The 72089-nt window shown below is 37.0% G+C and overlaps 4 protein-coding genes across 5 annotated transcripts; 1 reads left to right on the top strand and 3 right to left on the bottom strand.

The window, feature by feature from the left end:
• Window positions 1–13730: 13730 nt before the first annotated feature.
• LOC137746060 (probably inactive leucine-rich repeat receptor-like protein kinase At5g06940) lies at window positions 13731–17210 on the bottom strand. Of its 2 annotated transcripts, none has more exons than XM_068486115.1 (3): window positions 16650–17210; window positions 14605–16353; window positions 13731–14305 (listed from the first exon to the last, which is right to left on the bottom strand). In XM_068486115.1, the coding sequence occupies exons 1-3, from the start codon at window positions 17194–17196 to the stop codon at window positions 13947–13949; spliced, it is 2655 nt and encodes an 884-aa protein (XP_068342216.1). In that variant the 5' UTR covers window positions 17197–17210; the 3' UTR covers window positions 13731–13946. The 2 variants fall into 2 exon arrangements, with proteins under 2 accessions (XP_068342216.1, XP_068342217.1); XM_068486116.1 differs by having other exon boundaries at window positions 14096–14259.
• Window positions 17211–35361: 18151 nt separating this feature from the next.
• Window positions 35362–37423, bottom strand: LOC137745198 (zinc finger A20 and AN1 domain-containing stress-associated protein 8-like). The gene is made up of 3 exons (XM_068485110.1): window positions 37266–37423; window positions 37080–37126; window positions 35362–36288 (listed from the first exon to the last, which is right to left on the bottom strand). Exon 3 carries the CDS (start codon window positions 36273–36275, stop codon window positions 35751–35753), a length of 525 nt encoding a protein of 174 aa, XP_068341211.1. The 5' UTR covers window positions 36276–36288; window positions 37080–37126; window positions 37266–37423; the 3' UTR covers window positions 35362–35750.
• Window positions 37424–38423: 1000 nt separating this feature from the next.
• LOC137745774 (chaperone protein dnaJ 6-like) lies at window positions 38424–41453 on the top strand. Its single transcript, XM_068485785.1, has 8 exons — window positions 38424–38755; window positions 38931–39029; window positions 39118–39219; window positions 39481–39540; window positions 39637–39743; window positions 39834–39916; window positions 40806–40896; window positions 40994–41453. The coding sequence occupies exons 1-8, from the start codon at window positions 38615–38617 to the stop codon at window positions 41193–41195; spliced, it is 885 nt and encodes a 294-aa protein (XP_068341886.1). The 5' UTR covers window positions 38424–38614; the 3' UTR covers window positions 41196–41453.
• Window positions 41454–55598: 14145 nt separating this feature from the next.
• Window positions 55599–56087, bottom strand: LOC137744507 (uncharacterized). The gene has a single exon (XM_068484309.1). It carries the CDS (start codon window positions 56085–56087, stop codon window positions 55599–55601), a length of 489 nt encoding a protein of 162 aa, XP_068340410.1.
• Window positions 56088–72089: the final 16002 nt, after the last annotated feature.

The following is a 72089-nucleotide window of genomic DNA, read 5'->3' as shown; positions in this document are numbered from 1 at the left end:
GGTGGGGAGGTGTTTTTGTGTAGCTTGGTAGTTGCAATACCTTGAAACTCCACGATAGGTAGATACGCCCTTGGAAAAGCCATCACTTTTTCTGCAATTTGACAAGTTTTAGACAGGGAAGAACTGCATTATCAAAGTTATCGAATCAATTGTGCCCTGAGCCCCTCACACCACCCCCCAAGCCAACCTAACACCAACGTATTCCTCACCCTCCTCACCCCGAGAAACATCCCTACGCTCCCCTCTCCGCTGACCCTCCCCTACACCCTAAACCTTAAAAAAAGGATCTTTGTTTGATTCCAGTGGCATGTAGGATGCAAAGTGATTGAACATACAATCCCAATTGCTGAGAAGATCAAAAGTAAATGTCTATAACATAGCGACCAAAGATTCACGACATAACAATCAAATATTGATGGCACACTGAAAATAATCATTTCAGCAATTAGGATTTGAAAATAATTGTTTCTGCAAATTTTCCTAAAAAGTTAATTAGTCCAAGTGGTGATTGTGCATAGGCCTAAAAGTCCAAGTAGTATACATGCAAATTTTTCTCAAATATGAAATAAAACACAAAACACACATGTCGGACTCCTAGCAAAAGCAAATACTACACATGTCAAAACCTCTATCTTTCTATGGTTTGATCAATGACCAGTTTGTTAATTAACATAAATTGTTACCTTCTCAGCAGGAGCAAATAGTCTTTCTTTGTCATGTTCTTCATCTCTTCCAAATCCCTTTCGTACGCTTCCGGCTACAGTGAATAATAGGCAGGATGAGTTCAATAAGTCACTATATAATTAAGGAGAATATAATCCAAATTTAACAATAAGAAATTCATAACTTTAACATACAGGGAAGTTTAAATTGGGTGCAGCATACTGTCCCCATAACTTCAAAGTAGCTAGATCAAATGCTCTAGCCGCCTCCACTTCTGATTCAAATCCGCCTGCAAATTTTGAAGAGAGAATTGAGAAGAAACTATTGAGAACCCTGCACTTAACTTCTCATTCTTTTCATTGCAATAATTTTCAATTTTTCATTATTGAATATTATAAGTTGCCAGATCAACTACTCCATATGGGGATATGATCATTAGAAGTTATTTTTTATCTTTCTTTTTCTGGGTTGTGTCTGGTTAAGAAGGAAGTTTCAAGTTCAAAACTAAAGAGTTATGAAAGAAATTCACTCACCAATATAAACTGCCGTATCGTTGATGGAGGAAGCAACAAGACAAACCAAAATTAAGTAAATAATTTACAATGTTGTATGATTAGATTAAAGAAGGAAATGGGAATAAAATAATTTTACCTGTCTTGCCTGTCCTTTTTGGTTCAGTGTTATCCCTATACATATAGAAAATTAATTATTATAACTTAAAAATAATAATAAATTATGTTCACATCCCTAATTTTTCTTTCTCATTAATTGAAACTTATCATTTTTCATTTTCTACACTAAGGGGTGGAGGAGTGGGCTAAAAACCTTACAATGAGCTTTGCCATAATAATATGGTTCAATTTTTCTTTTGACGAGAATGAAACCAAAAACCTCTTACTTACAAGTGAAGAAAACTACTACTAGACCGTAGTACTAAATGGCATCATATGTCAATTTTGAAAATGAAAAACTTATTACTCACCTCCAAATATATCTTTTTAGTATTTTTATTTTCATATAATTTGTACCCTTTTTCTTTAATTTGTACCAATATTCTTTTTAATTTTAATTTTTACCCATATATTTATTTTAATTTGTACCCAAATTCTCTTTTTTTTTTTTTTTTTTTTGTGTGTGTGAATGTACCCATACTAATTATATGTATTTATTTTAGATTTTAAAATATATTAATAGTTATTTCTTAACACTTTGGACCATGGAAGGTGGTTAAACTCATTCAATAGTACACAACGCAGTCGCTGATTTGGATTGATTTCAACATGTGAAAAGCTGGAAGGCGAAGCCGAGGAACTCGTAGCCTCAGAACCTAAGGGGTTATCTTCTGACATTTTGACGTAGAATGAACAGAAGGAAAAAACAATGGTAGAGCAATAGAGACAGGCTTGTTAAGGTTCCTACTCTAATACCATGTTAAATTCTAATGGAAGAATTGGATATTTCACCCTGTCTGTTGTTTACAAGGGGAGTTGCTTATATAGAGAGAACGAGATTGACTAAGAGCCACTGGGCACAACTGGGCAACACGCCACAGCAAGAACCACTAGGCAACAAGACTAACCCTAATTACAATTTACAAGAAATCTGCAACAAGACTAATCCTAATTACAAGTTTCAAGGAGACTAAAACCCTAGAATCAAGGAGACTAATCCTATTTTCTATGAATCCAAATATGGATTAGCTAATCCATATAAATTTTTTAACTTTCTCGAATTTACTAGTTTTTCCGTCCATCTACTCCTTTGTACATGTTAGTCAGGCAAAAGTTTCACATAGTTAATATAGGAATGACACTATACACACTAAAGTTCTGCACTTGTTGGATATGTAGTCACTTACATAAGGATAATTCCTCTCCAAAGGGATATCTCAAGATTAATTTGTTTCTTTAAATATGCAGATACAAACCCAAACTCAAAGACTTGAACACACCCTTGCACCAAAGCTGCCAGCTGAAATGTCACTTTCGCTAAGCGCATGTTTAAGATATTAGTTACACGGAATGGAATACTGACACAGATTATTGGAGGGCAGGCTACACTTTTTTGGCCAATTCTTCTAACCCACATTTGCAAGAACATGAACATTACTAGTTCACTTTCTATGGAATGATTAATTATTTGTCTCCAAGGACGTGAAAGTTCAAACTTTGTTAGTAAATACTGTTACCTTTTTATGCGCATCTCCTCCAAATCATTCTGGTATTGCACAATCTACAACAATATATCGACATGCAGAATCAGTCACACATTACAAAGGGATTCAGAAATGTAGAATAAGCAACTCATTTATATTGATGTTAATATAGTACATACAGGAAACTGTAATACAGCAGACTTGCCCCATAACTTTAGAGCAGCTAGATCATGAGCTCTAGCTGCCTCCTCTTGTTTATCAGCAAGATCATGAGCTCTAGAGGCCTCCTCTTCTTTATCAAATGCACCTACCAAGTCCCAAGGAAAAGTAAGATGTAATAAACTATATTAAAATTCAAGAACCCGGCAACTTAATTTCTTTGATTAAGGATTTAGTTTTTATTGTTGTGGCGAGTGTGTGATTAAGGATTTCATTTTTAGTTTTAATTAAAGAGTTGGCAAGAAATTCATTCACCAAAATGAACTGCATCATTGATCTAGGAAACAACAACAACCCAAAAAAAAAAAGAAAACAAAGACAAGAGATGGATAATCAAATAACTTCGGTACATGTCTTGCCTTGCTTTATTGGTTCAGTGACATCCCATAAAAACACTCGAAAGAGTCCTCCTCTATCCCTGATCAAAGGTTTACATGTGAGAAGGAAAGTATTGTAGGAGAAAAAGAAAATTGAGCGAGGAGTTCAAAAATGTAGAGAGAGTTTTTCACTTTTAAAGTCCCTTGACATACATGAGCAAGGGCGTGCCAAATAGCTATTGATTATCTTAATTGACTTATGGAGATCGATTATAACGTTCCAAACAAGTATAAACATACCTTGTGACTCCGCGAAACATGGATTTTTCATTGCGAATCGTGTGTCTTGAGCTTTGACACTGACGTTTACCTTGCCTTTCTATCGGATTCCTTCCACTTCCATTGTTTTCTTCATTGGGGCTGATCATTGTCGAACTTAACATGATTTGCACTGCAGCTCTACGAAAACTAAATGAGCTCAAATTACACTTCCATTCCATAATGCTTAAGTTATTTTCTCTACTTTAATTAATTAACCATGCCACACTTATTATAAATAGTCTTTGAATGGATTTTCCTGCAATGAATAATCTAGAAATCGTATCATGTTGAGCGACAATACTTTCCGACACAACTTACAGTAGTGATACAACTTGGACTCTGATAAATCCATGTGACGCACATTAGAAATTAGTAAATTTCATTTTCATTAGAAATTATAAACATGGCCTTAAGAATTCAATTAATTACTATGAAAGATCCAAGCAATTACAATAGACTACTATTTTTTTCGATACAAAAATATATTTATACTAAGGGAGTGGCGGAACAAATTGGTTGCGAACTCACTATTCGCAAGATTCAAATCTAAGACCTCTCACTTACAAATTAAGAAGAATATTACTAGACTAGAATACTAAGCGACACAATAGACTATTATTATTAGTTTCAAGTAAAAGATCATTGTAACATGAATTAAAAGGAAAGGCTGCATATAAGTAAACTATAAAGGCATCTTAATTGCTTTTATTAGAGTTTAATGGTCACAATACAATGATACACCTCTGGTAAAAGCACAGAAATTCTGCATCCTAAACTCTCAAGTTCTCTAGCTAAAACCTTATACATACTATACAACCATATATAGCTAATGCACATATTATATATTAAAAAACCACAGAAAATTGAAAAACATCATGAGAAAGTCACACTAAAGGTTGCCAATGCACTGTTGTTATACTTGTCTATTGTTACTACACTGATCTGGTTAACTGAAGACACTTACTGGATGCTACCAATGGTCATAAAATATCAAATTTACACGAATGTGTATACTCTTTCCTTCATTTTCTCACAAGATGAGCTTATGTTTGTAAAATCGCACGTTTATTAGTATTTTGAGAAGTCGTTCAAACAAGGACTAGTTAATTATATCTTTTCACATTTCTATAAAATTGTATGTTGAAACTTCAGATATGAGTAAAGTAGTTAAGCAAGATAATTAAGTGCCCGAACCAAACTGGTATGTCATATACATAAACAAATTTTGCTCTTTGAAGATTATGGTCCAACCGACATGATATTTACAAACAAATTTGGTAGAAAATGTACAAGATAAGAACAATATCCACATGTATACAACAAATTAGGGAAGAAATTGGATGGGAAGAATAAGGAAGAGAATGATAAGTATAGCAATGGTCAATCGACATAGCATTTCTATGATAAGTATAGCAATGGTCAATCGACATAGCATTTCTACTATTCGAATAAAAATACTGTTGGCACTATAATTTATACTTAACAAGAATACTGTTAAGTATACATTTTTTTGAAAAATATTCAATCAACAAACTTATAGCCACTAGGAATTTCTAGATATATGCCTAACATTTGCCCTTAGATTCTAACCAAACTCGTGTCCAGTCGAACAACCTCACTACACGGCATTTTTATGAGTGTTGCAAACGCGCGAAGCATATGCTGCCTAAAGAAATGAAACGGTAACATTAATTTACACATGGAAGTAGTTCAATCTCTATGTCTTACCGTTAACATCAAAAGATAAGATGGCAATTCAAAAAAATAAAAGAAACCTCGAGAGGTATTCTATTTGTGCGCGCCAAAACTTTATGGTTGAGTAGATAAGAGGGATAAACAAATTTGAATTATTTGGTGTGAAATATCTTTAATTTATAAACTTCATCCAATTCTCAATTAATATTTACGTCCCTAAATTCTATACTCTCCTTTTTTGGTTCAAGAAATTCAAAACTTGAAAGTAGCACTAGTGTGTGTGTGTGTATAGGTACAAAAATGGCTTATTCTAAACATACATTAAAATTATCCAAAAGGTTACCTCAAGATATGTCAACTGTTATAAGGTGGATTAAGTACCACGACAATTCAGAAAACAGTAATCTATCACCTTGGTCCTTTGAAATAAAGGTGACTTTTAGGTAATTTTGGTTCAGTCTATTGAATCACTTGATGCAACTTCCCTATTGAGCTAAAAGAAACCAATGCTGATCAAATTTCATGTCCTCTGAAGAACTCAGAACCCTTTCCTATCTATATGTATAAGTTTGTATCAATTAGATCACACACACACACACACGTAACTGATCATCTAAAGGCAAACAAGCTAAAATCATCAAAATTAAACTATGTATACCTGCTTTCGTCTTTGGTGAATGTGGTCTCCTTAAACAAAATTAAACCTTCACAATCCTAAGAGAATTGAGAAATGAGAGGTCAAAAACAGCACAGATGTAAACCGAACACAGAAAATTGGTCTTGAATTTTGATTATGTTAATTAGTGCATGCAGCACGGGAATAAGAAGGGAAAGGGAAAGTGAACAAAAAAAAAAAGCACAGAAAACAGTAACCCTCAGAATTGTGTGAGAATGAGCTGCATTTCTTGGTCTCTGAATTGAATTCCACAGAGATTAATAGGAAGTGATATATCCTATCATATTTAACCCTCACAAATGAATTCTAAAATTAATGTCGCTTTGGAAAATATTTTAGTATTTTACAGAGCGAAATCTACCTGTATTCATGCATGTCAAATGATTCTAATCCAGTTTAATTAATTTGGTAAGTATATAATGAGGTTTTAATCTTAAAAAATTAAGATTAAAAAAAATTAAAATTAAAATTTAAAAAAAAAAAAAAAACTGCCTCTTATATATGAAACAAATGTATGCAAATTATTAGTGGCTAGAATGGAGCATGACACTTGGGTTAATGTTGTCAGGTTGTACTGCGAGAAATCTGACCGTTGGATTGGAAATTTTGATTTTATCTATGGCTCTCCTGATTTGTATTTTTCCTTCTTCTTGAGTGCTATGATTTTAAAAGAAATATAATGACTTCTTTAAAAAGAATCGATATTCCACATTATGAAAGCAATAGGTCTACAGAAAATGTAGAACTTCTTGCCCTATAGTTTTTTCTGCAGCTATTTTGTGCCCCAACATTGTATAGCTTTTATATTTTCTCCTAGCTTGGGATAACAAATTTACTATAGTTGATAAAAATTATAAAAATAATAAAAATAATAAAACTTAATGTAAGCGGGTTGTGGCTGTTAGTAGTTGCGGGAAATGAGAATTTAGAAGTGGAGCTGGCCTACCATTTGCGGCGGCCAATAAGTTATTTGTTAAAGAGTTTCCATGTAAGCAATTTACTTTCAGAAATTTTTTGAACTAATTCCAAGTAGCCTCAAGGGTGAATATGTAAAACTGAGTTCAACAAATATACAGTATACGACAAAATGTGGTAATCTATGATCCAATGATCAAACTAAAATTTAATGTTCCAATGGCAGAGAAGTTTATGACTATAATTCGAGTCTTAATTCAAGGGACTGATAAAGGCATTTCACAAATTCAGACACTGATTATTTGTTTCCCGGAATCATAAAAGTGCAAGAGAGCAATTTCTTAAGTTTCTTTTGTGTATGCAGCTATCATACATTACAAGTTGAAAATTAGAGTACACATAACAAACGAACAAACGAAATGAATAGAATACTCAATTAACTAACGGAAGAGAATACTACAAATTTGCCAAGATTGCTACATAATTCAAAGAATTATACATTGTAACTGACTTATTTTTCATAGTAAACGACAAGTTATATTCATAGAAAGCAAAACCTTAAAAACCCTAGTCTAGATGGGCTAAACCCAAACCCAAACAATAAAATAAATTATTTTCTAAACACCCACCCACTAGTACAAAAATTTATTTGCGCGACAAAAATTTGCGCGATGGAGCAAATTTGTCACCCAAAGTGTGTTTGCACGACGCTAAATACAAAGCGTCACGCAAATGTCTTTTGCGCAACGAAACTTTGCACGACGAACATTGCGCCACGCAAGATTTTGGCGCCAAACGAAGGATATTTACCTCTTTTTTCCCAACTTTGCGCGACGCACATGGGCAGTTGTCGCGCAAAACTTCTTTGTGCGACGCAATGGGTTTGAACTTCCTGTCAGCTAGTTCGTTCTTGATTGCATCAGTTTTGGCTGCTAGATTTATTGGATTTATTGCTTTCAATGCTTTCTTGTCAGTTACAAACTGCTCAGCCTCTTGGGAACCTTTCAGTGTTAAAACGCCCATAACTTCTTCTAGAAAAATGATATTAACAATCTGTGAAATGCTCCAGAAAATAGACATCCGTAGTTTTCCAAGTATATAAGGCTCATTCTCTAATTCATTCTGAGATGTCCGCAACTTGCTTCCAAAGTCAGCTGACCTGCACAAGCAATTTTGACGAATTTGTTACTTAAAATCCCACTTGTACTATTTTTCTTTTCTTTGCTTGACAAATCCTACAAAACACAGAAACAAAGTAAATAACTCAAAAATATAAGGAACTAACTAAGAAAAGACAAGTGAATTTGATATAAAATATATATAAATATAAGCTTATCAAATACCCCCACACTTAGCTTTTGCTAGTCCTCGAGCAAAACAAAGAAAACATGAAAAACTAGCAAATGAAAAACATTAGCTCCCCACTATGTGACCCTCATAGAATTTCATTCAAGAAAACAAATCATCAAGAACCTTAGCTAGCACCAAACAAGCTAATCCAAGCTCATCTTCCTTATTCAAATGTTAATAGCGACCTTTTAATCATCCTTGAAGTGTAGTGTGTGTAATAGCCATGTTAATGCAATTTCAAGTTTTGTTTTTAAACACCACATGCAAACTAGTGACTTTCTCACGGGACATACACTCAATCACACATATGTTTAGTTTAACATGTTTCGCTCAAATAATCAAATGTGAAAGATCTACCATAAGCTTGCATAAAGATCACATCTCCACAATCATAATTGCAAAACTTAAATCAAGAGGACTTTTGTTGGTTGTAATGAGGCTTAGGGAGAGGATTGTAGAAATGAAAGGATAGGTAAACACAAGTTCCAAGCTACATTGCAAGCAATTCTCTTGTTGAGATTTATAAGAGCTCAACCTCTCCAACCACTCTACTAATACCTTCAACCACGTCCCTAAACTGAAACTTAAAGACCTTTCTTTGTATACAATTTTTCTTTTTCTTCTTTTTTTTTTCTTTCTTTCTTCTTCTTCTTCTTCTTTTTTTTTTTTTTTTTTTTTTTTTTTTTTTTTTTTTTTGGGAACCAATTTTGCACATAACCAAATACAAACATGAGATACCCCCACACTTATTCTTTTACCAAACTCCTTCAAAGTACTTCACAAACATTTTTCATAAGACAATCTCACATTGCTCACTAGCTAGCTTGGAAAGGGTAAGGAAAAATGTTTAAGGTATAAGGGTAGACAAATCTGGTGATAAGAAATAAAAGGCTCAACATATACGGCTCAAATTGGCAATCTAATGATATCATTTTTCTTTAGGAAACATGCTTATTTGGGCCATGGTGATAAACCTAATGCCTTTATCCTTTTCAAGTTCATGCAATCAATGACAAACATTTCGAAAGATCATTACGCAAGTTCTAGAGATGTAAGTCACATAAGTTCATCACACATGAAAGAATATGAGTGTATGAAAAATGCACACACATTCAATAGGCTCAAAAACTCACATAGGTTGTATATGGTCACTATATTCACATATGAAACTTTAAGTCATGCTTTAGTTTCACATCAACAAGGCTATGTGCATTTGGTTTTTCAAAGATGATTAAACATGTACAAGGCTAACAAGAGAATAAGGAATTTCACACAACACATGCTTACTAAGTTCTTGATCACCGTGGTTCAAATTCAATCCAATTATATCATTGGGTCGGGAAACTAACAAAAATCTAATTCAAAACAATAAATAAAACAAGACAATATTTTTGGATTTTCAAATCTTCCGGATTTTCTCTTTTTTTGGGTTTTTTTTCTTTTTTTAGGGTAAACAAAACTAATTAAGAAAACAAAAAGCAACAACAAGGAAACAAATTAAACCAGTTTTTAGTCAAAGGGAGGAAAATTTTCAATTTGGTCATTTTTTCAATCCTTACCCCCCAAACTTAAACTGGACATTGTCCCCAATGTCAGAAAACACAATAATGCATAAAATAAAAATAAAATAAAATAGTAAGAAACAAAATAAAGCATTTGGATTAAAAACTTCCCCAATTTGTAGTAAAAGCAAACGATGACCCCCAAACTTCAATTCTGCAATCAACTTCAAAGGTGGACATAACCAAATGTTCCTCCACATCATACTCCACAAAAGACTCGTAATATGGGTTGAGTATATGCCCATTCACTTTTAACACGTTTCCGGTCTTCGTAGGAACCTAGGTCAATGCTCTTGGACCTTTGAGTATGCATATACTACGAAGAGTACCTGAAATAAAAACAAAAACAAAAACACTAATTAGACAAGAAAAGAAAACAATAGAAAAATGAGTAATTAGAAATAACAATCCCCAGCGACACGGCGCCAAAAATTTGATAGGATTAAAAGCACACCACAAAATAGCACACAAATGTCCTATTGATTTTCCTTATTAACACTAATATTTGTCAATTGTATCATATGAAAATAAGGGTTTTTCCTGCAGAAGATTGTTTTATCTAACTACTTAAAATGTCACAAAAACTGGGCTGTTGTCCCTACTGGCCAGCCACCAAAAAATATTTAATAGACCGACTTATACTTATCTAAAGTCTACAAAATTTTATATGCAGACACTAGACACACAGAGCTACACTCACACAAAGTTTTGGGATTTTTGGAGTTGATTTGCTATTTAAATTAAATCGAACAAAAACAGGACAAAGACAGATTTTAAATAGTTCACAAATTAAGAAAAACAAGTTAGGGGAATTGCTATCCACCACCAAATAATCATACAAACATGTTATATTTCATTCAAATTCCTTTTATTTCTAGATGAAGATGCTGAAGTTGGCTCAATGTTAGAACTCAACCTATTACTCTTTCTTATGTGGTATGTTAAGAGAATGGCGTTTTCAACTTAACTTAGTCCCTAACATGCAATTAAGAATGGCGTGTTCATAGATTTAACAACTAGAAATCATTAAGAACGAAAAGAGTTTGAGTCATCACAAGGCATCGTAAGTACTAGCGTTGTCTTACTTATCCTAGAAATTGGTTCACATGTTAATTGCAATTAACAAGTACTACTCTAGAACATATGTAGGTCCTCATTCGACAAGGGCAGGCACACACATATTCATAGCATTAGAATCCTAGATATGCTTACTAAGTATGCATTTGTAGAAAACATATAAAAAATTCATCAATGAGACAAGTAGTGAATCAATTTTCATTCATTCATAAAAGTAATTCAAACGAAATGTCATAACAAACTTGCAATCATATTCGGGGCTTCAAACAGCCCCTAACTACTAAAAATTTAGTTACACAATCCTTGAGTTAAAACAAAAGATAGACATGAGTTTGAGAAAATGGAACTGAAAGAAATCGACCAAGGCCTCCTCTTTCCTTCCTTCCCCAACGCTACTTTTAAATCAATTCTTGCTGCATCATTTTCTTCTTCCTTAACTCACCCACTAATAGCCATTTAGTGATGACAATAAGTGAGAGGAAATGGTAAAACAATTGTAACTCCTTGGGTAGCCTTTTTGCCAATTACTCCCTCTTAATCCTCATCTTTAATTCCATTTCCTGTCAGCTGGTTTGTTCTTGATTGCATCAGTTTTGGCTGCTAGATTTATTGGATTTATTGCTTTCAATGCTTTCTTGTCAGTTAGGAACATTTCAGCCTCTTAGGAACCTTTTAGTGTTAAAATGCCCATAACTTCTTCTAGAAAAATGATATTAACAATCCGCAAAATGCTCCAGAAAATAGACATCCGTAGCTTTCCAAGCATATAAGGCTCATTCACTAATTCATTCTGAGATGTCCACAACTTGCTTCCAAAGTAAGCTAACCTGCATAGGCAGTTTTGACGAATTTGTTACTTAAAATCTCACTTATGCTATTTTTCTTTTCTTTGCTTGACAAATCCTACAAAACACAAAAACAAAGTAAATAACTCAAAAATATAAGGAACTAACTAAGAAAAGACAAGTGAATTTGATATAAAATATATATAAATATAAACTTATCAGTTGCATATGTCTCTTTACTGCAATCGCGAAAATTAATCATGCCTATTCTTCGATCCCCTGAATTCTCCTTCCCCTAACAACTAACTATTTAACACGCTAACTCTTTCGTTCTATTCAAGCCTACACGAACTTATAATAGACTTCCATCCCAATTCTTCTTCAAGCCCATTTCTTCTTACATGTCCAAATCAGTTCAAGCCTAACCCAATCCATTTGAGATCTAAAAATTCCGGATATAGGAATCATTCACATCGAACATAAGGAGACGATTTTGTAACTATGGGAAATATAATTTTCACTCTTTACTTCTTTTGCAAAAACTCTATTCAATTTTTCTTCTTCATTCTCCTTGGATTTATTCAATCTAAATGTCAAAAACAAACATGAGTTTCAAGAGAAGAAAATGACCGTGTAGATAATACTTTCCTTGATTATTGAAGGTTTGGTTGAATGAAATCTAATTGACAATTCATTAGGGCTGGAAATCTTTCCCAACAATCCCAAACCAAACCAAAAAAAAATCTCAATCCCATACCGAAAATTCTCAAACTTATAATACCAAAATTTTCGGGATCCATACCGAACTGATCCCAAACTTTTCGGTACGAAAATCAGGATTACATATTCAATGGTTCGGGAATCCTGAACCGAACCGAAAAAATATATATATATATATTTATTTATTTATTTATTTTGGTTGGATGCATGTTGAATTTAAATATTTTGATAATAGACTATATTAGAAGTAAAAGTATGAAATTAACCTGTTTGAAACTTTGGAATTTCAATTTGACTTGGTATGAATAAATTGGCATTTAAATTACTATGAAATTTCAAATTGGTATAAGGTAAAAAGCCTAAATTTCAATTGATATAAAATTGGGAAGCAAAAATTAGGGCCAAAAGCCCAAATTTTAGCCCACAACCCAAAAATATCAAATTTCATCCCAAAAGCTGAAAACCCAAAAACTTTTTGGGAATACCGAAATTTGGGTTTGAAATTAGTCTTCTTATTCCCATCCTGAAATTTTTTAGTTTGGAATTGGGATCCCACTTTTGGATCCCATACCAAACCACTCCTACAATCCATGAGTGTTTATAAGATGATCCATTTAAGAATCCATCTTTAATTTGTCCAAGGGTTGGATTTGGTTACCGTCTACAACACCTCAAGCCTCTATCAACGAAAACACATGAGCCAAAAATAATCGTGAAATTCATGAAGGCAACACGTGGACTTTCAGCCAAAAAAGAAAAAACTACCCTTATTAAATGAGTCGGGCATCCTATGCACAACTCATCATCCTTGTACATGCAAGCAACAGAATACGACTGCTCAAAGTTCCACTGCCTGTGGAAAAAATCAAAGGTATTTAATGGTAGGATTATCTCTAAATCCTATAATTAATACACTCTCAATTGAAGGCAAACCCTATCAAGTAAGTAATTCAACTCATATTTAATCAAGACAATTACCTTTAATTCCAAGATATTATTTACACAATATCTTGGGAATATTCTCACCAAATCCTACCCTAATGGCCGGCCACTCTCCCTATAAATTCCCTATTTCTCCACCAAGAATGGTACGCCTTTTCTATACAGAGAAAATCGTAAACACTCCCTCTTTTCAGAGAGACTAACTTAAGCATCGGAAATCCACTGGCCAAAACCGCGGGCGCATGAGGCTTGTAGTCTTTGATCAAAGTTCCAAAACCGCAGGCGTACAGGTGCATTTTTGTTAAGACCGAAGACAGCAGAAATTTGCATCAACATATATAACGGCATTCATATTATACTGTAAAAATCTCATTACAGTTTAACCAAATGCCAAATTCCAAATGATCTGTTGAACAACAGACACAAAAAACCATGCCCAACCAACCTTATCTTTCTTTCCCCCATCACAACTGAATCCGTGAAGTTTAATTGACATACAAAGCAACCAAAAATTGCAGTCATTTGTAACTCCAATGTTTAGAATGAAGATCAATGCTCCTCAAAGGTAGAGAAGTCGATAACTGCCTCGTGGGTCTTCGAGTCAAGGGACTGAAGTGATCTCACAACTTCAGGCATTGATGGTCTTTTCTCCGGCATCACAGAAGTGCAACGGAGAGCGATTTCTAAAGCTCCTAGTATCTCTTGCTGGGAAGAATTTCCGATCTTGGGATCAAGAACTTGGACAGCCCCATTTGTAATGTTGACCTTTCGTCGCACCCACTTTACAATGTCAAGAGATTTAGATGGCTCTGCTTGCTCTGCTGGCCGGCCTGTCACTAGCTCCAGTAGAACAACACCAAAGCTGTAAACATCCATTTTTTCAGTTGCTTTCTTACTGTACTTGCATTCTGCAATCAACAAATAAATGTCATAAGAGAGTGACCAAATTTTTTAGCATACAAATATTTGGCAACATGTCAGCATGTCATGAGTGTTTTCATCATATTTTGATTATTATCAACATATTTCAATGACCAAGAAAATATTCGAAGACCACAGATACGATAAATAATCTAAGAGAGATTGCAATGACATAAGATACAGATGATGAGTAGCTAGCAATAGTTCCAGAGAAAACAATAGTACGAGCATAAATTTGCAGCAACAAACTACATGCATAAATCATTTCAATTCGCACTTCTCTTACCTGGCGCATTGTAACAGGATAGAGCAGATTCCGAAGCCATGGTTAACTGAAAGGCAGCTTCTCCCACAATTCTGTCGAGAGCAAAATCTGTGAGCTTTGGTTCAAACTCTGCGTCCAAAAGGATATTGTTTGACTTGAGATTTCTATGAAGCAAATGAGGAACATAATCCTTGTGAAGGTATGCCAGTCCTTGCGCAATGCCAATGGCAATTCTCAATCTAACACTCCACTGCAAGTTAAAATCAGGTCTACAGATCAAATCCCCCAAGCTCCCTTTCTGTTGGAATTCATATATCAGAAATATCGAATCATCGGAATAGCAAAATCCCAGAACTTTTACAATGTGCTTATGCCTGATCTTGGCCAAGGTCTTGATCTCAGCCTTCAAAGCTTTCGAAGACTGGATCCCAAAATTCACAAGCTTCTTCACAGCAACAAGTTCATTACTTGGTAAACTTACAATGTAAACTCTACCAAATACTCCACCACATCCTGCAGCAGTTTTCTCATCCATTCCCATCATCAAGTCATGCTCAGTAACTCTGAGAGGATAAAAGAACACCGAACGCCAAAGGCCAACTTGAGCTCTCTGTTTATAATATCGATTATAAAAGATTAACCCACCAGCGATAATGAGAGTTCCAACAGCAAAAGCTATAGACACCAAGGCACATGTCAAGGTCGTAAAATCAAAAGAATGGTGTCTTGGCTGGTCATCAGAACAAGAATCGAGTAATCCTGGACCGCAAAGGTCAGGATTTCCTTGAAGAAATGAAGCTGGGAGTCCTGCAATAAGAGAGTAGGGAACTCTACCAGATAGCTGATTAAAGGAAACATTAAAGAGTGCAAGCTTCAAGTTCTGAAGCGCCTGTGGCAGGGGACCAATAAGCTTATTATCCGAAAGATCAAGGTAAGTTAGCACTGGTAATTCCCCAAGGGATTGTGGGATATTCCCGCTAAGACTGTTGTCTGCCAAAGACAATGACACTAGCTTCCTGCATTTTTTAACCTCCGGAATTTGACCCGAAAGCGAATTGTGGGAGAGATTCATTATACTCATAACAGGGGAGTCACAGAAATTTGCAGGGAGTTCACCATATAAACCATTAAGAGAAGCAGAGAATCTATACAGGCTCTTGACTAGCCCAAGACCATGAGGAATTTTGCTAGTGAAGCTGTTGTTATCTATTTGAACCTGCTCCAATTGAGCAGCCATTGATACCGAGTCAGGTATTTCACCCGAAAACCGATTATTCTCAGCTCTCAAGAGCTTAATTTTGGGCAATGACCATAACCCAACTGGGAAATCCCCAGAAAACAAATTGTTCTGAACTTCAAACACCTCAAGCCTTAAGCATTCACTAATGGAGTCAGGTATTGTACCATTGAACACATTTGTGTGAAGGCTGAGGTTTATAAGGTACTTTCCACTACAGATGCCATTTGGGAAAAACCCAGAAAGCCTATTCTCTGAAACACCAAAAGACACCAAGTTCTTGAGAGAAAACCCTAGCATCTGAGGAACCCTACCTGTTAAGTTATTTTGGGAAAAGTCCAAAACACTCAAACTTTGTAAACCCACCAAGGAATTAGGAATTACACCATGAAAACCAGAGCTTTGCAAGAACAACTTCTCAAGCTTCACAAGCTTCCCAATGTCAGTGGGAATCTCACTCACCAAGTATGTATTTTGAGACAGATCAAGAACAACTAGCTCAGTCAAATTCCCAAAAATAGAAGGCACACTACCTGAAAATAGCAAATTTGATTTAGATCAGTAAATAACTTCATATTCCGTCGTGTCAATGAACCCTTTATTTGCTAACATTGTCAATAGAAAAATTTTCTCTTCAATCAAGGTCAATATCGAAAGCAAAAAATATTGGTTGACATAATTCTAATATCGAAAATATTTTTTACCTCAAGCGAAATACTCATATGAAGGCAAGTTGCTTTCCAACTAAGATCAATATCAAAAGCACATAATGTTGATTGACTTAATTGTAAATTCGAAAATGTTTCGTGACCCAAACGAAATACCCTACCCGAAAGCAAGTTGCTGCCCAAGTTGAGAACTTGGAGGTTGTGGAGTGCACCAAGGCCTTGCGGGATGCTTCCTTCAACATGGTTTATGCTCAAGTCAAGAACTTTCAAGTTACCAAACTGAGAAATCTGGTTTAAAAGTGTACCCCAGATTAAATTGTTGCTGAGATTCAAAGTCTCCAGAGAAGTGCACTGAGAGAGGTGGAGAGGGATGGCCTGGTTGAAGAAGTTGTCAGCAAGGTTGAGCTCTGACAGATACGGGAGCCCACAGATTGAAGGTGAAATGTCACCTGAAAGGTTGAAGCTTTGGAGGTTGAGGGAGGTGACAGAAAGTGTGGTGGTGGTGGCGGCGGTGCAGGTGATTCCAGCCCATTGGCAGTGGTGGGTGGCGGAGGTGTTGGACCAGCTTGAGAGAGAATTTTGGGGGTCTTTAATGGAGGCCTTGAATGTGAGAAGAATGTCTGGTTCAGATAACAATGCTGAAGTAAGAAGGAAAAACATGGAGATTGTTAGAGAGAGAAGCAATGGATATCTGCAGGAAGCAGCCATTGGAGGAGGAGGAGGAAGGGGGAGAGAGAAAGAGAGAGAGAGAGAGAGAGAGAGAGAGAGACCTATCAGTGAAGCGGGTAGAGAGTGAGTCTATGAGAGTCAGAAGAAAGAGGAGTTGAGGATTTGTTGGGTTTGTTTGATGGGTCGAGGGGGCTATCAGCAAAAAATGCAACATCATAACTTTTGGAGGATTTGCAAAAGGTAGTGGTACAAACAGTGCATTCATTCCTTTAACATTCCATTAAACTAATATTCTGTTTTTCTTTTAATCCAAAACTGAATGAACAGTCCAACTGACATGTTCAAGAAAAAAAATAGGGAAATTTACTCACTCCGAGGATTTAATATTATAAAAGAATTAAAAAAAAAATGAGAATTTTAACGAAAAATTATCGGTACTATTTATTTTAACGAAAAATCATATTTTTATATTAAAAAAATCAATCATGATACTATTCACATTACCATTTATTTTGTTATTTTCATTAAAATTCAAAGCTTTCAAACATTTTTCATTAGTTTTCTTAAGAAATAGTCATAAAGTTGAAATTTAGCAAGAAAATGATACAAATATCAACATCCCCGCCTTTACTGTTTGTGTTTTTTTTCCTATTAAAAATTATCATTAGATGAAAAGAATCCTAAGAAACATATAATTTATATTATACACCATGAAGACAAGATTTGACCTTCCACCAACAATACAGAAACCCTAGTTTGAAATGAAAATTTTCATTCACTGTCAAATGCATTTTACCGTTTCCCCGGGTAATTTGAGAATTAACTTAAACACTGATGAACGCATTTACAGTACTACCGTAAAGTCTTGTACCTATAATACAACATATGAAAATTTTGAAGCAGATTAGTAAGTTTGTGTTATTGTTTAGAGACTTGATCTCGAAAGGTGTAGGTAAATCGTTTTTCTGTAAATAGTAGCTCAAGTAAATTGGAACCAACCAAAAATGGGGAATGTGAACTATCCAATTGGACCATGTTGCTTTATATTTTGGAGGGTATAGAGGTAAATGAAACTGTTAATTAGGGGTGAGCGCAGGTTGGTTTGGGTCGGTTTTAGGCCAAAACCGAACTGATCTAGTTGGTTGGGTCAAAATTGTAAACCGAAACCGACCAAAAAGGGTCTAAAACTGATCGAGTTGGTTAACCAATAGTGGTGGGTTGGTTTGGGTCTGTTCTTGGTTTGTGTGAAGACGAAAATACGTAACAAATTTCTCTCCAAAAGCTACGAAACGTAGCACCAATGTAAGTGATTGCTCAAAGGAAAGCACAAATGAAGGAGCCTAAGGAGAGCACCAAAGCAGTAGCTGTTGTGGTCTCCAAATGGTCCCCCTGTTCTTCTCCAAAGAGACTCTTAAACTAATTAGGTTTTGTTTTCAAGTAGAAACACGGTAACTCGTAAATAACTAATCATTTATATTACTACACGTATTCATTATAGTTAGAAAATAAAATTAAATATATGCGGATCGGTTCAATTAACCGCACTCTAAGAATTTTAAGAACCGGTTGTCAAACTGATTAAAATCGATGCGATTCGTTTTAACCATAAAAAATAAATAATAAAAAAAATCAAATCAAACTAAACCGTCGGTACAGTTTGAACGGTTCACTCGATTTTTTTTTTTTTTTTTAGTGCACAGCCCCACTGTAAACCGTAAAAAGGGTGCCAAAAGTCAGAGGGAAGTAAAGAAGAAGAGCAGTGGTCAGCGGGCATCTTGTTGTTTGGTTTTGGTCCTCGTGAAGGTGAAGAAGTGAAAAGGACTGAGGAACTTGGAATCTCAAAGTGACGACAAATTGGGACTGCTAGGAATAGACAAAAGTCCACTTCGCACGGCACACGACACACTTCTCTTTTCGTTTTCTTATTTTAATACAATTCTACGTTTATCTATGTATTGTATATATTGTATATTGTAAGATGATTTATCGAAAGAAAACAATTTATATAGAATAAGTTTACTGAACTAAATTAATTTTAGAAAGTACACTGTTTGACTCCTTACATGTAAATAATTATTTTTTCTTTATATGTAACATATCATTCACCATACAAACATTATAATTTGAACGATTTGTTCTTTTAATTACCATCTAACGATTACTTTTACAAAAAATTATTTGATTTTGACATTATTTAGTAATCCATATGAACCAAACAAATTTGTTATCATAACGGTTGATTTGTTCGACACATGTGTATGATTAAACGATCTTCTAATCGAATGAATTTTTCTAATAATAATCTTTAAAAGATGATACAAAAAGTAAATAATTCAAATTATGAAGTTTGTTCCATTAAATGATAGTATAAAAACATGATATCAAAAAAATGAGAGGTATTAATAGTTATAAGTGTTGTTTAGCTTGCTAGATTTGTATTGATTTGAATTTGTAGGTTACAATCTTTGTTTACAATTTTCCTCTGATTCAGTCTTAAATTTGATGTAGATGCATAGGTTGTTGATCCAAAGGTCGTTATGACTTGATCTCGGATGAATGGTTGAACAATTGCTCCAAGTTTTGAGCTTGAAACGATGCTTGGATAGTTTTCACCTCAAAACTGCGGCAAAGGTAGAGTTGATGTAGGACTTCGTTGATTCAAGGGTCTTGCCAACTTAATCTTGAAACGAAAGTCGTTACAAGTTTTGAGCTTGCAACAAAGTCTTGAAGGAATCGGCACAGGTGCTTGTTGATTTTTCAACGAGTGCTTCATCTTTGATCGACATAAAGCTTGGGTTAATTACACAAACACCCCCTTAGGTTTTTTGTGTTTTCACAAAAACCCCCCCTCATGTTCTCAACATATCACAAACACCTCTTGACATTTTAAAATCATTTCATCAACCTCCCTCCATGACCAAGGGGTGTTTGTGAAAATACAAAAATACCCTTACAAATCACACCATATCATTACAAAAATCTGTATTTTCATAACTTATGTCATACCTCTCTCCATAACTTATGTCATCAACCTCCCCTCAAGTATTTTTGTGTTTTCATCAGCAGTGTCCATCACTCCAGGAACAACTTTACCATGGCTGTTCTTCATGCGCATATTGTTGAGCTATAACTGTAAAAGATGTAGGATCCCATCCGTCTCCACCGACAATCTGTAGCTTGGAGGTTAAACATCCATTTTCTAGGGATACTCTCAAATGGAAAACCTCTTAACTATAAACTAAATCATCTCATCTCAACCAAATAAGCCTTACCCATGAGACAGAGGGAGGGGAACCTGAGAAGAAGAAGAAAAATGAAGGGAGGTTGATGAAATGATTTTTGTAAGGATATTTTTGTATTTTCATAACTTATGTCATGACTGCTAGGATTTTTTTTTGTCATGGAAGGAGGTTGATGAAATGATTTTAAAACATCAAGGGGTGTTTGTGATCTGTTAAGAACATGAGGGGGTTTTGTGAAAACACAAAAAACCTCAGGGGGTGTTTGTGTAATTAACCCCATAAAGCTTCAACTTTGGTTGTGCATTCTTCAAAGAGAGCTTTGGCAGCGTATTAGTCTTCAAAGATTTGTGTAGATGTTCTTCTCAATGTATAATTTTTGACCCCTTTGTGTGTCTTTGGTCCTTATATTTATAGACTTCCAAAGCCATGCCTTGGATGGATTTTGCCTTGATTTGTGTCTTGATTCATCCATGAGAGAATTTAGGCATGTTTTGTGTCTTAATTTCAGCCACCTTCCTCATATTGGCCGAAATTTATAGGCCTTGTTGCCTATTTGTGAGCAATCTTCAATTCTTGCTTATTTTGTGAAGATGCTTTGGCTTTCTTTCAGATTTTGAGAGATTTTGGGCCCCTTGCTAATTTTAAGGGGGATTTTCTCCCTCTTGCCGAATTTTGGGAATGTTTTACACTTCATTTGCTTGATTTGTGTCACATGTCATTGCTGACTTGTCCATTTGTGATGAGTCATATGCCACATGGAGCTTTGTGATGCATCATTTGTATGTAATGAAATTTCCATGTCTACAATTATACTAGCCCTCAACACCCTAACTTCGCCACAGTGTTGCACCAATTCCCAACACCTAACTTAGGTCCCTAACAATCACAACACAACATTGTCTCAAAATTGCCTCACCTCCACATATTTTCCCATTTCCTGCATAGTCTAGGGGTGTGATTTTTCCTATGGATTTCAAAGATTGCAATGGAATTCAATGAGTGGTTATGTATTTTAAAGTTTTAGAAAGAAGGGAAATGAGGGAGAAGGGAGGTGAAGTTAGAGATGATGATGTTTGAGTTAGGATTAAAGTCAAAGAAAGAGCTGGGAGCAATGGTAGAGTCAGAAATTCATGTTAGGAGGGGCACACTTTAGATCAAAATGGACATAATTTATATAGAAACTATCTCATTGTTTTGGTTGCCTTGGTATCAAATTCAAAGGTGAGAGTGACCATGCATTTATTCTTTATTATACATGGTCAACTATATCAAGAGTTGGAAATAAAACATTATTAAAAGCACATCTATTTATCCTTCATTCTTGATATCAAATTCGAATGTAACTGACCATGCATTCATTTTCTCATAGTGACCAAGAGAAAAATTTTCTAAAAACATTAAGGCATGAGAGCATTTCAAGTGTTTTTTGTGGGAAAAAGGAAATATTTTTTTCTTCTTGATTTCATAGGTAATATAATAGAGGAAAATGAGAAATTAACCAAAATAATAGTCTGCAAGCAAAGGAAAAAAATTGTATATAGGCAAGAAACAGAGAATATGATCAACTAATATTAGTCTAGAACTATAGTTTCAAACCTTTAATGTAAAATTTTATTTATTTATTTATTTTGAGTACTTTAATGTAAAAAATTGAAGGCTTTGTATTTGTTGGATTGATGTTAATTGGACTAACTGGTTTGGTATTGCTATGCTTTGAAAAAAAGCTGCTTCTGCGGTGCTGTGAGAATAAGCAGCTGTGAAATAAAGCAGCAGAGTGTTTGGTAAACTTTTTTGTAAAAGTGCTTTTGAAAAGAAAAAAAAGCAGTATTAGAGTGTTTGGTAAACTTTTATGTAAAACAAATGTGAAAAAAAGCCGGTTTTTCAAAGCTAGGTTTTGCAGCTTCTTGTTTTTGGCTTTTTTTTCATCCAAAACTGTGAAAAAAAGCTGAAGCTGAGTGTTTACCAAACACAAAAACAGCTCCCAGCTTTTTTTGATAGCAGCTTTTTCAGAATCACCTCAGTACCAAACCAGGTCTAAACCAATACAATTACAAATTCAAGTTGATAGTGGTATTATAAAATTAATTAATGATAGTAGAGGTTGTTAGGAAAAAATAATTTGAGGATAGGCCCGAGCCTACCCTAGTCTTAGCCCGAGCCTACCCTAGTCTTAGTGTGGCTCCACCATTGGTAGGGAGGAGAGAGTTTGGTGCAGTAACTTGAGAAAGAAAAAAAAACCAAGAATAATAGCAAGAACGAATTAAAAGAGAAGCTATCGTTTCATACATGACTTTAGAGGCACAATGATCGCATCAGAAATTAAAAGTCATGGATCTTATAAAGTGGTGATAAATGTTGATCAACGTGTTTATTTTATATTAATAACACATCATATAATTTGTAAATGTAATCTAAAAAATTAGTTTAACTAGCATTACTCATGAAAAAAAAAAAAAAACATAGTGAATTATTTAATTACTTTTGAATTTGGCGATGGAAAGATGTGAAATTCAAAGTGGATGGAAAGACGAAGGTTTAAGTAAAAGACGTGTAAGACTGCAGCAAAAGGTTGTCCCTCCCCGGTAAAATTTTAATTCGTTGCTATAAAATGGTCCAGCAGGTGAAAACGTCATTGTGAAGTTGTATTTCATCGCACGTTGACATCTTAGACTGAAAGCGAAAGGTACATGTATATAGGAAACGACATGGTACAAAGCCATGGGAGAGAAGGGACCGAGACCAAAAAAAGCATGAAACAAAATAATACCGTCTGTAAAATGTGCTTCTCAACGTTAAATAAACATTTTTGTTAAATCAGCTTCGTAGCGATTGCTTTTGCATAATTTATATGGAGTCGAAGTTTAGTTAGCTACAGACCCTCACTCGTGATGAAGTGTAGGCATGATCTTGTGACTCTTTCGACGTAGGTTGTTCAACTGGTTTATTCGTTTTGAGTTTTTGAAAACTATCGCGATAGCTTTCATTGATAACTGCATTCTTCAACAAGTAAATATGATATGAGGTTCGGAGGTTTTTCAAACCAGGTACAACAATGATTAGACAAAAGGGTGGAGCGAGGAAGATGATGAGCTAAATAATTAGCTTGACGACGCACAAGGGTTGGAGTTAGTGATCACATTCAGCATAGCCTTTGCATCTTCTATAATAATCCCAACATTAGACCATTTAGTAGAAGGGTGTTGAAAATACTAGTGGGTAATGAATGTCCACAGTATTGAAAACATTGCCACAACATTGAAAACATTGCCACAGTATTGAAAACCTTGGCAGAATATTGATATGTGGAGATCATTTGTCAAAGGTGTGGTGTAAATATTCAAAATGTAATAATACGGAGTTGTTCTATAAATAGAGCACTCCGACTGCTATCAATGGAGATAGAGCAGAGAACGAAAGAGAGGAAGAGGAGAGGAGAGAATACATAGAGTTATCTTTGTACTCCTATTATTCCAAATTATAATGAAAGCATCACTGCTGTCCGAGGACATACTCCAGTCATACTGACTGTAGAGGAACCTCATAAATTTTGTGTCTTGTTTTATTTATTCCACTGCACACACACCGTCGATTTTACAACACGTTATCAGTACGAGAAAGTCTCATGTCAGTGGAAAGCACAACGCCATAAATCCAATGAAGCACTATCCACCTCTCACCTCAGTCATCTAAAATCTCACAGAATAAAAGGTATGTCTATTTTTCGTCTCTCCCACTGCGCCAGAAACGCCCCACCGAATTCCGGTGAGAATTGAAATTTACGACCTGAAGTCGTCACGAGATGAGAAAACTCGTACTTGACAACTAGTTTCCAGAGATCCAGAAGAATCTCATCAGACTTGGAAACCTAGATCACGTTGTTTTCGACGGATCTCGAGAACTCCCATGAATACTTAGTTGTTTGAGATGGTGATGGCAAGAATGAATCCACACAGGCCTCCCTCTCTTGTGCCTCCGTCAACCCCACTGTCATCTATGTCTCTGTAGGGAGGTTCTTGCTTAACGATGACATGTTCCCTGGGTCATGCAAGAACAACGCCAGTCTCTAGTAGCCTTTTGGATTGAATTGAATTTGAGCAACCTCCATAACTACCCAGCTGGCCTTGTGTTTCGAGACGGGCAGAGACAGAGAAGGAAGAAAAATAATAGAAAAGGGGGATTGATGGAATGCCAAGGCACATGTGAAGAAGAAAAAAAAAAGGATGTTGACTGCAACCTAAGAAAAAAAAATATATAAAAAGGATTTGAATGGTGCATGACACCATTTGGTCAACATAATATAAATGGTTTCTGTTGGTGCATGGCACCATGCTGCAGAAATAAGAAAAGTAACAATAATAAGGTTTGAATAAGTGCTGACAAAAGAAAGAAAAATAATAAATAAAAGGAGGTATAATACTTCTTGTTATTTATGTGAATTGGTGTTGGTTTAAAACTCTTTCACAAGTTCTATTTACTTTAAAGCAATTTATTTATCATGGACGGTTTTACCGCCTACTGCTTTAAGTTTTGATTTATGTGAATGGTGCTGAATTAAAGCCCTTCTCACAAGTTATATTTACTTAAATGCAATTTATTCATTATAGCTGGAATTACCGCCTATTACTTTAATTTATTTATCATACTTCTTTTTATTACGATGAGTACATACTGGACCCGAAGTTCCTTGATTAGATCAGAACCTGCAGTTTCTTGATCCTCATCAAATAAAAATGATTGGACCTGAAGTTCCATCAAACAAAAAGATCGGGCATGAAGTCCATTGATCCTCAAGATCAGGACATGAAGTTCCTTGATAAGTACCTTAAGTTTGAAGTGTCGTAGTGCCTCAACTTAATTGCAATAAAAGCCATAAGAGTCTCAGTCTACAGACTATTAAATAAGGACTAGAAGTTCCTTATGTCCATACTCAAAAATGGTTTAGCAGAAGCATTTTTTTAAGCAGATGAAATAGATTACCCGCGCTCTGCTCATGAAAACAAAATTACCAGTTTTTACATGGGTACATGTCATTTTACATGATGCATTATTGCTTTGGTTGAGACTTATTGATAACCATCAATACTTTTCAGTACAACTCGTGTTTGGGAACCAGCCAAACATTAAACATTTACGAGTTTTTGGTTGTGTTATCTATGTGCCTATTGCATTGCCACAACATACTGAAATGAAGCATCATTGCGGATTAGGCATTGATGTTGAACATCATCTATCATTCAAGATTTGAAACCCTTGATTGAGGATATATTTACCGTGTGGTTTGCAGACTGTCATTTTGATAAGACAATTTTCCCGCCGTTAGGGGGAGAAAATAACTTCGTTCCAGAAGAACGATGAGGAAATATCATTCCAGAAGAATGATGAGAAAAAACCGTTCCAGAAGAACGAAGAGAATTTGTCTTATTTTGATTCATGAAGCAATCAATATACAAACGAAATGAGAATAATTGAATGATGCATTTAATGATGCAACGAAAGTGATGAAATCACATATACTTACTACAAATGTGCCTACAAGAATTAATGTCCCTGTTGGACAAAATAATATGGCAGCAAATGATTTATCTGTTGCACGCCTGAAGCGTGGCAGCCCCTAAGACTCAAAAGGTTCAGTCCTTCGAAAGAAGAAGAATATGGCACTACTGAACTATTGCATTCTCAAAGCATAACTGTTGCATGCCAGACGCATAACAGTTGCCGCAATGATACTTGTTCCGAAAAGGTCAATCCGCGGACATGGGAATATTGATGTCTCATGCATGAAGCATGATAGACGTATATGTTCCAATGACTTAACTCCCGAAGTGGAGATTAAAATCCAAGCTCTATAACGCTCAAAAGGAGGTTATGATCCGCATTCTCTAAATTATAACTATCCTGGAAGAGATAGTGTAATGCCCTTGATGAGGCAATGGATATCCAAAAGAAATGAAAAGCTTTTATGCATGCGCATGCACATGAGAATATGGGATCACAGATTGATGATAACCAATGGTAATTTTGGTTTTTACAAGTAGCTACTAAATTCATCAATGAGCTGTGTTGATATTGAGTCCCGTTCTTTTTCCATCAACAAAATTATGGGCCAAAATGGAGAAAGGCAATTCCATTACAATTTTGTAAGAACGTGGAAAAATAGACCTGTATACTTGAATACAATACAAATAGCCAAAAGATGTTGAACCTAGAAGGTTACATATGGGCATTTGTAATACCATGAAATACATCCACATGATATGACACAAGGTTAGAAACGAGTTCGTATAAATGGATAATTATATACGAAGGGTTATGAGTCACCCATATCATATCTCCATAAGTAAATCCCTCAAATATACATGGAAGCGAATTGCTCGGTATAAATTCTAAAGGAAAATGTGTCATGAAATGTAGAAAATCCCTGAATGATTCAAATTGCTTGAAAAAAGCCCCGGAAGGGTAAAGCATAAAATATGTACTCAATACCAATGGATGATATAAATTGCCTTAGTGAGTACTTTCATTATGGTATTGTTGCAACATACTAAAATCTCTTGCAAGAGTTGATGATATTAAATTGGGACTTCTGAAGAGTCAAGAAAGATTATAAAGTGTTGAGAGAAATATTGTCTCGAACTACAGAATCGAACAATATGCCAACATGAATCTTATCCATGATGTTTATGATATTAAAGAATCATATGGATTGAAGATCATGAGTTGAATACTCAAATGATTTAGACACTAAGAATGATCATTTATCTTCGCGAGGGTAAAAATAAATTGATAATTGGTCCAGAAGTACCACATCTTAGTGAAATATATGCTTTATTTAACACAATACACTGAATGAAATAAAGTTTATATATTAATATCTCCGAGAAATTACATACACATAAGTTAAAACAAACAAATAGGAGGGAACCTTCACAAAGGTTGCTCATGTGAAGCCTCAGTACTCGGAAGTACCCCAGAAGGGGAAGACACCAGAAGTTGATTATTTGCAGTCTCAATACTTGGTGGAACTCCAGACAGCTAAGACAATGGATGTCTTTGGAATAAAGACTCGAACCCCCGATTGTCATTGTGAGTCCGACCTTCGGATTCCAGTAGCTGGTAGAGCTTTCTTTTCATGCTCGTAGAGTAATTATTTGCAAGCATGTGTAACACTCTATTCTCATGCTTGAGCCCTTTAATCTCTTATTTAAGACTTGCCACCTCAGCCATTAATGATTCAACTTGGTGAGTTCGAGCAAGTAAGCACTGGCCCATATTGGCTACAGAGCCCGCACATTGAACACTGAGAGCCAATGAGTCTTGAACGGATGCCTCATCAGATCGGTTTAAAAGGATTCTGTTGTCCTTTAGAGTGAGAAGATTCCTGGCTACCACTGTAGCGGTTAAGTTATTCTTCATCACAGAGTCCCCAACCGTAAGAGGACCATTAGAAGATGAGAAGGACGGGCGCCATATGTTATCCTGACGCTGCTCGTCTGTATCAATCTTGAGACTCAAATCTAAGCAAATGTTAGAGGGGCAAGCCATTTTCAGAAATGATGAAGGAAGTCAGATAAAATCTCATAAGTGCAAGAAAGGGAAATTTCTGCAGGCAACAATTTTCTGAGTGTTTCTGAACAAAATTGATATCTCTATAAAAGGAGGGGCAACATGACCACTTATTCAAAAATCGAAGAGACACCGATTTTCGAATTTCAAAAGCTGGATTTCCGTGCATGACGTCTGTCAACATTTCTCAGACGCAATCTCAACTCTTGGATATCACGTGCAACTTTGTCAAAGATCTCTGATAAAGTTGAAAACGCGTGAATCTTACTGTTCTAATTACACCACAGTTGCTGACAAGAGTAAAGGCACAACACTACTACCTGCTATTGGGAAATCTATATATATGTCAACCTCTGTCCTCCATGGCAAGACAGAACTGAAAAATATCTAACTCTTCCTCATCTCCGAGAATGCATCTTTCACAAAGTATCTCGAAATACTCTGTTTTCTTCCTCTCTGAGAATACCTCTACAAACAAGTCACACCAGAGTAAGAGTATCTCATATCATCAGGGACGAGAGCAAGAGTATCTTATATCATGTAATCTCCCTGTCATTTCCTTTGTCCTTGTTTTTACTTGCCAAGACAAGGACAGAGAAAGCAATATGTCGGAACCTCCACTCAAACTTTCGCTGCCACTAAGAAGTGATGGTCCATTCAAATGCAAGGTTTGCATTCCACTCCTGTATCAGAGGACAAATACTACAAGAGAAGATGCCAAACCTGCATAAGGAAAATACCACTTCTGCAAGGGGAGCAAGTAAGGCAAGTGAAAATGATACATTGAAGCATGTGGAGACAACCACAACAAACACATGTCAGTTCATCCCCGACAAAGCCTAAGATCACTTGTCACATGAAGCTCCTCATGATCCAATTTCATTCAAGATCAAGTCTAGACGGCCTTTGAAGAAATCACAAGTCCGATTCAATATCAAGTGTCCACCATCCTTGAATCAAATTCAGCTCCAGATAAAATAGGTAAATTCAGACCTTTGGAGGAAGTCTAGCAGAAGACCCTCCAACCCAATTCAAGAACAAGTATGTGGAAAGTTAACAACAAGTAAAACACCTCATTCGACAACTATCACCGCTAAGAGACTAAAGTAGCAGGATCAATGATCAGCCTACGGAATTTGAAATCAGGGGGAGATACTCATCAAGGGGGAGCATCCAAAAATAGATCAAGATTTTAACAAGGCAACTGATGTGATATGTGAGCATTCAAGGGGGAGTGTTGAAAATACTAGTGGGTAATGAATGCCCACAGTATTGAAAACATTGCCACAACATTGAAAACATTGCCACAGTATTGAAAACCTTGGCAGAATATTGATATGTGGAGATCATTTGTCAAAGGTGTGGTGTAAATATTCAAAATGTAATAATACGGTGTGGTGTAAATATTGAAAATACTAGAGCACTCCGACTGCTATCAATGGAGATAGAGCAGAGAAAGAAAGAGAGGAATAGGAGAGGAGAGAATACATAGAGTTAGCTTTGTACTCCTATTATTCCAAATTATAATGAAAGCATCACTGCTGCCCGATGACGTACTCCAGTCACACTGACTGTAGAGGAACCTCGTAAATTTTGTGTCTTGTTTTATTTATTCCACTGCACACACACCGTCGATTTTACAACAAAGGGGACTTTCTTGGTAATTTATTCTTTTTGGAAAATTAAAAAATAAAAAAAATAAAAAACCATTTTGAATATCACATTTTATGTTCTTCTAGTCAATAGTGTCCACATATGCAATTAATTCCACATCAACCATTTAAGTTGGGAAGAAAAGACAATACAGTTAAAACGAAAATTCGGGCAAGAGAAAGTAAAGACCTAATTCAGCCATTGAGGCCAAGTCAATAGGCGGACTCTTATACCATGTCAAAATTTCAAGCATCCCACTAATAATCCCATCCCACCCATATAAACATGGCTATATACTACAAAGTTAATTAGAATTATAAACAAGTTCATACCCAAAATTAGGAAGAAGAAAAAAAACATTGAATGGCATCTACTCAAAAGTTCACAAATTTTCACCAAATTGTAAAGTCCAACTTTGAAAATTAAGACCTAAATCAAGCCAAGTCATATAGGCGCACTCTTATGCCATGTCAAAATTTTAACCACCCCACTTCTAATCACACCAATATAAACATACCTATATATTGCAAAGTTATTAGAAATATGATATATGTACAAATTCACACCCAAAATTAAGGAAAAAAACATTGAATGGCATCTACTCAAAAGTTCGCAAATTTTAACCGAATTGTAAAGTTTAACTTAGAAAATCCTGAGATAACACCAATTTTGAAATTCTGAGAACTCTAAATATTCAGAAATTATTTGGAAACGGAAGAAGTGCTTGATGTCGATTTTTTTTGGATTAAACCTTAAACACTTGTTTTTGATCTGATCCGTCAAAAAATTACCCCGAGTAATGTGAGAGTTTTAGTTCTTGTTGTGACATTTACTCGGTGTAATTTGTGCAGATTTTATGATCTTCTCGAATCTCGAACTTATATTTTATGTGATGTTAAAATTTTATCTAACGAAATTTATTTAGTTTGGTTGAAAAATGGCCTCTTTCCTCCCTTTCGGTGGTTCTCTTTCTCTATACTTTGAACAATTACTAACAATGTCCAATCGATTACTTTAAACATTATATTCATGATTTCTTTATGCTTTATATAGTTTCATTAAATCTCAATTGTGCTATTTTTCGTCTACGAAATTTGCAGATTAATTGTTAAGAATATTCATCTTTGCACTTGAAATCTTAAGCTCGAATCCTTCATCCTCCAATATCAGTTATATGTAAAAAGAGATATCCCTTAGTTGTACTTTTATTACAACAAACAAACCAAAATTACTAATCCATTGACTATGGTTTTTTTTATCCATGAAACGAGATTTGAGATCAAAATCTCTTTTAACATTAGAAAAAGTATTATCACTACACGGTACTGCTTTACTTTGAATCCAATGATAGAATTGTTAAGATTACAAGGCACTAACGCTTCCAATAATGTAAAAAAAATAATGAAAAGAAGGGTAGGAAAAGAAACAACGAGTAGGATTCTCTTCCCTCTTTTTTTTCCTCTCCTTCCTTCCCCTCTTATTTGAACGGTCACGGTTAAGTCACTTTAACATCTTATATTAGTTTTTTTTTATATATAGAATGAGAAAGACAAAATAAAGAATACGAGAGGAGAGGATGAAAATAAATGAAAAAAAAGAGGAAAGATAATCCTAACCCAAGAAACAATGGCCAGAAAACCTAATGCCAAAGCCAAACAGTAGAATTGGGTGGATGCTGATAATTGTGCATTAAAATGGTCAATGTGCCATGATACAAACCACGTGGAGATCCAGAAAAGTGGTGGCACATATTGCTATTCCTAATCATCCAATCCCAGTACTCCCCACCCATAATTTTGGATTCTCTTCCTTCCTATTTTCCGTCTCATTGTCTCTTCTTCTTTCACATATTATTTTTTATCTTATTATCTCTATAAAATGTTAATGTGACTTAACTGTAATTGTTCAAATAGAAGGGAAGGAAAGAAGAAAAAGATTAGAAGGGAAGAGAATCATCCTCCTACAATCATACCCATAAACTGAAATCGAGAACTACTGCAAACTTAAAAGCGAACAAACTACTGTAAATTCTACTCTTTGGTTTATTAACATTGTGTTTACTCTCAGTCTCTCTTTCCGCTCTAATCATGCAAAATGACATGCATGAAATGGTTTTGTTATTACTAGGTGTTTCAGTACAATAATATGTTTTTATAATATAATGCTGAGTAAAAGAATATATACACATAATATGTTATTATTAAAACGAAACACTGCAGTGACAGTGAACCTACAAATTCAAACCCTGATTATTGATCTTTGTTATCCACATATATGCATTGGTCATGGCGTTCGAACTCATGGAATTAACCAAAAATTGATTCATTGAGCTATGGATTCGTTCGAAATTGGGAAGAGGATCTTCTCCGGATCCATTTTGTGGGGATTTTAGGAATCCTCGCATTCTAGTCATTTATCGTACATCGTGCGGTCAGTTTTTGTCACATACTATTTGCGTTTAATTTTAAATAAAAAAATTTAAATAATTTCTGACTGTATGATACACGATAAATAATTAAAATGTGAGAATTCTTAGAATTTCCCCAATTTGGATCCGAAAGAGATCCAATTCGCAATTGAGGGTCTAAAGTCCTATTCCATAACATATATTTAATCAAGAAATAGTACCATTTTTGTATTTGGCTTGTGACCCGGAGCTGAGAATGTCAACCAATAAAAAGATGTCTGTCTGACTATTGACTCTTCTATCATGAGAAAACATGGCAGTCTAATCTTATGAACTGACTAATACGATTGTCAGATGTGGATTAAACAATAATGCATGTCCTCCTGCTCAAAAGAGTCCCTAGCCTTTCGAGCATCCAAAGATGAGTGACAATAATGCAGATCGTATGTAATAATTTTCACTTGGTCCATCACATAAATGAAAGTGGGGGCAAAATATTACCCTTGAACTTGGTCCATCACTTAAATGTCACAGCACTCATGTGTGACGACAGAGATAAAGAAATGACAACATACACGTTTATATATTGTCACAATTTCAAAGTTGGTCAGCGATTTACTAATAAATACTTTAATATTATTTCAACTTTTCAACTGCACACTCCTGTCAAGTCTAATTTTATTATTAAAAACTTTGTGGTACAATTTAGTGTAATAATAAGTTAAAATTTACTGCAGAATTTCTGATTTCAAACTCTATTATCCAACGTATAGACCCCAGGACAGAGAAAGGAGCCAATTTGCATGTCGTGTTCCCTAAAGAACCTTCCCAAGTCCCAAAAAAGGGATATGAACCTGGAGGGTGGCCTTTTGTCTTTGATGAAGAAAACAAACGAACAATCATGGGGTGGTGGGGGAGTGTGAAAGCTAAAGCCAACATCGGCATTGCTTTTCAGCAGACGGTGGAAAGTGAGGACACTTTCCTTGTTCACGTTGCTTTGCCATCTTGACGCTGTTGATGTCTCACATCGACCGTATTAATAAGAAAAAAAGAGTTTACATATTTTAATCTCATTTTAACAAACATCAAGGTTTTTTTGTGATAAAACCTCACATCTGAAAGATTGTGCAGGTGGTAATTACCAAGTTAGAGATAATATCGATTTTGTTGGAAGTGAGTCGTATGACCCGTCTCTCTGATAATTCTATATGGTATCAGAGTCAGGGAGCGAGGTCGTACTGTACCCCCATGCGAGGGAGGGTCCCTTTGGCCCCGTGCGATGATGGTGGGTCCCTTGACCCAGTGTGTAGGGTGAGTCCTCTTGACTCTATGTGATTGTCGATGTGTGGATTTCTCATGTGTAACCCACTAATTGGACCTTACGTGAAATGATGTGTTGATGTCCCACATCGATTGTATCAATAAGAAAAAAAGAATTTAAATATCATAACCTCACTCCAACTAACACTGATATCTTTTATAATAAAACCTCACATCTGACGGATTATGCAAATGGTAACTACCAATTGATGACAATATTGATATTGTTGGAATCCTTCTACGATTTCCACCAAAATATTATATGCCACACGTACACAATGCAAATGTCTGCATGTACTTATTACATTGGTACATAATGGCACCGCAACAGGTACCCATGTCATATATATCGTTAAATTGACCGATGTTTATCCTCCGAGTTTAGCATTACTCAGGCCTTTATAAAAGTAGCTCCAATTTTAACAATGCGATTAATTTTAGGTTACAACATTACTATTCACAAAAACATGAAGAACGAGATGGGCGTGAACGGGTCCTAAAAACAAGGACATTGGCATTCTCTCATGTCACTATCTCACCACAAAACAACTGTTCATTGAACAACGCACTTACTAAACACATGACAAGCGATTGTTGGATACCGATGCCAATAGCACAAAAACTCGGTTGCAAAATCCCTCCCACATGGCTTTGCAACGTTCGTGAAGGACATTTCTAATCCCCTCTTTAACATTTTGTAGCAAACTACTTGATAACTCGATCTCGATTCTTAAGGGCTTGGAAATCCTTTACCCAAACATATCATAAAAGAACCTGGAACAAAATACAAAATTCGAGTTCCTAACCACAAACACCCAAATGAATTCAATCTTCACAAATCCCTCAACCCATCATCAATATATAACCAACCAGTCCGCTGCTTACAAAGCTATTTATGGTGGAAGAGGACGTCAAATATGAAACCGAAAAACTCCGCCGCTTCCCACCAAAGCTTAAAACCCTGAAAGAGTTCCACACTACTGAATTCATAACATTTAACACAGATAAACATACCATCCTCGAAGCAAATGGAAACGCCAAGCATTATCTGCTCAACATGGTGTTAACTAGTGACCATGATCCGCCGCCGGATGCAAATTGACATCCAACACCAGAGGATTCATGGCAGTCACAAATGCAGTGAGTGATGCACTGTTCCCTTCCCCCTTTAGCTATACAAAAACTGTGAGCCCTTATATAGTCATTAAAAAGCTAACAAGCACAAATAAATTCAGCACCTACCAATATCTATGACCACCGCATTTTTCTTTCTGTAAATCAATACTAGTATATATCAAGCAACGAATATATTTCTGTCTCACGCTTCTGCCAATCATCACTTCAAAGTTCGGATCCCAAAAGTTCCAAATAAAACTAAGAAATGAAGATCATGACAATACAAAATTCTCCACTTATCTGGAACTAGAATAACCTAACCTTGATCTTGTACCTAGCAATCACATAACGGATAACCTTAAACTTGGAGACACCCAACAGAGCCGAAGATCAATAAGATGCAAGCACTATTGACACGAAAAGAATCAAGCAGAAACTGCTGCAATATAAACGAAGTACACAAAATTTTTAAAACTTACGAGAAGAATCAAGCAGAAACTACCTATCATTATGATGGAAGAGAGTTTGCAAGATAAGAATAAGAAACAAAAACAAAAAACAATTAACAAAGAATATATGATAGAACTTAAGCACTCCTGATGAGAAAACCACCAAAAGAAAAAACTTGACACTTATACGTCTGTGTGAAACCATAACCCTAGGGCCCAGGCAGTGAGAATATACAGAGGAACAGGTCAACTAAGAGCCTTCTACTCATAATTACTTGACCATAGCATGAGTTAGTTAACCAAAATTGCGTGACGGGAGTGGTTCCAAGTTTCAACCCAACATGTACATAAACACTACCATAAAGAAAATTGGGAAGATAAAAGATACCAAACAAGACCTAAGCGGGAATTCACTGCCAATTACCCACACAATAAGCCCCCAACCATATGAGCATAATAAAAGTGTATTAACACCATGATTTATAATTTCAAATCTAAACTGAGCACAGATATACATTGTGAAAATGTGGAACAAACAATTTAAGGAAATTTTAGTTGCAATGCATTACATAGCATAATTGTACTGCGACAAAGAAATGCATACCAAGCATAGAACACACTAAAATAACTCCAAAGACGTCCATCAAACCAACAATAATAACGACTTAGACAGTGGAGGCAGCTTAGAAATATTTCACCAACAAGGAATAGACTTCACTTAAATGATGCCCTCATTATCATGACCTTAAGCAATTTTACCATTAGGAGACCTATACAGACAAGAAGCCAAGAAAGAGAATCATCGTCCTCGAATAGATTGATCTTCACTTCCGCCCGCGACTCCTAGATTTTGTCAAGTTTGTCTGCCTTCACGATAGGATTGGCTTTTGCAATAGCATCCTGACCAGCAGTCCTATAATCAAAAGGACAGTCATGTTTATCAGAATAACGATGACTTGCACAGAAGGTGTTTCCACATTTGCAATTGAAGCCAGTTAAACCAACGCGCTTTCGGCAAGTAGTGCATCTGCTTGGTCCCTTATTTTCTTTCATCTCAGTCTTCATGCTTGGGGATGATTCAATATATGCTTCTGTTGAAACAACACTTGTCTCCACTCGTACAGCTTGCACAGTGACAGCACTTGCAACAACTGGGTCAATGATGATGTTGCTGCTGCTGCTGCTGCCATTCACAATGCTGTCAATGGATGATGCAGCCAAATTGGCTTGCTCCTGCTTTAAGAGCGTGTCCTTGTAACACTTGGAACACATGTTCATTGTCGCGGCCCTTCCAAAGAATCCACAGTTATTAACACAAAGGATAGGGCGGTCTGGAGCTTGGCATCCAGTTTCATCATGAGAGTCCATCTTTTCTACTTATCTGCACCAAGAAAACCTCACCGTTTAAACATCACAAGACAAGTCTTAACCCAATGGCCTATTCACCCACTGCAAAAATATCAAACCACCATACACATGCAAAATAGAGGCCAAATTCTATAACTACAAACTTGGAGCTACCAAATAACCAAACGCCCAGCAGAGTGAATTACATAAAAGCAATGTTACAGATGCCATACCACAAGTACCCAATAACCAAAGACAAAAATAGAACTCATATGGACTTAAACACATCGAATCATGCAAGTAGTATATGATTCGGGCTAATTATCTCCTTCCGCCAAACTTTTCAGATTTTCAACATGGGTAAAACTTCAATTTCACTTGCTCTGTCATACAAATCGAATGCCCCGATGTGAACTATCCAGGCCAACGCTTACAATTCAAGCCACTTAACTCTAACATATGCAGAAAACCAACAAAACATCAAAATTTGCCCTATAACGTCGTGAACTTGACCAAAATCCGATAGAATCCGAACAAGCTCAGTTCAAACCTATACAAATAACCCATAAACTCCTACAAATTCCTCTATACATGCCAAAATCTTCAAAAACTCCGATAATAAACGAACAATCCGAGTCAGACAACAAAAAATCCAAACTTTAAACCGTAAACGTTTTCAATTCCAGACGAATGAAACCCTACACACATAATTGACCAAAAAAAATTGAAAAAACTACGGAATTCAGGAGCTTGCATTTACAAGTACAAAAAATTGACTCATACAATTCCCAATCCGAAAATTCATACACAAAATCAAACTCTAACCTGTTTGGTTCCGGCCGATCCGAGTCGAAAATCCAACCAGGCAATTCCTGCTCCTCGTTTCAAAATTTCAAAAAATTTCAAATTTCAAATTTCAAAAAACAATAAATTAATAACAAAATCAAACAAATACCGGAAAATAAAATTAAAAAATAAAAAGGCAGAGAGAGTGGGGGATGAGTTTCATACCCTGATCGAGGAGATTATTGCTTTGATATTAATTATTGGAAAAATAAAAATAAATAAGTAGGGCGGAACATAAAAAATAAAAAATAAATAAAAAGGGGAAAGAGATAATCGGTAGTGCTGGGTTTTTTGGCTTGGTGGCTTCTCGTGGGGACTCTTTATTTCACCTTTCCGTGTTGCCAACGAACGCTTTCCACCAAGTCGGTGGTAGCGATGTAACCGCCCTTCGACGACCACATAATTGCGGTGTTGCCATTTCACTGTACAGGTCCGAGTCGGACTGTGAACTGTTCGGGGATTTGGAGTTTGGGCAGGGCTGGACGGACACATAGTCTTGTTGGGTTGGGCTTTGGTTTGGAAGAGGCAAATTGGTCCAGATCATGTGGTAATAACCACATTGTTGTCCGCGACGCTATTGTCATCTCTACTACCATCATTTTACCTCAGACATCAGCACCAACGCCACCCCCTACTCCCACCTTTACAGAAGACGAGTTCAATATCAGACTATTATGATTGGCTCATTGAGTGTCTTATCTCGAATCCCCAAATCTTTGTTGTGTGTATACATAGGAAACGGATCCGTGATACCACATTTTATATAATTTTGACACATCCTTTTAAAGAGCTCATTCGGTAATATATTTTAAAGATTTGAATCGTTTATCTTTTAAAACATTATACAACTGTTATAATGCGGTCACCACCCATAAATTGGAAGTTTTATGAGTTGAGAATAGATAAATAAAGAAATCACATGAGCAAAAACAAGCTCCTTAAAACCTTATCTGAATTTTTAACTCCTGTTTTGTGGAGATTGCCCTCCCAATGAATTTCAATATGCGTCCATGTTTTATTCAATTCGATAAACGTTTGATCATTGGGTTCCAGATTATGTAATTTATGCTTAAAATTCAGATTTTGAATCAACTAATATTAATATTGAACATAATATATCCAATTGTTGTGTTTTGAATATCATTAGTTGGGTCTTAACGAATGTCATATTTTCAATAGATAAGTATTTATTTGAAATATTTGGAGTAAAATTAAGATCAATTTAAAATAACACTAAAAGATTAAAGGATTTCAGATCCTTAATTCTAACATGAATTAATATGTATAAAAAAAATGTCTATTTATTAAAGGGCACCATTTGAAATTTCGACCGGGAATTTAAAAACTCATGACCGGTCCGAAGCAATTCCTCCACTCTAGCGGCCCAGCGCGGCGGGAAAAGGGTAAATTGGAGCGCTAATTGGCGGGAACAAATCGAAGCTCCAAAAATTTACATATAAATACAAGCCCTCACAAATCTTTCCCCAAATTTCAAAGCTCCCGATTCGAAGAAAATGGGGAAGAGAAAGAAAGCTGGGGTTTCTGAGCAGAACCAGCAACCCCCACCACAAGTCGAAGAAGAAGACGAACAGCAGGAACACAGCGACGAAGATCCCGACCCCCCAACTTCCACCAACGAGAAAAGCCTGTATGAGGTGCGTTAAATCCGTTCGAAATTTTAATTTTTCTGGATGTGATCCGATTAGCGTCTGAATTTGATGATTAAGCGGGAAATTTTGACTTCAGAGTGTCTTTTTTGCCCTAATTTTGAAAATTGGGGTTTTTTTTTTTTTTTTTTTTTTTATGGATTAGGGTTTGTTTGTTTTGTAGGTTCTTGGTGTGGAGAGAAGCGCTTCTCAGCAGGAAATAAAGAAGGCGTATCATAAGTTAGCGTTGCGATTGCATCCGGATAAGAATCCCGGTGATGAGGTGAGAAAGCTTGTTAAACATTGTGTTTTTTCGTCTTCTGTGAATTTTGGTGTTTCTGTAAGTGTAAATTTTGATATTGTTCGTGTAGGAAGCTAAAGAGAAGTTCCAGCAATTGCAAAAGGTGATATCGATTCTCGGGGATGAGGAGAAACGAGCGCTCTATGATGAGACGGGTTGCCTTGACGATGATGTGAGTGCGTGATGTTATTTTCTTTGTTTTTTGATTAATTCACTTTAATGCATTCTGCTGTTTAGTGTGATAAGTAGGATTCTTTACTACAAATGACAAGTAAGTATGTCGGGATGATTGTTTTTGTTTAGAATTAAAGCAATCTTCGTACTTGGGAAACTGCTTTGGAAGATCAATGTTGAGGGTTTTAGATACTTTGGGGAATCAAATGTTGCCTTATTCATCAAGTGTTGCTTATTTTGGTTGCATTTTCATGAGCAGGACCTTGCTGGTGATGTTGTTCAGAATCTGCATGAATATTTCCGTGTCATATATAAAAAGGTTGCGATGTTTTCATCTTTTCATATTGTCGTTTGATATAGCACAATGTCATTTGTGCTTTTGGCGTATTTCTGACAACATCCACATCCATCGCAGGTCACTGAAGCTGATATTGAAGAGTTTGAAGCAAACTATAGAGGGTCTGATTCTGAGAAGAAAGATTTGATTGAGCTGTATAGCCAGTGCAAGGGGAATATGAACAGGTATTAGCTTTGATGTTAGTGGCGTTTATCATTTGTCTTTTGGCTTCCTGTTTGTGTTTGATCCTTACATTACAGTTATTTTCCTTGCAGAGTGTTCTGTTCAATGATTTGTTCAGATCCTAAACTCGATTCACACCGTTTCAAGGATATTCTTGATGAGGCAATAGCTGCAGGTGTGTATGTTTTTAAGCTCCAGTTTCTTAGTGAAATTTCTGAGACTTTGGTTCAGGTATTTAGTTTACGTACATGAATATAATGTTTACAATGTCTATTTATATTTACGTGACTGAAGGAGTCCATGGATTTCAAATGATTCATTGAACCTTATCATTTCAAGTCCAGTTGTTACAGTATATGTAGTCATTTCATAGAGTTATGTATTTGGTACTTCATGGTTCTAACAAATCTGAGCGTCTTGTCCAAATTTAAATTCATTGTTTTAAATCCTTCTATCCAATGGAATTTTTTTTATCTCTATCTTAAATGAAAAAAGAAAGGATTTTCCCATTGTCGTACCACAAACTTACATGTCAATCTTATTAGGCGATAAGATTAAATAGGAATGTCGATCTTTTCTGAGCTCAGACCAGCCTTGCAAACCATGTCCCCCATTGATTGTAGGTGATAAGATTAACTACAAATATTAAGTCATATGGCCCTTTTAACTCCTTAGAGGGACCTTATCAGTTGCTGGATTCTATCTTCTACACTGGTTAAGATTTTTGGTTTGATGAATGATCATCTATGCAACAACATTAGAGCCTTGTTCTAATTGTCTGGAGTAAAGTCACATGCTATCTTATAAGTTATATTTTCTAATTACGCTTACTCGTCAATTAAGCTACCCTTTCTAATTGGCATATCTATCAATAGTTGTTTAACGTGTTAAACCACTGTAGTCGTGCTATGTTATTTTTGCATTTGTTAAGTCACACAAGTAAACTTTCAAATTCAAGTAACATTGACACAATTGATGCATTCTTGGCGTATAGAATTGTCTCCAATTTGAGTGTGCTCTTTTATGTTGTTCACACCCTCCCTCTCTTTTGTTCTCTCTCACAGGAGAACTGAAATCAACCAAAGGCTACCTAAAATGGGCAAAGAAAGTATCGGAAACAAAACCTCCTACTAGCCCTTTAAGGCGGAAGAACAAGTAAGTACTTTCCAACGAGTTTATTTACTTGCTTATACTTATTTTTAGCTCAATCAAGAAATTAAAAACCTATATACTTAAATCTAATCTCTTACAGGGCAAAGAAACAGACAGAAGATCTGTATGCAATCATATCTCAGCGCCGCCGTGAGAGGAAAAACCAATTTGATTGTATGTTCTCTTCTCTAGTTTCCAGATACGGCGGGAACTCTGCTGCTTCAGAACCCACGGAAGAAGAATTTGAAGCTACACAGAAAAAACTTGAAAGAAAAAGGTCGTCCACAAAATCAAAGCGCTAGTAACTCGAGCTGCCAGAGCGAGAAATTTACTCTAGTTGACAGATAATGTGCACATTGCAAACACTGTAGGGCCTTTCGTTTTATGTATTTAAATGTACCTGCAAAATTGTGTGCGAGTTCTACTTCTATTCATGGTTTTAGATGCAATTGGTCGACGCTAATGTGCTTGTGACCTAACTAATTGATCTTTTTCAACAACAAAGCTTTTTACTACTAAGTGGGGTCGGTTATATGAATCTTATAACGTCATTGCGCTCGGTTCTGTGTCATGTCTTCCGTTAGATCCAAGTTCTAGGTCTTCCTTTATTCCTTTGGCCCTGAACCTTTGTCCCGTAATCGCATCTTCTAACTAGAGCGTCAGTAGACCTTTGTTTCATATGTTCAAACCATCGTAACTAATCGATCTTTTTCATTTGAAAAAAAAAAAAAAAAAAAAAACTTTGTGGGCCATTGATACTCTTGTTTAGCCATTGTAGATAAATAAAAATTTAAATGATATTTTGATGAGCAAATTGAGACAAACTAAAATTTATGAGGCAAATCGGGTTAATAATTTATACATTTTAAAAAAAAATTCATATTAATTTTTTAAAATTATTAATTTGTCATCTTATTTTAAAATCTCAAGTTTTTCATTCAAAATAAGTCATGTGATTTTATATGAAGATACATTTATACTAAAGAGTGGGCGAATAAATTGATTTTTGTTGTAGACCTATTTAACGCTATTCTAAAGGAATAGAGAGAGGGAGGCCGGCGGTAGTGAGAAAGAGAAGATAGAGATTTAATTATGAGGTGTGTGTGGTATCATCCCATTGTGCCTTAAGTTATAGTAGCAGGATAGATAAAATCCTTACCCTTTTAGGATTACAACTCTAATAGAAATTAGACTACTAAAAGGAATATAAAAGATATCCCTAGATACACTAGGATTTACACAATCACATTCTTATTCCAAATATGACTGTAACACTCATCCTTGAGTGTATAAATACTCAAACAAACATCGCATTAGATCTTCAGATAAGGTAGAATAATTGATGAAGTCGGCAGCACAATGAGCAAATGTGAGTCTCAAATTTAAGAAAATATGCATGGGTAGTAAAACTCACAAAACCTCGCTATGGTAAAACCCAAGGTGGGAAAAAAAACCAATAGACTAAGGAGAAAAGTGAGAAGTATGCATAATGTAAAAAACAAACGTCAAACAGGACGAAAGTAGTGAACTCAACGGAGTATGACCATCCCAGGATGGGTGCTTCATTAAAACCTCATTAGGTAGCAAAAACCCAGTGGGAAAAATGTTCCTAATTATAGGAAAAAGAGTACATTAAGATCAAGTGAGTATGCTTCATGATACTCCCCTTGAGTTAGACATAACTTCCAAATAAGAGAACTACAAGCAATTCAATTCAGATAATTTACGTATATCAATTCCTTGGACGAGCTTCTAAAAAGTAGACTTAAGCAATGACTTGGTGAAGAGATCGGCTAGGTTGTCTTGGGAACAAATTTGCTTGACTTCAATGTTCTGATGCTGTTTGTGCTGGTGAGAATAAAAAAAAACTTTGGTGCTATGTGCTTAGTGTTGTTTCTTTTGATGTATCCCATCTTTAACTGCTCGATACATGTTGCATTGTCTTCAAAGATTGTCGTAAGAAGGTCAATGATGGAAGTAAAACCATTAATGCTTCGAATATGTTCCATAACTGCTCTCAACCAAAAGGACTCACACGATGCTTCATGTAGGGCGAGAATCTCAGCATGGTTTGAAGAAGTCTCAACTAACGTTTGCTTGGTAGACTGATGCGAGAATTATACGCACACAAATTAAACCCTCTTTTCGTCAAATTGTAGTATATGTATAAGTAGGGATCGTTCTGGACCGGGGATTAGGAGGGATTGTTAATCACTTGGATTTGACTCAAAAACGTAAAAACAAAGTTTAAAACACTATACTAGACTCAAAGAATGCAAAACTAAACTTTAAAATACTAAGACAAACCAAAAACTCAAAATGCTTTAAAACATAAACTAAACAGATTCTAAGCACTAAAGAACAAGAAAGTAAAGGGGGGGTTTGATTTGACGAAATTAACTAAATTGCACAAATTGTAATTAAAGGCAAAACGTAAATATGAATGTGATGAAAATATGGATGATGGAATAGCCAAGGGGTTCTTCTCCACACATGTTACACTTGCATACAAGATTGATTCTCAGTTGGTCTTTCGATAAATTATGAAACTCAACACCCCGGGTTAATTAGGTCCGCTTAAATTAACCGTCAAGTTCTCCTTAAGTTAATGAATTGGATGGGTTAGCGCAACGCAATTCACCACATTCTCCAACAGTCCTTTACGTGAAAAGCACAATAAAGATACAATCAAAGATCATTAAGCATTATGAAAACTATAAATGTTGACGAGGCATTCGTTACTATGGAATACGCATGAAACTAGTGCCAAGAATTCATTTAACGCGATTGTTTATAAGCAACCTCCACTACTTGTGAATATAAGTTCATAACGATTAGGTGAAACTCACTTATATTCTAGCGTCATATTCATGCATGAAAATTAAGCGCGCATTCTTAATAAACATACATAAATAAGTTATCAATCAAACGGTTAAACAAATTGAATCAACAACTTATGAAATTCCAACGAAAGTTAATCAACTCATAATGCAAACATAAACATAGTTTCGAATCACCCCCTAGCTAAAGGGGGGTTTATTTCCTCATAACTTTGAAATTAAAGAAACACCTAAACATTCCAACAACTCAAACTTGAATTGTATGAACGTTTAGGCACTCTTCTCTTCCATTCCTCATACGTACAAACAAAGAGAATTGAATTTAAACATTGAAATCAAAGAAACACCTAAACATTCCAACAACTCAAACTTGAATTGTATGAACGTTTAGGCCCTCTTCTCTTCCTCTTTATTGTAGCATAAGGTCTAAGGATAGTTGGTTTGGGGGAATGGAAGTGTGGAATGGAGTGAGGAGTGATGGAAATGGAAAGATGGTTTTGGATTCTAAGGGGACTCACGGCAAAGAGAAGGAATGGAAGTGTTTGTGGTGTGTTGTGTATGAAATGAGATGATGCTTGAATGAATGAATGCAAGGGTATTTATAGGGGGAATGGGAGAATATGTGGGTGATTGTTTAAGAGTGAACGTGGTTGTTATGATTGAGAGTGCATGTGGATGAAATAATGATGGAAAAAGAGCTAGGTTGTTGGTGTGTGAATGCATGTGTTGAATTGGTGGTGCAATGATGAAAGAGTAAGTGCATGTGTGTGTGAATGGTGGTGCAATGATGAAAGAGTAAGTGCATGTGTGTGTGAATGGTGGTGTAATGATGAAAGAATAAGTGCATGTGTGTGTGAATGGTGGTGCAATGATGAAAGAGTAAGTGCATGTGTGTGTGAATGGTGTTTCTTGATGGTTTTGGGGTTGTGATGCATGTGAATGCATGTGGCTAAGGGTTGTTGATTGGGCTAGAGGTTTTGCATGGCTCAAAGGATTGTTTGATTGGGCTAGGCCCTTTGTTTTATGTCCAAAGTGCATACAAGGCTTTCAAATTCGTCCAACACTTTGGCTCCAAGCATATGCTATCCATTCCAAGCCCAATTTTGCTCCAAAATGCTCCAAAATGCATCTTTTTGCTTCCTTAGCCATATGAACCTAAAAACACACGAAAATGGCTTAAACTACTAAAACAACTATGAATTAACAACATAGATGCACGAAAACAAGCTAAGTAAGTCGCCTAAATATGCTCCTATCAAATTCCCCCACACTTAGCTTTTGCTAGTCCTCGAGCAAAACAAAACAAAAGAAACCAAAAACAAAACGACCCTGAACAAGTAAAACACAACCTAAACCTTCCAACAATCGTCTCAGGGATTTCCAATGCACATGACAAGTTAAAAATCATTATTTCCACAGATTTTAGCCATCTTTACACTTAAGTACATTCTTAATCATAGTCACCACATACTAGTTCACAATTAAGCATTTAAAACCATGATTTGAATGTAGTAACATGCCTTAGAGAATTTCCTCAATTCCTTATTAGAATGCACTCTATTTTCACACAGATTTTCTGACTACACACCCTACACTAGTTATATGTGAGAGATTGATGTAAACATGTAGACGAACACTCACATATGTTATAACAAGGAAAGCATTTTCTGGAGTTAATAAGCATGTTTAGATATGATCTCATGAATGGAATGCTACTACTTAGACGCGAGAACCAGTGACACCATACTCTCATACCAAGTTCAAACTCCACAAATTGAAATACACAACACTCAAGATAGAAGTCAAGGGTTGTAACGGGGCTTGGGGTATGTGGATAACAAAGAAGGGATATGGAAAACAAAGGTTCTTAAAGAAATAGTGAGCAAAGCATTTGAATCAACTTAGAATTCACTATTGAATGAAAACTCAACTTTTGAACAAAAAGGGAGAATTTAGACAATTTACGCCCAGAATTGGTGTTTTGGAACCTTTCTTCAATCACTTATTCTTTCATTTTTTTTTTTTTTCAAGCTCTTTTTTCTTTCTTTCTTTCTTTTCTCTTTTTTTTTTTTTTTTTTTTTTTTTCTTTTCTTTTGAATCTCAAAACATAAACACTTAAACATGATCTCCCGTACACTTATTTTCTTTCATAATGTAACTCAAAAGGAATTCAATTAAGTCATGCTCACTATCTTTTAAGAACAAGGGTGGGGATTGTCCTAAACTAGGCTAGGTGAGGAAAATGTGGGTAAACAAAGAATAAAGGCTAAACAAGGCTCAACGGGGTTAAAACTTACAACAAATACGAAGTATGGGAAGTAAGGCTATTTGGCTATGGTGGTGGTCACTACACAACTTCTTCTTGAATATGTGTTATGCAAATCAATAACATGCTTTGAATGAAATGGGCATGAGTTCTAGCATTTGGAACTATATGATGAAACGCCTTCTAAGTAGTAACCAAGCAAAGAATAATGAGATCATGCAACGACTTTAGAAAACAAGAAATCACAGATTATACTCTCCAAAGAACGTTATAGGCTCAAGTCTCTCAGGGTTGTAGCGTTTGTTTGAGTTCCTTCCTTCAAGCATGTTACAAAAACGAATTTTTTTCTTTTATGATTGCATGTGAAGTCATACATTATAACCATAACCAAGCATATACCAAGAGTAAATCAAACTTTTCTCTATGTTTATAACTCTTTCTAACCGTCATGCAATTATAAACCAAATCCTTATCATTGTGTTGGAAGGTACCCTAATACACAAAACACACAAACATGACTTAAAACACTCTTTTTAGGCTTTTCAAAACATTTTCTTCAAATTTTTATGTGATTTTCGGAGTTATAAAACAAAACACACTAAAACACTCTAAAACAATTTAAAAACACCTTAAAACAGCAAGGAACAACATTTGAAGTTATGGGTGATAAAATCCCACAAATTTGCATTAACAACATTAGTTACCCCCCCACACTTAAATCAAACATTGTCCTCAATGTTTTAAGCATAGATTCACACAAAGCATAAGTAAATACACAAAAAGCACTTAAACATACTAAACATGGCATAATGTAATTAACAAAGAGAAGAGTTTAGAGACGCAAATCTGGTTATAGAGTGTAAATTCCATCTTCTCTTTGTTGATTGCATTGAGGCTTGATCTTGATGATTCCACAGGCTTACTTTTGAACTGGTTTCTGCCCATCGTTGATTTTCCTTTGTGCTACTTCTTGAACTGGGCAGCAGGATGGTTCTTTTGGTCTCCCCCGAAGGTCTGAGCTTACTCCTTTGGTCTGTTTCTTTGTTCAATCTTTCCAATTCGTATTGAAAAGGGTTGGAGTATAACTCAGCCTATGTTTGTCTCCACATGCTTCAATGTATCATTTTCCCTTGCCTTGCTTGCTCCGTTGAAGATGACTACTCGAGAGCAACGCTAGGTAAGCAACCAGGAATAAATTCCAGGCAGTCGGAACCAGATCGGAAGACTGACTCCAAGTGCCGGCTGATTGCTTCTTTCACTTTGCCATGCGAGTAAGAACAAGGACAAAGAAAAGGACAGGGAAAGAGCATGATATGAGATACTTTTGCTTTTGACCTTGATGATATGAAATACCTTTGCTTTGAAGAAGCGGTGAATGAATCAGCACATGCTTCAATCCGCCGTTTCCTCCTGGGTCATATGTACTCCAGGCATCTGGTATCATCTTTGGGGAAGAAGAAAGAATTGAGTATTTCGAAAGGCTTTGCTGGGAGTGCGCCCTCAGAGGTGAGGAAGAGTTGGACATTTTCTTCAGGTTTGCCTTGCCATAAAAGACGAAGGTCGACATATATAGAGATAATATCAAGTGGTGGTACTGTTCTTTTACCCTTGTCGACAAACGTCTCTTCAATTTCTGAGCAAACGGCTCTTCGATTTCTGAACGGACGCCCCTTCGATTTCTGCACAGGCGCCCCTTCGCTTTCTGAACGACACGTGGTAGTGCGGATGCGGCTCTGTCAGAGCTCTTTTGACAAAGTCGCACGCGTTTTCTGAAAAGCAGAGAAAGCGTCGTCGAAATTTACGCTTGTCGGCAAAAGTGTAGCTGTGATGATGACCTCCACGTGAACTTTTGACAAAGTTGAACGCGTTTTCTGAAAAGAAGAGAAAGCGTCGCCGAACTTCCGCCGGAAATTCCGGCGTTTTGAATCGGTGGACGCGTCGCCTTGGCTTCTTATAGAGGTATCGATCATCGCCAACAAACACACTCTGAAGATTTCCCATTCTTGAAAATCGACTCCGGCCCTTTGAAATTTAACTCCATCCCTTTTCTTTGAACACTTTTGAAAAATGGCAAACTCATCGAACCTTAGCTTGGAATTGAGCCTTAGCAGTGATACGGGCGCGCCGCGTCAAGGTAACGTATGGCGCCCTTCTTTCTTATCTTCTAACGGTCTTCTTACAGGTGAAGACTCCGTGATGCAGGACGCCACAACAGCTACAATAGTAGCTAGGAACCTCCTCACTCCAAAAGATAGTAGGCTGCTGTCAGGACGGTCCGATGAGTTGGCCGTTCAAGAGTCCCTCGCACTTAGTGTTCAGTGTGCGAGTTCTGTGTCCAACATGGGCCAACGCCTGCTTGCCCGCTCCCGTCAGGTGGAATCATTGATGGCAGAGGTGGAGAGTCTTAAGCAAGAGATCCAGCAGCTTAAGTACGAGAATAGAAGTTTGCATGTGCTTGCAAATAACTATTCGTCGGGCATGAAGAGGAAGCTTGATGAGCTGCAAGAATCTGAGGGTCGAATTCACAGTGACCGTCAAAGGCTTGCGGCTTGTCTCCAGAGGCACCTTTTTCCTGGGTCATCCAGCGTTTGGCCAAGTATTGAGGCCTGGAATGCTCTAGCTCCGATGCCTCCAGCTCCGATGCCATCCGCTTCGATGCCTCCCGCTTCAATGCCTTCTGCTTCAATGCCTTCCGCTTCTGCGCCTCGTAGTGGGGCTTCACGTAAACAACCTTTGTGAAGCTCCACCTTTCTCCATGTTTAGTATTTTTTTTTTTAATATGAATTTTTTTTTTTTTTTTTTTTTTTTTTTTTTTTTTTTACATAAATAAAATCAAATGGCATGGAATTGGTCCTTGAATGGAAGGTGATACTTGAAGTGAACCGGCATTGGTTTGAATTCTAATGTAGGTGCCTGATTCAAAAAAAACAACAAGTTAGTATAAAATGTAATGGAATTTGGAAAAAATGACTTACTTGTTTTGTCTGACAAGAACTCAATGACAAACACCACTCCTTTGAAAGTTTCAGGGATATTGGACTTGGCCAGATTGCATGTGATGGTTATGACTTGTCCAATGTCATCAAATTCAACTTCTTTGGGCATTGTTGTCTCGAGTATATCCCCTTTGATGAATTCATGAAATTCCCTACTTTGCACCTTTGGAAGGTCTTCCAAGATGTCTTTTTCACTTTCTTCTTCCTTGGAATTCATGAACCTGCAAGGAATAGGGATATTAGGTGGAATGGGGTTAGAACTAATTAAATTTGGAACAACCTTACTTGAATTAGATGGCGTAGGAGCAATAGGTGCCTCCGGTAAAGGTGTTTCAAATCCTCCATTCGGATTTGCAATGGTTGAACTAGGGAGTTCGCCTTGGTCGCAAATTTGTTCTACAAACTCCGCTATCTGCCCAATTTGCTTTTCCAAGTGGTCCAACCTTTTGTCTTCTTGTCGAGCCTCATTGTCTTGATTTTGTGAGCCCTGCACCAAACAAATTAATTCGTTAAGCTTTTGATTATAATCTATTGACGAACTTAAATTTGGTTGGGCATATTGAATATGAGGTTGTGGTGGGTGCATAGGTCTTGAATAGAACTCCTCATATGGCTGCCAATATCCTTCTTGTTGAGCCTCCTTGGCTTGATTTTGTGACCCCTGCGCCAAAGAATTTAATTCATTAAGAATTTGATTATAATCTATTGGCGAACTTGAATTTAATTGAGCATATTTCATATGAAGTTGTGGTGGCTGCATAGGTCTTGAATAGAACTCCTCATATGGTTGCCAATATGCTTCACGTTGAACTTGTTGATCTTCCCACCACATAAAGTTTGAATGATCTCTCCAATCTCTTTGTGGACATTGATTGGCTTGAAATCCTTGCCTATATGAAGCACCAAATGTAGGGACACTCTGCATTGTGGTCCTCCCCGGCAACGGCGCCAAAATTTGATGCGAGATTTATACGCACACAAATTAAACCCTCTTTTCATCAAATTGTAGTATATGTATAAGTAGGGATCGTTCTGGACCGGGGATTAGGAGGGATTGTTAATCACTTGGATTTGACTCAAAAACGTAAAATAACAATATGAATGTATTTCTAACTAATCTAACACTTTTAAAATAAATGGGGGATTGGTTTTGGATGAATTTAAAGTAAAACAGAAACTTGGAATTAAAACAGATTCTAAAAAACGAAATTAATGAAATTGAATGATGATAAACTAGTTAGAGGGTTCCTTATCCACATATGAACATAAGCATATAAATTGACTCCCAGTTATGACTTCAACAAATTATGAAACTCAACACCCCGGGTTAATTAGGTCCGCTTAAATTAACCGTCAAGTTCTCCTTAAGTTAATGAATTGGATGGGTTAGCGCAACGCAATTCACCACATTCTCCAACAGTCCTTTACGTGAAAAGCACAATAAAGATACAATCAAAGATCATTAAGCATTATGAAAACTATAAATGTTGACGAGGCATTCGTTACTATGGAATACGCATGAAACTAGTGCCAAGAATTCATTTAACGCGATTGTTTATAAGCAACCTCCACTACTTGTGAATATAAGTTCATAACGATTAGGTGAAACTCACTTATATTCTAGCGTCATATTCATGCATGAAAATTAAGCGCGCATTCTTAATAAACATACATAAATAAGTTATCAATCAAACGGTTAAACAAATTGAATCAACAACTTATGAAATTCCAACGAAAGTTAATCAACTCATAATGCAAACATAAACATAGTTTCGAATCACCCCCTAGCTAAAGGGGGGTTTATTTCCTCATAACTTTGAAATTAAAGAAACACCTAAACATTCCAACAACTCAAACTTGAATTGTATGAACGTTTAGGCACTCTTCTCTTCCATTCCTCATACGTACAAACAAAGAGAATTGAATTTAAACATTGAAATCAAAGAAACACCTAAACATTCCAACAACTCAAACTTGAATTGTATGAACGTTTAGGCCCTCTTCTCTTCCTCTTTATTGTAGCATAAGGTCTAAGGATAGTTGGTTTGGGGGAATGGAAGTGTGGAATGGAGTGAGGAGTGATGGAAATGGAAAGATGGTTTTGGATTCTAAGGGGACTCACGGCAAAGAGAAGGAATGGAAGTGTTTGTGGTGTGTTGTGTATGAAATGAGATGATGCTTGAATGAATGAATGCAAGGGTATTTATAGGGGGAATGGGAGAATATGTGGGTGATTGTTTAAGAGTGAACGTGGTTGTTATGATTGAGAGTGCATGTGGATGAAATAATGATGGAAAAAGAGCTAGGTTGTTGGTGTGTGAATGCATGTGTTGAATTGGTGGTGCAATGATGAAAGAGTAAGTGCATGTGTGTGTGAATGGTGGTGCAATGATGAAAGAGTAAGTGCATGTGTGTGTGAATGGTGGTGTAATGATGAAAGAATAAGTGCATGTGTGTGTGAATGGTGGTGCAATGATGAAAGAGTAAGTGCATGTGTGTGTGAATGGTGTTTCTTGATGGTTTTGGGGTTGTGATGCATGTGAATGCATGTGGCTAAGGGTTGTTGATTGGGCTAGAGGTTTTGCATGGCTCAAAGGATTGTTTGATTGGGCTAGGCCCTTTGTTTTATGTCCAAAGTGCATACAAGGCTTTCAAATTCGTCCAACACTTTGGCTCCAAGCATATGCTATCCATTCCAAGCCCAATTTTGCTCCAAAATGCTCCAAAATGCATCTTTTTGCTTCCTTAGCCATATGAACCTAAAAACACACGAAAATGGCTTAAACTACTAAAACAACTATGAATTAACAACATAGATGCACGAAAACAAGCTAAGTAAGTCGCCTAAATATGCTCCTATCATAGACCTCGAAGATATAGAAGTGTCTCCAAATGTAAAGACAACCCATTTGAAAACGTGCCCTATGTGGGTCAGACAAATATCTAGCATTGGCGTAACCAACAAGGAGGGAATCAATCCGAAGACCGAAGGGGGCGGCAACTTTCGAAGATTTACAGGTATAGAATAAGCTCATATCGATCGTACCCTTGAGGCAGCGGAAAATGTCTTTGACACCATTCCAATGCCTGCTTGTGAGAGCATTGTTGTATCTAGCCAAAAGATTAACAACAAAGGAGATGTCGGGTCTAGTGCATTGAGCCATGTACAATATAGCCCCAATTGTACTTAGGTATGGAACTTTAAGTTCCAAAATCTCTTCCTCATCCTCCTTTGGATGGAAGGGATCTCGTTTAGCATCTAAAGTCTAAACGACCATAGGTGTACTCGAAGGTTTCACCTTATCCTCATTAAAATGTCGTAACACCTTTTGGGTGTAATTTGATTGATGTACTAGGATTCCATCCGAACAGTGCTCAATCTTCAGGACAAGGCAATATCAAGTTTTCCCAAGATCTTTCATCTCAAATTTCGATTTCAAGTGCGCGGCAATTTCCTCAAGCTCTGCGGGTGTTCCGATGAGGTTCATGTCGTCGACATAAACTGTAACGATCGCAAATTTGGAATATAACTTCTTTATGAACACACATGGGCATAATTCGTTGTTCACATAACACTGACTTGTCTAATATTCACTCAGATGGTTCTATCACATCCGCCCGGATTGTTTCAATTTGTAGAGTGATTTCTTCAATCTAATAGAGAGAGTGTTCCATGGTCTAGAACTATTTGAACCAGTCAATGGAAGTCCTTCTAGAATTTTCATATAGATTTCCGTATCTAGATCCCCATAGAGATATGTGGTTACCACGTCCATAAGCTACATATTCAGTTTTTCGGAAACTAACAAACTTATTAGGTAGTAGAACATTATAACGTCCATTACAGAGGAATACGTCTCCTTGTAATAAATCACAGGGCATTGAGAGAAGCCTTGCGTTACGAGGCGTGCTTTGTATCGCACTATTTCATTCTTCTCATTACACTTCCTCATGAAAACTCACTTGTAGCACATTGGCTTCACATGTAGTGAAGTAGGAATTATAGGTCTAAACACCTTACGTTTCGTAAGCGAATCGAGTTCAACCTAGATTGCTTATTTTTAGTTTGACCAATCTATTCTACGTCGGCATTTGTCAACGAAACATGATTCAATGTCATCGCTAAGCATGGTGTCAGTAGCTACAGTGTACGCAAATGCATCTTCGACGATCATTTCATTCCAATTCCAAACCTTATCCAGTATTGCGTAGTGGATCAAAATCTCACGATTCTTGAGACGTCCAGTTGTCTCATCTAAGACATCACCGTAATCTAGAATAACCTCATGCGTTAGAACATATGAGTAAGCGATGGTCAGATTCAAACTAGGGTCACTAGTTGGTACCAATTTCTTCTTCTGGGGTTGTGAATCCTTTGAACCAAGGGGTCTGCCATGCTTCAGGGTTGTGAAACCTTTGAACCAAGGCTAGCCGTTAATGTATCGGGCTGCGTGGAAGGTGCGGCCTCCCCACCTTCGGGGACGGTCCAACCATTCCAGGCGGGATTGTGACTTATGCAGGGTACATCTATCCTTGCAAGTGTGTTTGCAGCATGTATATGTGATCTTGTCGCATTAGCTAGATCATTAAAAGCATTTGGCATGCTCTAAGCAATACTCTAAAGATCTATAATTCGTCGCACCTCAATTTCAGACTGGGCAGTGCGGGGATCTAAATGAGACATAGTGAGAGCATGTACACATAAATGCGAGACGTCAGGTTCATATCCAGTAACCAATTGTAACTGTGAATAAGGTTGGGTAGCGGTGGGCCTCAGGCGAACCAGCACAGCTGCGTGCAATATTGCATAGCCCCAGGCAAATACCGGCATTTTGGTTCGCATAACCAAAGTCCGAGCTATCAATTGAAGGCATTTTATGAAAGCTTTTGCCAAGCCATTTTGGGTGTGAACATGGGGTACATGATGTTCCACATCAATCCCTACTAACATGCAATAATCGTCAAAAGTCTATGATGTAAATTCTCCAGCGTTATCCAGTCTAATCGACATGATCGAATAATTAGGGTGGTGAGCCCTTAGCTTAATAATTTGTGCTAGGAGTTTTGCAAATGCAGTGTTGCGTGTAGACAATAGGCAAACATGTGACCATCGTGTCAATACATCAACCAACACCATAAAGTATCTAAATGGTCTGCATGTTGGTTAGATATGTCTGTCTATAAATATCCCCTTGAATCCTCTGAAGAAACTTAAGAGGTTTGTGAATAATCTTTGTAATCAAGGGTCGAGTATTCAACTTCTCTAAAGAAAACGCTTTGCATGGCGGGAATCCAACGTAGAGAGGTAAATGATGCCCATGTGATGATTTGAGGATACATCGCATTATGTCACATCCGGGATGTCCCATACGGTCATGCCAAAGCAACAAAGTGCTTTGGAACTTAGGCATGGGGTCGACCACATGGTGGGCTTTTATGCCACGAATGGTTGTTATGTACAACCTACTCGGGACACGTTCCAACTTCTTGTGAATACGCTTCTGGCCATATTCGTAAGAATTGATACAAAGAAATTCAGATCCATTATCTTTAGTGGTTTCAATATGATATTGATTATCTCAAATATCTTTAAAACTTAGCAACGTTCTTTCGGAACGTGGAGAATAGAGGGCCTCTTTAATGGTTAAGATAGTACCATTGGACAACATGATACGAGCCTTTATGTATCCCCTCAATTAGGTTGGATGAGCCTGATAGAGTTGTCAGAGGTGCTTTCATAGGTACAAAGTTAGTAAAATAGTGTCACTCACGCAATATGGTGTGCGTGGTTGCACTATCAGCTAGACAACTAACTTCCCCACTAGACATATACCTTGAAATAAATTGATTGAATTGGTCGTATGCATAAATATAATTCCATTCATTCAATTAATCATTTTGAGAAATAATATCCATAAAATAACAATCCATAGTTCAAAACAAACCAAAGCCAAAAAATATTATTCCAAATACTTAGAAAAATTGTCCAAAATTAAACCATAAACCTAGAAAAATAGGGGGGGGGTGCGGCCATTCCTAGTGGGTTTGGTCATTATGGGGTAAAACACCCTAATAAACATGTCTAAAAATTTATTCATCCATAGGAGCTGATGTCTCCTGAAAATCTGATATCTTTATGGATGTAGTAACATCTTTCGGATGTTCCATATGTGCAAAGTTAGACTTACGACGAGAATGATACTTGACAATAGCCTCGGGGGTAGCTCGGCATACACGTGACTAATGATCCTTTGATCCACAATGGTGGCACATGTCTATTTCAGTGGAAACCGATTGAATGGTAGCTTTTCCCTTGTTCTTGAAGTTTGGGGCCTTGGGGGCAGGGGGTTGGCACTTATGGGTCACATTTCCTCCCATGGGTGGGCCTTGATTTTGTTGACCTTGGGCCCATGGTGGGGCTTGTCGCCTATTTCCACGGCCATGACGATTCTTGCATTGTTTGTGGCTGCTAGAATTGGTTGCATGTGCTTCAAGCACAGTGTTCAAGCCAGTGGGTCGAGCTTGATGATTCTTCATTACAAACTGGTTCTGCTTTTTAGCGATAAGTAAAACAGAGATCAAATCCGAAAATTTGGTGAATTTCTATGCTCTATATTGTTGTTGCAGGATAATATTGGTGGCATGGAAGGTCGAATAGGTCTTCTCAAGAATATCTGATTTGGTTAGTTCCATTTTACAGAACTGTAGCAATGATCGGATTATACAAACTTTAGAGTTGTATTCATTCACGAATCTAAAGTCTTGGAAGCAAAGATACTGCCAGTCATGTCTTGCTTCAGGTAAGTAGATGTCTTTCTGGTGATCGAAACGGTCGGCTAGAGTAAGCCAGAGGGTGCATGGGTCCTCCTCAGCGAGGTACTTAGTTTGTAGAGCATCATTGATGTGTCTTTGAATGAAGAGTATTGCAATAGCTTTCTGAGCTTCGTCGACAAGTTTTTCGTTGGTAGGTGCCTCGATGGCGGCTGTAATACCCTTTGCAGTAGGATGAAGCTTCACTTCTTGAACCCACTTTAGGTAGTTTCTTCCAGATACTTCCAGAGCGGTGAAATCGAGCTTGTTCAAGTTCGACATGTCCCTAAAACGGAGGGTACAAAACGTGGTTAGTCATATGGTAATCCATATACATAAATTGTAGAACATTCGGGTTCTATATACATGTATTGGTTTAATTTATGCATGAAAACTACAAGTTTCATGTGGTAAGTTTTGAATGAAAGATTCGGGTTTCAAAGGCACTAAATATGAAACTACAGATTCAATTTAGTTTTATGGATGATTAGTTCATAAAGGAGAGGTTCCTACAAGAACACAAAATGCAATATGCTGATTTAAGTGTAGTGGATTTGAGTTTCTTCGGGAACTAAAGTGTGAGAGCTTCGGGACTACGAAAGGATGTCAACAGTTCAAAGTATACAAACAAATAAATTATTAAATCGATAATGTCCAAAAGTGATATTTAGGTCAATAATTTTGGATTAATTATCAGATTAATGGACTACCGGTCACTTTTAATTAATGCAATAGATCGGGACGGGATCGATCATGGAAGCAAAAATAATAATAACATTTAGGTTAAAATTATTTAAATGCCAAAAATTAGCATTGGATTCGAAAAACCATAGGCTAATAGCATTTGGGCTTGGGTGCCGTGAGTAGGGCAAAGCTTTAGAGGCTTTTGGGCCTCGAGTTTGGCTGCAGGCCACGAGCCAAGAAACTGGGTAGCCCAGCAGCAAATTGCTGGCGTTTTTTGGGCCAAAGGGTGCACGCCGAAGCTGGCTTGTGGGTAAGCACACACGAGGCCTAACCGAAGCTAGTGCTGGGTCTTTGGGTTGTGGGATAAGCCTAACCTGCAAGGCTAGCTACAGTACATATGGGCCGGGGTGGTAGCAAGCCCAACAAGTCAAAGGCTTGTGGGTTATGGGCTCAAGTTGGACTGGGGCTTCAGGCCAATAAGTTATGCAACGCAGGTCGAAACCTGTTTGGTTTCCAATAGGGCAGCGAGCCCAAAGGGTTATGTGCCTTGTCCAGGTGTCAATACGACACCATTTCCCTACGCGGCTAGGCTTCAGGCCAGCGTGGTGGTCGGTCATGGTGTCACTGTGGTGCGGCATCCATGTTTTGTTTTTTTTTTTTTTTATTCAAATTTTCTAGGGTTTGAAAAACCCAAATTGCTTCCAATTTATTTATATGCTTTGACTCACAAATTCCACATAGCAATATAATTGCGTAATGCATGAAACATATATATATATATATATATTGATAGATATATGAAACATATACAATATATATATCGGAAGGAAAATATAAACATAGAGGGGTTCATGCATCATGGGGAATGTTTTCATGCTTCGTGGATGTTTCAAATATCTTCCTTTATTTTAAGCGTACCTGATTGGCAGAAAACAAATAAAAGTCTTTGAATTTGGTAGAAGATAGCCTCCTCGTACGATCCTTCAGTTTCTTAGTTTTTGGCAAGAGCGTGCTAATAACGTGTTGAAGGCTTATTTGATTGAGCTATTCTAAGGGAATAGAGAGAGGGAGGCCGGCGGTAGTAAGAGAGAGAAGAGAAAGATTTAACTGTGAGGTGTGTGTTATATCACCCCATTGTGCCTTTATTTATAGTAGTATGATAGGTAAAATTCTTACCCTTTTATGATTACAACTCTAATAGAAATTAGACTACTAAAAGGAATATAAAAGATATCCCTAGATACATTAGGATTTACACAATCACATTCCTATTCCAAATATGACTGCAACAATTTTAGACTTTTAACCTTTGTCTTGTAAGTTCTCTAATTTTCTTTGGTACGAACCTAGTGATTTTGGCTAGTAAAAAAAATGTCACATTTGTTTCAAAACCTTGTGGTGAATTACTAAAAAAATACATTAGGCTCACAAACATGGAGTTTAACTGATTGCAATACTTGAGAATTCAACATGGTCAACTATGTATAAAAAAAACAAGAGTTGAAATGTCTGAAATAATCTTGAACGATAGTGGGGAGTTGAAATGTCCAAATTTTTGAATAGAAAACTTAATGAAATTAGAGTGTGATGATAAATTTATGATTTCAGTTTATTAATATGACAAACCATTTAAAATTTTAGGTTATGTGACAAATTATATAATGGGAGAACTAATAAAAAGTTTCCCACAAAACTTTGTTTCTTCGAAAAACACTAGGACAACATTACTTATTATTAAGGACATGTTTTATTCGATGAAGACAAAAAAAAAAAAAAAAAAGTCACACTTCACGGGGACTACGAATTAAAAGAAAATATTTTTAATAAAAAAATAAGTGTCCTTAGTAATAAAAATGTGCTCGATAAAAAAGTTGCTTAGGAGTTTTTGAATAATTTTTTTTTTGGCAAGGAGTTTTTTGTATATCTAAACTACATATTAATCAAATTTTATTTGTCAATCAAAAGATGATGAAAAAACTATTTAGTCTTCTATCACGACAAAAAAGTTAAGGGCAATAACGTAATTTTACAAAACAAATTTTTGATATTTTTGGTTTAAACATCATCTACATGTAATTTTTAACATCTCAAATTTTGAAAAATAAAAAATAAAAAAGATAAAAAATAAACCTCTCTCCCCACTCTCACGTTCTCTCTCATTCTCTTCTTTCTGACACAGCTCGACCTAGATCGAGGCATGCTAGCCGTCATGTGAGGGTGACGTAGCCATGTGCACAGTGAACTAACTATATGGATGAGCTCCTGGGCTTACAAGGAACACAAAAACAACCTCCTCGACGTCGATCTGTGCATGCAAGGGTTAGTTTGAGAGTTGTCCGTACAGTTGTACGGAGAATGGGTGAAATCCGAGAGGGAAGAGAGAGAGAGGGTCCACGGGTTGGTTTACGTGTGTGTGTGTGTGTGTGGTCCTAGCTTGGGTCATAAACCAAAAACAAAGAAAACTAAAAATCTAATTGGGTCCCAACAATTAGAACTTAACATATTTGATCCACAACCGAAGTGCATGTCACACAACACCATTTAGTGTCCAAGGGTATAAAAATCATTTCACGCTATCGAAAATAAAATACTCCATAATTCGGGACGGGCTATCACATTCTCTCCCTCAATTTTAAAAATAAAAAATTTTAATACTAGTTTTTTTTTATTAAAAAATGCGTATAAGTTCATAGGACGTTTAAAAAATTATTTGGAAGCATTTAACAAATCAGTGATAGAAGGCTCTTTTGATGTTGCTGCTCAAGAAACCAAATATTTTTTTAAGGTAATATGAATTTATTAAGAAGCCATCAAGGACGAATATAAAACATGCATGCCAAACATAATCAAGAGGCCATACACGCCAAAAGAAACACCATACAAATTCACACTTACAAACTCATCATGAATATGATAGAATTCCTCAACCATCACAAAGACTCACATATGACCAACAAAAAGATAACAATTTTGCATGTAGAACCACCATAACAGCATCACGAGTAATATCCTGCACCAACCTCTTTTGCAATCTTCAGCAAAGAAGCACTGCTAAAAGATGCTCTAAGATCATTTCTGACACACCCCGACCGAAATCGGAGCGTGCTGGCCGTCACACAAAGGTGACGTAGCCATGTGCACGTGCGGAAGCTAATAAAATAGTAATATAAAAGTACGAACAATTAAAAACTAGCATACAAAGTACTAGAATAAGTGCTAGTAAGTGAGATACAAGTTCAGAGCAGGTCTATAGCAGCCCAAATAAAACGATAACAGTAGCACGCCCGAAGGCAGCCCTACAATAAGGAGTGTCTGTCAGAACGCTGAAGAGCTGATAGGAGCATATTTATGCGACTTAAATGGCTTTTTCTCGTACATTTACGTTATGTTTCTTTAGTTATTTTAGTACTTTAAGCTATTTTCGTGTGTTTGTAGGTCCAAAGGGCTAAAGGAGCAAAAAGATGCATTTTGGAGACTTTTGGAGCACTTTTGGGCTAAGGACGGATAGCTTATGCTTGAAGCCAAAGTGTTGGACGAAATTGAAGACCTAATTGGAGCCAAAGTGTTGGAACCTTGTTCTCTTTAGTTTTAGGACATTTAAACCTTTCCTAATCCCAATCATGCCATGCATAACACACATCCATTCTAACACATTGTCATTGCACATGCATTTCCTTCATTAGTTAACCCACATGCACTTATCACTTATCATCACCACATATCATATCACTTAATCACTTATCACTTATCATCACCACTTAACCACTTATCATATCATAACCACATATCATATCACTTATCACTTATCACTTAACATAACATCCACCTACTTCACCTACAACATCCACTTCACCTACAACATCCACCTACTTCACCTACAACATCCACCCACTTCACCTACAACATCCACCCACTTCACCTACAACATCCACCTACTTCACCTACAACATCCACTTCACCTACAACATCCACCTACTTCACCTACAACATCCACCTACTTCACCTACAAATGACATAGCCATATGTTCCCTCCACTACTCCTATAAATATCCTTGCATTCATTCATTCAATTCACATCTCATTCCATTTCACAACACAACACCCCTCAAACACTTCCTTAGAATCCAAACCATCTTTCCATTTCCACCATTCCTCATCCATTTCCATAATTCCCCAAACCTCACCTTAGACCTTGTGCTACAACAACGAGGAAGATAAGAGGGCCTAAACGTTCATACAATTCAAGTTTGAGTTGTTGGAATGTTTAGGTGTTTCTTTGATTTCAAAGTTTAAATTCAATTCTCTTTGTCTTGTACGTATGAGGAATGGAAGAGAAGAGTGCCTAAACGTTCATACAATTCAAGTTTGAGTTGTTGGAATGTTTAGGTGTTTCTTTGATTTCAAAGTAATGAGGAACTAATCCCCCTTTAGCTAGGGGGTGATTCGAAACTATGTTTATATTTGCAATATGAATTGATTACTTTTGGTTGGAATTTCATAAGTTGTGGATTCAATTCGTTTAACTGTTTGATTGATAACTTATTTATGTATGTTCATTGAGATTGCAAGCTTAATTTTCATGCATGAATATGACGCTAGAATATAAGTGAGTTTCACCTAATCGTTATGAACTTATATTCACAAGTAGTGGAGGTTGCTTATAAACAATCGCGTTAAACGAATTCTTGGCATAAGTTTCATGCGTATTCCATAGTAACGAATGCCTCGTCAACACTTCTAATTTTCATTGAACTTAATGATCTTTGTTGAATGTCTCTATCATGCGTATTCCATAGTTAGGGACTTTGATTAAGAATAATTTGGTTGTAATGCGGATTCCATTCAATCCAATGAATTTAGGGAAATCTGAAAGTTAATTTAAGCGGACCTAATTAACTTGGAGCATTGAGTTTCATAATTTATCGAAAGACCAACTGAGAATCAATCTTGTATGCAAGTATAACATGTGTGGAGAAGAACCCCTTAGCTAGCCTTCATTCCATTTATTCCATCATCCATATTCACATTTACATTCTGCTTAGTTTATTAACTTGTTTTGTTATTTCAATTTTCGTCAAATCAAAACTCTTCCCCCCTTTTTCCTTATTGTTCAATTTAGTTTATGTTTTAAAGCATTTTGAGTCTTTGGTTTGTCTTAGTGATTTAAAGTTTAGTTTTGCATTCTTTGAGTCTAGTATAGTGTTTTAAACTTTATTTTACGTTTTTTTAGTCAAATCCAAGTGATTAACAATCCCTCCTAATCCCCGGTCCAGAACGATCCCTACTTATACTTATACTACAATTGTCAAAAAGAGGGTTTAATTTATGCGCGTATAATTCTCGCATCAAATTTTGGCGCCGTTGCCGGGGATTAGCAACTTTGCTAATCCCTTGGTTCTTTTCTTTTTTTTGGTTTAGTTGTTTTCGTTTTAGTTTCTAACTTAATGTTGTTTTCTTTGTTTGTTGTTACTTTTGATATTTGATTTAGTTCTCTTTCTTTGATTTTAGGTACTAGAGAAGTAAGATATGGATTTTGCTAGCATTCAAGCTCAATTGGCAAATCTTACTTCTAAATTGTCGCCGTATGCCGAAAGGACCACAGTGCAGAGTGTCCCTACATTTGGTGCTTCATATAGGCAAGGATTTCAAGCCAATCAATGTCCACAAAGAGATTGGAGGGATCATTCAAACTCTATATGGTGGGAAGATCAACAAGTTCAACGTGAAGCATATTGGCAACCATATGAGGAGTTCTATTCAAGACCTATGCAGCCACCACAACTTCATATGCAATATGCTCAATTAAATTCAAGTTTGCCAATAGATTATAATCAAATTCTTAATGAAATAAATTCTTTGGCGCAGGGGTCACAAAATCAAGCCAAGGAGGCTCAACAAGAAGCATATTGGCAACCATATGATGAGTTCAATACAACACCTATGCAGCCACCACAACCTCCCCCACAACAATTCCAATCAAGTTCAAGTATGTCCATGGATAATGATAAAAATTTTCAATTACTAACCTCTTTGGCGCAGGGGTCACAAAATCAAGCCAAGGAGTTGGGTAAATTGGACGAGCAATTTGGGCAGATTATGGAGTTCATGAAACAAATTCAAGAGCAAAGTGAACTCTCCAACTCAACTATTGAAAACTCGAAGGAAGATTTTGAAATCCATAATGCTATCACTTTGGGAAGTGCTATGGAGGTTGGAGCTGACCTAAAAATGTCCAAACATAGCCTAGAAGTGGATGAAGAGCTGCTAATTGAGGAGGAGGAAGAAGACATGCACACGGAAAGGGTAGAACAACCCTTGCCGCAGATCCCTAAGCCCTCTAAACCACCCACCACCAGTAAGGACGTCCCAATTCCATGTTATTCTGATGTTATTCCACCCAATGTCCCTTTTCCTAGCAGGTTTTTGATTCCCAACCAAGAAGAGAGTAAAAAGGACATCGTGGAAGCCTTCCCAAAGGAGCAAAATGCTATTCAAATTCTTGGTGCAACACAGCAAGTTTTAGATGGTGTTGAATTCTTCAAAGGACTTTGTACACCAAGAAGAATGATTCAAGAGAAGGTAGTGGCTGGAGAAGATGTAGAATGCATCAAAGAGGACATATTTGAAACCACAATTCCCAAGGAAGTTGGATTTTATGACACGGGACAAGTCATAACTTTCGAAGGGGTGTTTATTCTGGAGTTCATTTTGGAGCACACAGGTAAGCCGCCTCCCCGAATTTCAATTTTCTTTTATACTAACATGTGGTTAATGATTCAGGCACCCAATCTGGAATTTAAACTATTACCGGATCATTTCAAGTATCACCGCCCATTCAAAGATAAATTCCATGCTGTTTGATTTTATTTATGAAAAAAAAAAAAAAAAAAAAAAAAAAAAACATGGCAGAATGATGGAGCTTCACAAAGGGCGTTTACTTGAAGCCCCACTACTGGGCAAAACTCTAGAAGCATGAGGCATAGATGCGGAAGGCATCGGAGCAGAAGGCATCGAGGCGGAAGGCATCGGGGCGGAAGGTATCGGAGCGGGAGGCATCAAAGAAGAGGCCTCAATACTTGGCCAAACGCTGGATGAGCCCGGAAAAATGTGCCTCTGGAAGTAAGCCGCAAGCCTTTGACGGTCACTTTGCATCCGACCATTGGATTCTTGTAGCTCATCAAGCTTCCTCTTCATACCCGTCGAATAGTTGTTGGCAAGCAACTGCAAACTTCTATTCTCGTACTTAAGCAGTTTGATCTCCTGCTTGAGACTTTCCACCTCTGCCATCAAAGATTCCACCTGACGGGAGCGGGCAAGCAGGCGTTGGCCCATGTTGGACACAGAACTCGCACACTGAACACTAAGTGCGAGGGATTCTTGAACGGCCAACTCATCGGACCGTCCTGACAGCAGCCTACTATCTTTTGGAGTAAGGAGGTTCCTAGCTACTATTGTAGCTGTTGTGGCGTCCTGCATCACGGAGTCTTCACCTGTAAGAAGACCGTTAGAAGATAAGAAAGAAGGGCGCCATACGTTACCTTGACGCGGCGCGCCCGTATCACTGCTAAGGCTCAATTCCAAGCTAAGGTTCGATGGGTTTGCCATTTTTCAAAAGTGTTCAAAGAGAGGGGCGGATGGAGTTAATTCTCAAAGGGCCGGAGTCGATTTTCAAGAATGGGAATTCTTCAGAGTGTGTTTGTTGTGGTGATAGATAGCTCTATAAAAGCCAAGGCGACGCGTCCACCGATTCAAGAAGCCGGAATTTCCGGCGTAATTTAGGTGACGCGTTCTCGGCTTTTCAGAAGACGCGTTCAACTTTGTCAAAAGATTTCTGACAAAGCTGAATACACGTGGAGGCCATCATCGCAACTACACATCTTTAGCCGACAAGCGCAAAGTTCGGCGACGCTTTCTCTGCTTTTCAGAAGACGTGTGCAGCTTTGTCAAAAGGAGCCGCATCTGCACTACCACGTGTCGTTCAGAAAGCGAAGGGGCGTCGTTCAGAAATCGAAGGGGCGCCTGCTCAGAAATCGAAGAGGCGTATTCAAAGATCGAAGAGGCGCCACTATTTCAAAAAGCCGGATTTGCGGGATCAAAACGTTTGTCGACAAGGGTAAAAAGTACCACCACTTGATATTATCTCTATATATGTCGACCTTCGTCTTTTATGGCAGGGCAAACCTGAAGAAAATGCCCAACTCTCCCTCACCTCTAAGGGCGCACTCCCAGCAAAACCTTTCAAAATACTCAATTCTTTCTTCTTCCCCAAAGATGATACCAGATGCCTGGAGTACATATGACCCAGGAGGAAACGGCAGATTGAAGCATGTGCTGATTCATTCACCGCTTCTTTAAAGCAAAGGTATCTCATATCATCAAGGTCAAAAGCAAAAGTATCTCATATCATGCTCTTTCCCTGTCTTTTCCTTTGTCTTTGTTATTACTCGCATAGCAAAGTGAAAGAAGCAATCAGCCGGCACTTGGAGTCAGTCTTCTGTTCTGGAACCGACTGCCTGGAATCCATTCCTGATTGCTTACCTAGCGTTGCTCTCGAGTAGTCATCTTCAACGGTTGATACACTTCCAGAGAAGGGACCACTTCTGCAAAGGGGAGCAAGTAAGGCAAGGGAAAATGATACATTGAAGCATGTGGAGACAAACGTAGGCTGAGTTATCCTCCAACCCTTTTCAATACGAATTGGAAAGATTGAACAAAGAAACAGACCAAAGGAGTAAGCTCAGACCTTCGGGGGAGACCAAAAGAAGCCTGCTGCCCAGTTCATGAGTAGCACAAAGGAAAATCAACGATGGGAGCAGCGCAATTCAAGAGGAAGCCTGTGGAATCACAAAGATCAAAGCCTCAATGCAATTACCAAGGAGAAGATGGAATTTACACTCTATAACCAGATTTGCGTCTCTAAACTCTTCTCTTTGTTAATTACATTATGCCATGTTTAGTATGTTTAAATGCTTTTTGTGTGTTTACTTATGCTTTGTATGATTTTAAGCTTAAAACATTGAGGACAATGTTTGATTTAAGTGTGGGGGGGTAACTAATGTTGTTAATGCAAATTCGTGGGATTTTATCGCCCATAACTTCAAATGTTGTTCCTTACTGTTTTAAGGTGTTTTTAAGTTGTTTTAGAGTGTTTTAGTATGTTTTGTTTTTATAACTCCGAAAATACCATAAAAATTTGAAAAAATTGTTTTGAAAAGCCTAAAAAGAGTGTTTTGAGTCGTTTTTGTGTGTTTGTGTCTTAGGGTACCTTCCAACACAATGATAAGGATTTGGTTTATAATTGCATGACGGTTTGAAAGAGTTATAAACATAGAGAAAAGTTTGATTTACTCTTGGTATATGCTTGGTTATGGTTATAATGTATGACTTCACATGCAATCATAAAAGAAAAAAATTCGTTTTTGTAACATGCTTGAAGGAAGGAACTCAAACAAACGCTACAACCCTGAGAGACTTGAGCCTATAACGTTCTTTGGAGAGTATAATCTGTGATTTCTTGTTTTCTAAAGTCGTTGCATGATCTCATTATTCTTTGCTTGGTTACTACTTAGAAGGCGTTTCATCATATAGTTCCAAATGCTAGAACTCATGCCCATTTCATTCAAAGCATGTTATTGATTTGCATAACACATATTCAAGAAGAAGTTGTGTAGTGACCACCACCATAGCCAAATAGCCTTACTTCCCATACTTCGTATATGTTGTAAGTTTTAACCCCGTTGAGCCTCGTTTTGCCTTTATTCCTTGTTTACCCACATCACCCCTTACCTAGCTTAGAGTAGGACTTTCCTATACCCTTGTTCTTAAAGTTTAGTGAGCATGACTTAAATGAATTCCTTTTGAGTTACATTATGCAAGAAAATGAGTGTGGGGGAGTAAAAGTTTGTTCTTACGTTTATATGTATGTTTTGAGATTCAAAAGAAAAAGAAGAAAAGAAAAAAAAAAAAAAAAAAAAAAAAAGAGGAGTGAAAATAAGTAAGAATGAACTCACGAGCGTTGATGGTTGAAGAAAGGGTCCAAAAAGTTGAATATGGCCCTAAGTTTTGTGTGATTTTCCCTTGGGTGTTCAAAGTTGACTTCTGCGTTCTTAAGGGAATTCTAAGTGTCTAATTCAATACTTTGCTCACTATTGCTTTAAGAATGTTTGTTTATCCTTCACCTTTCATTGTTAGCCAATACCCTAGCCCCGTTACTACCCTTTGACTTCTATATTGAGTGTTATGTATTTCAATTGTGGAGTTTGAACTTGGTATGAGCTTATGGTGTCACTGGTTCTCGCGTCTAAGTAGTAGCATTCCATTCATGAGATCATATCTAAACATGCTTATTAACTCCAGAAAATGCTTTCCTTATTATAACATATGTGAGTGTTCGTCTACATGTTTACATCAATCTTCTCACATATACCTAGTGTAGGGTGTGTAGTCAGAAAATCTGTGTGAAAAACGAGAGTACATCTAGTAAGAAATTGAGGGAATTCTCTAAAGGCATGTTACTACATTTGAAATGTGTTTTAATTGCTTAATTGTGAACTAGTATGTGGTGACTATGATTAAGAATGTACTTAAGTGTAAAGATGGCTCAAATCTGTGAGAATAATGATTTTTAACTTGTCATGTGCATTGGAAGTCCCTGATACGATTGTTGGAAGGTGTAGGTTGTGTTTTGTTCTTTTTGTTTTGTTTTTCTGTTTTGCTCGAGGACTAGCAAAAGCTAAGTGTGGGGGTATTTGATAGGAGCATATTTATGCGACTTAAATGGCTTTTTCTCGTACATTTACGTTATGTTTCTTTAGTTATTTTAGTACTTTAAGCTATTTTCGTGTGTTTGTAGGTCCAAAGGGCTAAAGGAGCAAAAAGATGCATTTTGGAGACTTTTGGAGCACTTTTGGGCTAAGGACGGATAGCTTATGCTTGAAGCCAAAGTGTTGGACGAAATTGAAGACCTAATTGGAGCCAAAGTGTTGGAACCTTGTTCTCTTTAGTTTTAGGACATTTAAACCTTTCCTAATCCCAATCATGCCATGCATAACACACATCCATTCTAACACATTGTCATTGCACATGCATTTCCTTCATTAGTTAACCCACATGCACTTATCACTTATCATCACCACATATCATATCACTTAATCACTTATCACTTATCATCACCACTTAACCACTTATCATATCATAACCACATATCATATCACTTATCACTTATCACTTAACATAACATCCACCTACTTCACCTACAACATCCACTTCACCTACAACATCCACCTACTTCACCTACAACATCCACCCACTTCACCTACAACATCCACCTACTTCACCTACAACATCCACTTCACCTACAACATCCACCTACTTCACCTACAACATCCACCTACTTCACCTACAACATCCACCTACTTCACCTACAACATTCACCTACTTCACCTACAACATCCACCTACTTCACCTACAACATCCACCTACTTCACCTACAACATCCACCTACTTCACCTACAACATTCACCTACTTCACCTACAACATCCACCTACTTCACCTACAACATCCACCTACTTCACCTACAAATGACATAGCCATATGTTCCCTCCACTACTCCTATAAATATCCTTGCATTCATTCATTCAATTCACATCTCATTCCATTTCACAACACAACACCCCTCAAACACTTCCTTAGAATCCAAACCATCTTTCCATTTCCACCATTCCTCATCCATTTCCATAATTCCCCAAACCTCACCTTAGACCTTGTGCTACAACAACGAGGAAGATAAGAGGGCCTAAACGTTCATACAATTCAAGTTTGAGTTGTTGGAATGTTTAGGTGTTTCTTTGATTTCAAAGTTTAAATTCAATTCTCTTTGTTTTGTACGTATGAGGAATGGAAGAGAAGAGTGCCTAAACGTTCATACAATTCAAGTTTGAGTTGTTGGAATGTTTAGGTGTTTCTTTGATTTCAAAGTAATGAGGAACTAATCCCCCTTTAGCTAGGGGGTGATTCGAAACTATGTTTATATTTGCAATATGAATTGATTACTTTTGGTTGGAATTTCATAAGTTGTGGATTCAATTCGTTTAACTGTTTGATTGATAACTTATTTATGTATGTTCATTGAGATTGCAAGCTTAATTTTCATGCATGAATATGACGCTAGAATATAAGTGAGTTTCACCTAATCGTTATGAACTTATATTCACAAGTAGTGGAGGTTGCTTATAAACAATCGCGTTAAACGAATTCTTGGCATAAGTTTCATGCGTATTCCATAGTAACGAATGCCTCGTCAACACTTCTAATTTTCATTGAACTTAATGATCTTTGTTGAATGTCTCTATCATGCGTATTCCATAGTTAGGGACTTTGATTAAGAATAATTTGGTTGTAATGCGGATTCCATTCAATCCAATGAATTTAGGGAAATCTGAAAGTTAATTTAAGCGGACCTAATTAACTTGGAGCATTGAGTTTCATAATTTATCGAAAGACCAACTGAGAATCAATCTTGTATGCAAGTATAACATGTGTGGAGAAGAACCCCTTAGCTAGCCTTCATTCCATTTATTCCATCATCCATATTCACATTTACATTCTGCTTAGTTTATTAACTTGTTTTGTTATTTCAATTTTCGTCAAATCAAAACTCTTCCCCCCTTTTTCCTTATTGTTCAATTTAGTTTATGTTTTAAAGCATTTTGAGTCTTTGGTTTGTCTTAGTGATTTAAAGTTTAGTTTTGCATTCTTTGAGTCTAGTATAGTGTTTTAAACTTTATTTTACGTTTTTTTAGTCAAATCCAAGTGATTGATGAATTAATTTGTTTGGTGCAGGGCTTACAAAATCAAGACAATGAGGCTCAACAAGAAGGATATTGGCAGCCGTATGAGGAGTTCTATTCAACGCCTATGCAGCCACCACAACCTGCCCAAAGTAATGTAGGTAATTCAAATGATAATGATACGATTTTTCAATTACTTACTACTCTGGAAAAGCAAATTGGGCAGATAGCGGAGTTCGAAGGACAATTTTGCGACCAAGGCGAACTCCCTAGTTCAACCATTGCAAATCAGAAGGGAGAATTTGAAACTGCCAAGGAAATCATGTTGAGCAGTGACAAGGAGGTTGGAACGGACCCTCAACCATCAAAATCAAATCACAAGGAAGAGGAATACACCCAACCCACGGAAAGGGTGGAAACACCTTTACCGGAGGCTCCTATTGCTCCTATGCCATCTAATACAGGTATGGTTGTTCCAAATTTCATTATTTTTAACCCTATTCCTTGCAGATTCATGACTTCCAAGGAAGAAGAAGGTGAAAAAGACATCTTGGAAGCCCTTCCAAAGGTGACAAGTAGGGAATGTCATGAATCCATCAAAGAGGACGTTCTTGAAACCACAAAATCCAAAAAAGTTAAATTTGATGACATTGGACAAGTAATAACCATCACTTGCAATCTGGCCAAGTCCAATATCCCTGAAACTTTCAAAGGAGTGGTATTTGTCATTGAGTTCTTGTCGGACAAAACAAGTAAGTATTTTTTTCCAAATTCCATTAGATTTTATACTAACTTGCTATTTTTTTTTTAATCAGGCACCTACACTAGAATTCAAACCAATGCCGGTTCACTTCAAGTATCACCTTCCATTCAAGGACCAATTCCATGCCGTTTGATTTTATTTATGTTAAAAAAAAAAAAAAAAAAAAAAAAAAAATAGAAAAAGAAAAAAAGAAAGATACTAAACATGGAGAAAGGTGGAGCTTCACAAAGGTTGTTTGCGTGAAGTCCCACTACGAGGCGCAGAAGCGGAAGGCGCAGAAGCGGGAGGCATAGAAGCGGGAGGCATCGAAGCGGAAGGCATCGGAGCGGGAGGCATCGGAGCTAGAGCATTCCAGGCCTCAATACTTGGCCAAGCGCTGGATGACCCAGGAAAAAGGTGCCTCTGGAGATAAGACGCAAGCCTTTGACGGTCACTGTGAATTCGACCCTCAGATTCTTGCAGCTCATCAAGCTTCCTCTTCATGCCCGCTGAATAGTTATTTGCAAGCACATGCAAACTTCTATTCTCGTACTTAAGCTGTTTGATTTCCTGCTTAAGACTTTCCACCTCTGCCATCAACGATTCCACTTGGCGGGACCGAGCAAGCAGGCGTAGGCCCATGTTGGACACAGAGCTCGCACACTGAACACTAAGTGCGAGGGACTCTTGAACGGCCAACTCATCGGACCGTCCTGACAGCAGCCTATTATCTTTTGGAGTGAGGAGGTTTTTAGCTACTATTGTAGCTGTTGTGGCGTCCTGCATCACAGAGTCTTCACCTGAAAGAGGACCGTTAGAAGATAAAAAAGAAGGGCGCCATACATTACCTTGACGGGGCGCAACCGGATCGCTGCTGAGACTCAAATCTAAGCTAAGGTTCGATGAGTTTGCCATTTTTTTTCAAAAGTGTTCAAAGAGAAGGGGTGGATGGAGTTAAAAAATTCACAAAGGGCCGGAGTCGAGTTTCAGGAATGGGAAATCTTCAGAGTGTGTATGTTGGCGGTGATCGATAGCTCTATAAAATGCCAAGGCGACGCGTCCACCGATTCAAAGAGCCGGATTTTCCGGCGTAAGTTAGGCGACGCTCCCTCGGCTTTTCAGAAAACGCGTTCAACTTTGTCAAAAGATTTCTGACAAAGCTGAAAACACGTGGAGGCCATCATCGCAACTACACATCTTTTGCCGACAAGCGCAAAGTTCGGCGACGCTTTCTCTGCTTTTCAGAAAACGCGTGCAGCTTTGTCAAAAGGAGCCGCACCCGCACTACTACGTGTCGTTCAGAAAGCAAAGGGGCGTCGTTCAGAAATCGAAAGGGCGCCTGCTCAGAAATCGAAGAGGCGTCGTTCTGATATCGAAGAGACATTTGTCGACAAGGGTAAAAGAATAGTACCACCACTTGATATTATTTCTATATATGTCGACCTTCGTCTTTTATGGCAAGGCAAACCTAAAGAAAATGCCCAACTCTTCCGCACCTCTGAGGGCGCTCTCCCAGCAACGCCTTTTGAAATACTCAATTTTTTCTCCCCAAAGAAGATACCAGAAACCTGGAGTACAAATAAGGCAGAAGGAAACGGTCGATCGAAGCATGTGGAGACAACCACAACAAATACATGTGCTGCTTCATTCGCCGTTTCTTCAAAAGCAAAGGTATCTCATATCATCAAGGTTTAAAGCAAAAGTATCTCATATCATGCTCTTTCCCTGTCCTTTTCTTTGTCCTTGTTCTTACTCGTATGGCAAAGTGAAAGAAGCAATCAGCCGGCACTTGGAGTCAGTCTTCCGATCTGGAGCCAACTGCCTGGAATCTATTCCTGATTGCTTACCTAGCGTTGCTCTCGAGTAGTCATCTTCAACGGTTGATACACTTCCAGAGAAGGGACCACTCCTGCACAGATTGAACAAAGAAACAGATAAAAGGGATAAGCTCAGACCTTCGGGGGAGACCAAAAGAACCATCCTGCTGCCCAGTTCAAGAAGTAGCACAAAGGAAAATCAACGATGGGCAGAAACCAGTTCAAGAGTAAGCTTGTGGAATCAACAACATC

Source organism: Pyrus communis, chromosome 9, assembly GCF_963583255.1.
Source record: "Pyrus communis chromosome 9, drPyrComm1.1, whole genome shotgun sequence".
Taxonomy (NCBI): domain Eukaryota; kingdom Viridiplantae; phylum Streptophyta; class Magnoliopsida; order Rosales; family Rosaceae; genus Pyrus; species Pyrus communis.
The sequence above is the reverse complement of the archived record's forward strand: the minus strand, read 5'-3'. Positions and strand labels throughout refer to the sequence as shown.

Excerpts from the sequence above, each read along its gene's own strand:
- LOC137745774 (XM_068485785.1), top strand. The coding sequence starts at position 38,615 with ATGGGGAAGAGAAAGAAAGCTGGGGTTTCTGAGCAGAACCAGCAACCC. Across the intron at positions 39,744-39,833 it reads TGCAAGGGGAATATGAACAG|AGTGTTCTGTTCAATGATTT; the intron begins GTATTAGCTTTG and ends TTTTCCTTGCAG. Across the intron at positions 39,917-40,805 it reads TGATGAGGCAATAGCTGCAG|GAGAACTGAAATCAACCAAA; the intron begins GTGTGTATGTTT and ends TCTCTCTCACAG.
- LOC137745198 (XM_068485110.1), bottom strand. The coding sequence starts at position 36,275 with ATGGACTCTCATGATGAAACTGGATGCCAAGCTCCAGACCGCCCTATC.
- LOC137744507 (XM_068484309.1), bottom strand. The coding sequence starts at position 56,087 with ATGTCGAACTTGAACAAGCTCGATTTCACCGCTCTGGAAGTATCTGGA.
- LOC137746060 (XM_068486115.1), bottom strand. The coding sequence starts at position 17,196 with ATGGCTGCTTCCTGCAGATATCCATTGCTTCTCTCTCTAACAATCTCC. Across the intron at positions 16,354-16,649 it reads GGGCAGCAACTTGCTTTCGG|GTAGTGTGCCTTCTATTTTT; the intron begins GTAGGGTATTTC and ends TGCTATTTTCAG. Across the intron at positions 14,306-14,604 it reads ATCCTGTTACAATGCGCCAG|AATGCAAGTACAGTAAGAAA; the intron begins GTAAGAGAAGTG and ends TGTTGATTGCAG.